This window comes from Ursus americanus, chromosome 25 (genome assembly GCF_024610735.1).
Source record: "Ursus americanus isolate L20-20 chromosome 25, mUrsAme1.1.p, whole genome shotgun sequence".
NCBI lineage: Eukaryota > Metazoa > Chordata > Mammalia > Carnivora > Ursidae > Ursus > Ursus americanus.
This window is the reverse complement of record NC_142151.1, coordinates 1,059,461-1,126,051: the sequence shown is the minus strand read 5'-3', so window position 1 is coordinate 1,126,051 and position 66,591 is coordinate 1,059,461.

Genomic DNA, 66,591 nt, shown 5'->3' with positions numbered 1-66,591 from the left:
GGTTAGGGTTAGGGTTCGGTTTCGGGTTCGTGTTCGGGTTAGGGTTCAGTTCAGGGTTAGGGTTAGGGTTAGGGTTCGGGTTCGTGTACGGGTTAGGGTTAGGTTTCGGGTTAGGGTTAGGGTTAGGGTTCGGGTTAGGGTTAGGGTTAGGGTTAGGGTTAGGGTTCGTGTTCACGGTAGGGTTTGGATTAGGGTTACGGTTAGGGTTAGGGTTCGGGTTGGGTTAGGGTTAGGGTTTGGGTTAGGGTTCGGTTTCGGGTTCGGGTTAGTGTTAGGGTTAGGGTTAGGCTTCGTGTTCGGGTTAGGGTTAGGGTTAGGGTTAGGGTTAGGGTTAGGGTTTGTGTACGGGTTAGGGTTAGTTTCGGGTTAGGGTTCGGGTTAGGGTTAGGGTTAGGTTTCGGGTTCGGATTAGGGTTAGGGTTAGGGTTAGGTTTAGGGTTAGGTTAGGGTTAGGGTTCGGGTTAGGGTTAGGGTGAGGGTGAGGGTTTGGGTTCGTGTTAGGTTACGGTTCGGGTTAGGGTTCGGGTTAGGGTTAGGGTTCGGGTTCGGGTTAGGGTTAGGGTTAGGGTTAGGGTCAGGGTTCTGGTTAGGTTTAAGTTTCGGGTTAGGGTTAGGGTTAGGGTTTGGGTTAGGTTTCGTTTTAGGGTTAGGGTTAGGGTTAGGGTTAGGGTTAGGTATAGGATTAGGTTAGGGTTAGGGTTAGGGTTAGGGTGAGGGTTCGGGTTCGTGTTAGGTTTAGGGTTAGTGTTCAGGTTAGGGTTCGGGGTAGGGTTAGGTTTCGGGTTCGGGTTCGGAGTAGGGTTAGGGTTAGGGTAAAGGTTTGTGTTAGGGTTCATGGTAGGGTTAGGGTTAGGGTTCGGATTAGGGTTAGAGTTATGGTTACGTTTAGTATTTAGGGTTAGGGTTAGAGTTAGAGTTAGGGTTAGGTATACGGTTAGGATTAGGGTTAGGGGTAGGGTTAGGGATAGGGTTAGGGTTAGGGTCAGGGTTCGGATTAGGTTTAGGGTTCGGGTTAGGGTTCCGGTTAGGGTTAGGGTTCCGTTTGTGTTAGGGTTAGTGTTAGGGTTCGCGTTCGGTTTCGGGTTCGGGTTCGGGTTAGGGTTAGGGTTAGGTTTCGGGTTAGGCTTCCAGTTAGTGTATGGTTCCTCTTAAGGTTCGGGTTAGGGTTGGGGTTAGGGTTAGGTTTGGGTTAGGGTTCGGGTTCGGGTTAGGGTTAGGTTCGGGTTAGGTTTAGGGTTAGGGTTAGGGTTACGGTTAGGGTTAGGGTCAGGGTTAGTGTTAGGGTTAGGTATAGGGTTAGGATTAGGGTTAGGGTTAGGGTTAGGGATAGGGTTAGGGTTAGGTTCGGGTTAGGTTTAGGGTTCGGGTTAGGGTTCCGGTTAGGGTTAGGGTTCCGGTTGGGTTAGGGTTAGGGTTAGGGTTAGGGTTCGTGTTCGGTTTCGGGTTCGGGTTCGGGTTAGGGTTAGGGTTAGGGTTAGGCTTAGGGTTTGGGTTAGGTTCGGATGCGGGTAGGGTTCGGGTTAGAGTTAGTATTTGGTTTCGGGTTAGGGTTAGGGTTCGTGTTCAGGTAGGTTTAGGGTTAGGGTTAGGGTTAGGGTTCGGTTTAGGCTTCCCGTTAATGTATGGTTCCTCTTAGGCTTAGGGTTAGGGTTAGGGTTAGGGTTAGGGTTAGGGTTCTGGTTCGGTTTAGGGTTGGGGTTAGGGTTAGGTTCGGCTTAGGGTTCGGTTTTGGGTTAGGGTTAGGTTCAGGTTAGGGTTAGGGTTCGGGTTCAGGTTTGGGTTAGGGTTCGGGTGAGGTTTAGGGCTAGGGTCAGGAATAGGTTTCGGGATATGGTTAGGGTTCAGGTTCGGGTTCGGTTTCGGGTTCAGGTTCGGGTTAGGGTTAGGGTCGGTTTCGGGTTCGGGCTCGGGTTAGGGTTAGGGTTCGGGTTAGGGTTAGGGTTAGGGTTCGAGTTCGGGTTAGGTTTAGGGTTTCGGTTAGGGTTAGGCTTAGGGTTCAGTTTCAGGTTCAGGTTCGGGTTAGGGTAGGGTGAGGTTTCAGGTTACGGTTATGGTTAGGGTTAGATTTAGGGTTCGGGTTAGGGTTCCAGTTAGGGTTAGGGTTCCTTTTAGGGTTGGGGTTAGGGTTGGGGTTTGTTTTAGGGTTCGGCTTCGGGTTAGGCTTAGGGTTAGGGTTAGGGTTCGGTTAGGGTTAGGGTTCGGTTTCGGGTTCGGAGTAGGGTTAGGGTTAGGGTAAAAGTTTGGGTTAGGGTTCATGTTAGGGTTAGGGTTAGGGTTCGGATTAGGGTTACGGTTAGGGTTAGGGTTTAGGGTTAGGTTTAGGGTTAGGCTTAGGGTTAGGGTTAGGTTTCCGGTTAGGGATAGGGTTCGGGTTAGGTTCGGGTTAGGTTTAGGGTTCGGATTAGGGTTACGGTTAGGGTTAGGCTTCGGGTTGGGTTAGAGTTAGGGTTAGGGTTAGGGTTTAGGGTTAGGTTTAGGGTTAGGGTAAGGGTTAGGGTTAGGTTTCCGGTTAGGGTTCGGGTTAGGGTTAGGTTTAGGGTTCGAGTTCGGGTTAGGTTTAGGGTTTCGGTTAGGGTTCCTCTTAGGGTTCGGTTTAGGGTTAGGGTTAGGGTTATGTTTGGGTTAGGGTTAGGGTTTGGATTCGGGATCTGGTTAGGGTTCGGGTTAGTGTTCGGGTTTGGGTTAGGGTTAGGGTTAGCGTTCGGGTTTGGGTTAGGGTTAGGGTTCGGGTTCGGGTTAGGGTTAGGGTTAGGGTTAGGGTTCGGGTTCGGGTTCGTGTTAGGGTTCGGGTTCGGGTTAGGGTTCGGTTTAGGGTTAGGGTTCGGTTTAGGGTTCGGGTTCCGGGTCGGGTTAGGGTTAGGGTTAGGGTTAGATTTAGGGTTCGGGTTCGGGTTAGGGTTTGCGTTAGGGTTAGGGTTATGGTTCAGGTTCGGGTTAGGGTTCGGTTTAGGGTTAGGGTTAGGGTTAGGTTTCGGTTTCGGGTTAGGGTTAGAGTTAGGTTTAGGGTTGGGTTTGGGTTAGGGTTCGGATTAGGGTTATGGTTAGGGTTCGAGTTCGGGTTAGGGTTAGGGTTTCGGTTAGGGTTCCTCTTAGGGTTCGGTTAGGGTTAGGGTTAGGGTTCGGTTTGGTTTAGGGTTAGGGTTTGGATTCGGGATCGGGTTAGGGTTAGGGTTAGGGTTAGGGTTCGGGTTAGGGTTAGGGTTAGGGTTTGGTTTCGTGTTAGGATTAGGGTTAGGGTTAGTGTTAGGTTTGGGTTCGGGTTCGGGTTAGGGTTAGGTTTAGGGTTAGGGTTCAGGTTAGGGTGAGGGTTCGGGTTCGGGTTAGGGTTAGGGTTAGTGTTAGGTTTAGTTTAGGGTTAGGGTTAGGGTTAGGGTTAGGGTGAGGGTTCGGGTTCGTTTAGGTTTAGGGTTAGTGTTCGGGTTAGGGTTAGGGTTAGAGTTCGGGTTAGGGTTAGGGTTTGGGTCCGGGTTAGGGTTCGGGGTAGGGTTAGGTTTCGGGTTCGGGTTCGGAGTAGGGTTAGGGTTAGGGTAAAGGTTTGGGTTAGGGTTCATGTTAGGGTTAGGGTTAGGTTTCGGATTAGGGTTAGGGTTAGGTTTAGGTTTAGGGTTAGGATTAGAGTTAGGGTTAGGTTTAGGGTTAGGGTTAGGTATAGGGTTAGGGTTAGGGTCAGGGTTAGGGATAGGGTTAGGGTTAGGGTTAGGGTTAGGGTTCGGGTTCGGGTTCGGGTTAGGGTTCAGTTTAGGGTTAGGGTTCGGTTTAGGGTTCGGGTTCGGGTTAGGGTTCGGTTAGGGTTAGGGTTAGGGTTAGGGTTAGGGTTAGGGTTAGATTTAGGGTTCGGGTTCGGGTTAGGGTTTGCGTTAGGGTTAGGGTTAGGGTTAGGGTTCAGGTTCGGGTTAGGGTTCGGTTTCTGGTTAGGGTTAGGGTTAGGTTTCGGTTTCGGGTTAGGGTTAGAGTTAGGTTTAGGGTTGGGTTTGGGTTAGGGTTCGGATTAGGGTTATGGTTAGTGTTCGAGTTCGGGTTAGGGTTAGGGTTTCGGTTAGGGTTCCTCTTAGGGTTCGGTTAGGGTTAGGGTTAGGGTTCGGTTTGGGTTAGGGTTAGGGTTTGGATTCGGGATCGGGTTAGGGTTAGGGTTAGGGTTAGGGTTCGGGTTAGGGTTAGGGTTAGGGTTTGGTTTCGTGTTAGGATTAGGGTTAAGGTTAGTGTTAGGTTTGGGTTCGGGTTCGGGTTAGGGTTAGGTTTAGGGTTAGGGTTAGGGTTAGGGTTAGGGTTAGGGTTAGAGTTAGGGTTAGGTTTAGGGTTAGGGTTAGGGTTAGGGTTAGGGTTAGGGTCAGGGTCAGGGTTAGGGTTAGGGTTAGGGTTAGGGTTAGGGTTCGGGTTCGGGTTAGGGTTCAGTTTAGGGTTAGGGTTCGGTTTAGGGTTCGGGTTCGGGTTAGGGTTCGGTTTAGGGTTAGGGTTCGGTTTAGGGTTCGGGTTCCGGGTCGGGTTAGGGTTAGGGTTAGGGTTAGATTTAGGGTTCGGGTTCGGGTTAGGGTTTGCGTTAGGGTTAGGGTTAGGGTTCAAGTTCGGGTTAGGGTTCGGTTTAGGGTTAGGGTTAGGGTTAGGTTTCGGTTTCGGGTTAGGGTTAGAGTTAGGGTTAGAGTTCAGTTCAGGGTTAGGGTTAGGGTTAGGGTTCGGGTTCGTGTACGGGTTAGGGTTAGGTTTCGGGTTAGGGTTAGGGTTAGGGTTCGGGTTAGGGTTAGGGTTCGGGTTAGGGTTAGGGTTCGTGTTCGCGGTAGGGTTCGGATTAGGGTTACTGTTAGGGTTAGGGTTCGGGTTGGGTTAGGGTTAGGGTTTGGGTTAGGGTTCGGATTCGGGTTCAGGTTAGGGTTAGGGTTAGGGTTAGGCTTCGTGTTCGGGTTATGGTTAGGGTTAGGGTTAGGGTTAGGGTTAGGGTTAGGGTTTGTGTACGGGTTAGGGTTAGTTTCGGGTTAGGGTTCGGGTTAGGGTTAGGGTTAGGTTTCGGGTTCGGATTAGGGTTAGTGTTAGGGTTAGGTTTAGGGTTAGGTTAGGGTTAGGGTTAGGGTTAGGGTTAGGGTTAGGGTTAGGTTGAGGGTTTGGTTTCGTGTTAGGTTACGGTTCGGGTTAGGGTTAGTGTTAGGGTTCGGTTTCGGGTTCGCATTAGGGTTCAGGTTAGGGTTCGGTTTAGGGTTCTTGTTCGGGTTAGAGTTCGGTTTAGGGTTAGGGTTAGGGTTAGGGTCGGGTTCGTGTATGGGTTCGGGTTAGGGTTCGGGTTCGGGTTAGGGTTAGGGTTAGGGTTCGGGTTCGGGTTAGGGTTAGGGTTAGGGTTAGGGTCAGGGTTCTGGTTAGGTTTAAGTTTTGGGTTAGGGTTAGGGTTAGGGTTTGGGTTAGGTTTCGTTTTAGGGTTAGGGTTAGGGTTAGGGTTAGGTTTCGTGTTAGGGTTAGGGTTAGGGTTAGTGTTAGGTTAGGGTTAGGGTTAGGGTTAGGGTTAGGGTTAGGGTTAGGTATAGCGTTAGGATTAGGGTTAGGGTTAGGGTTAGGTTAGCGTTCGGGTTAGGGTTAGGGTTAGGGTTACGGTTAGGGTTCGGGTTAGTGTTAGGGTTAGGTATAGGATTAGGTTAGGGTTAGGGTTAGGGTTAGGGTGAGGGTTCGGGTTCGTGTTAGGTTTAGGGTTAGTGTTCAGGTTAGGGTTCGGGGTAGGGTTAGGTTTCGGGTTCGGGTTCGGAGTAGGGTTAGGGTTAGGGTAAAGGTTTGGGTTAGGGTTCATGGTAGGGTTAGGGTTAGGGTTCGGATTAGGGTTAGGGTTATGGTTAGGTTTAGTATTTAGGGTTAGGGTTAGAGTTAGAGTTAGTGTTAGGTATAGGGTTAGGATTAGGGTTAAGGGTAGGGTTAGGGATAGGGTTAGGGTTAGGGTCAGGGTTCGGGTTAGGTTTAGGGTTCGGGTTAGGGTTCCGGTTAGGGTTAGGGTTCCGGTTGTGTTAGGGTTAGTGTTAGGGTTCGCGTTCGGTTTCGGGTTCGGGTTCGGGTTAGGGTTAGGGTTAGGTTTCGGGTTAGGCTTCCAGTTAGTGTATGGTTCCTCTTAAGGTTCGGGATAGGGTTGGGGTTAGGGTTAGGTTTGGGTTAGGGTTCGGGTTCGGGTTAGGGTTAGGTTCGGGTTAGGTTTAGGGTTAGGGTTAGGGTTACGGTTAGGGTTAGGGTCAGGGTTAGTGTTAGGGTTAGGTATAGGGTTAGGATTAGGGTTAGGGTTAGGGTTAGGGATAGGGTTAGGGTTAGGTTCGGGTTAGGTTTAGGGTTCGGGTTAGGGTTCCGGTTAGGGTTAGGGTTCCGGTTGGGTTAGGGTTAGGGTTAGGGTTAGGGTTCGTGTTCGGTTTCGGGTTCGGGTTCGGGTTAGGGTTAGGGTTAGGGTTAGGGTTAGGCTGAGGGTTTGGGTTAGGGTTCGGATGCGGGTAGGGTTCGGGTTAGAGTTAGTATTTGGTTTCGGGTTAGGGTTAGGGTTCGTGTTCAGGTAGGTTTAGGGTTAGGGTTAGGGTTAGGGTTCGGTTTAGGCTTCCCGTTAATGTATGGTTCCTCTTAGGCTTAGGGTTAGGGTTAGGGTTAGGGTTAGGGTTCTGGTTCGGTTTAGGGTTGGGGTTAGGGTTAGGTTCGGCTTAGGGTTCGGTTTTGGGTTAGGGTTAGGTTCAGGTTAGGGTTAGGGTTCGGGTTCAGGTTTGGGTTAGGGTTCGGGTGAGGTTTAGGGCTAGGGTCAGGAATAGGTTTCGGGATATGGTTAGGGTTCAGGTTCGGGTTCGGTTTCGGGTTCAGGTTCGGGTTAGTGTTAGGGTCGGTTTCGGGTTCGGGCTCGGGTTAGGGTTAGGGTTCGGGTTAGGGTTAGGGTTAGGGTTCGAGTTCGGGTTAGGTTTAGGGTTTCGGTTAGGGTTAGGCTTAGGGTTCAGTTTCAGGTTCAGGTTCGGGTTAGGGTAGGGTGAGGTTTCAGGTTACAGTTATGGTTAGGGTTAGATTTAGGGTTCGGGTTAGGGTTCCAGTTAGGGTTAGGGTTCCTTTTAGGGTTGGGGTTAGGGTTGGGGTTAGGTTTAGGGTTCGGCTTCGGGTTAGGCTTAGGGTTAGGGTTAGGGTTCGGTTAGGGTTAGGGTTCGGTTTCGGGTTCGGAGTAGGGTTAGGGTTAGGGTAAAAGTTTGGGTTAGGGTTCATGTTAGGGTTAGGGTTAGGGTTCGGATTAGGGTTACGGTTAGGGTTAGGGTTTAGGGTTAGGTTTAGGGTTAGGCTTAGGTTTAGGGTTAGGTTTCCGGTTAGGGATAGGGTTCGGGTTAGGTTCGGGTTAGGTTTAGGGTTCGGATTAGGGTTACGGTTAGGGTTAGGGTTCGGGTTGGGTTAGAGTTAGGGTTAGGGTTAGGGTTTAGGGTTAGGTTTAGGGTTAGGGTAAGGGTTAGGGTTAGGTTTCCGGTTAGGGTTCGGGTTAGGGTTAGGGTTAGGGTTCGAGTTTGGGTTAGGTTTAGGGTTTCGGTTAGGGTTCCTCTTAGGGTTCGGTTTAGGGTTAGGGTTAGGGTTATGTTTGGGTTAGGGTTAGGGTTTGGATTCGGGATCTGGTTAGGGTTCGGGTTAGTGTTCGGGTTTGGGTTAGGGTTAGGGTTAGCGTTCGGGTTCGGGTTAGGGTTAGGGTTCGGGTTCGGGTTAGGGTTAGGGTTAGGGTTAGGGTTCGGGTTCGGGTTAGGGTTAGGGTTAGCGTTAGGGTTAGGGTTCGGGTTAGGGTTCGGTTTAGGGTTAGGGTTAGGGTTAGGTTCGGGTTCGGTTTCGGGTTAGGGTTAGGTTTAGGGTTGGGTTTTGGTTAGGGTTCGGATTAGGGTTAGGTTTGGGGTTCGAGTTCGGGTTAGGGTTAGGGTTTCGGTTAGGGTTCCTCTTAGGGTTCGGTTTAGGGTTAGGGTTAGGGTTACGGTTGGGTTAGGGTTAGGGTTTGGATTCGTGATTGGGTTAGGGTTAGGGTTAGGGTTAGGGTTAGGTTAGGGTTAGGGTTAGGGTTAGGGTTAGGGTTAGGGTTAGGGTTAGTGTTCGGGTTCGGGTTAGGGTTAGGGTTAGGGTTCAGGTTCGGGTTAGGGTTATGGTTTGGGTTAGGGTTCGGGTTCGGGTTTGGGTTAGGGTTAGGGTTCGGGTTCAGGTTAGGGTTCGGTTTAGGTTTAGGGTTAGGGTTAGTGTTCGGGTTCGGGTTCGGTTAGGGTTAGGGTTAGGTTTAGGATTAGGGTTAGGGTTAGGGTTAAGTTTCTGGTTAGGAATAAGGTTAGGGTTAGGGTTCGGGTTCGGGTTAGGGTTAGGGTTAGGGTTCGGGTTCAGTTTAGGGTTCGGTTTAGGGTTAGGGTTAGGGTTAGTGTTCGGGTTCAGGTTCGGGTTAGGGTTAGGGTTAGGGTTCGGGTTCGGGTTAGGGTTAGGGTTTGGGTTAGGGTTCCTCTTAGGTTTCGATTTAGGGTTAGGGTTAGGTTTAGGTTTGGGTAAGGGTAAGGGTTTGGATTCGGGTTCGGGTTAGGTGTAGGCTTAGGGTTAGGGTTCAGGTTAGGGTTATGCTTAGGGTTCGGTTTAGGGTTCGGTTTAGGGTTAGGGTTCTGGTTAGGGTTAGGGTTAGGGTTAGGGTTCGGGTTAGGGTTCGGGTCCGGGTTAGGGTTCGGGTTGGGTTAGGGTTAGGGTTAGGGTTAGGGTTCGGGTTCGGGTTAGGGTTAGGGTTAGGGTTCGGGTTAGGGTTAAGGTTAGGGTTAGGGTTAGGGTTAGGGTTCGGTTTCGGGTTCGTGTTAGGGTTCGGGTTCGGGTTAGGGTTAGGGTTAGGGTTCGGTTTCGGTTTCGGGTTAGGGTTCGGGTTAGTGTTAGGGTTAGGGTTCGGTTTCGGGTTCGGGTTAGGGTTAGGGTTAGGGTTCGGTTTCGGGTTCAGGTTAGGGTTCGGGTTAGGGTTAGGGTTAGGGTTCGTGTTCGGGTTAGGGTTCAGTTCAGGGTTAGGGTTAGGGTTAGGGTTCGGGTTCGTGTACGGGTTAGGGTTAGGTTTCGGGTTAGGGTTAGGGTTAGGGTTCGGGTTAGGTTTAGGGTTAGGGTTAGGGTTAGGGTTAGGGTTCGCGGTAGGGTTCGGATTAGGGTTACGGTTAGGGTTAGGGTTCGGGTTGGGTTAGGGTTAGGGTTTGGGTTAGGGTTCGGTTTCGGGTTCGGGTTAGTGTTAGGGTTAGGGTTAGGCTTCGTGTTCGGGTTAGGGTTAGGGTTAGGGTTAGGGTTAGGGTTAGGGTTTGTGTACGGGTTAGGGTTAGGTTCGGGTTAGGGTTCGGGTTAGGGTTAGGGTTAGGTTTCGGGTTCGGATTAGGGTTAGGGTTAGGGTTAGGTTTAGGTTTAGGTTAGGGTTAGGGTTAGGGTTAGGGTTAGGGTGAGGGTGAGGGTTTGGGTTCGTGTTAGGTTACGGTTCGGGTTAGGGTTAGGGTTAGGGTTCGGTTTCGGGTTCGCGTTAGGGTTCAGGTTAGGGTTCGGTTTAGGGTTCTTGTTCGGGTTAGAGTTCGGTTTAGGGTTAGGGTTAGGGTTAGGGTCGGGTTCGTGTATGGTTTCGGGTTAGGGTTCGGGTTAGGGTTAGGGTTAGGGTTCGGGTTCGGGTTAGGGTTAGGGTTAGGGTTAGGGTCAGGGTTCTGGTTAGGTTTAAGTTTCGGGTTAGGGTTAGGGTTAGGGTTAGGGTTAGGGTTAGGGTTAAGGTTAGGTATAGCGTTAGGATTAGGGTTAGGGTTAGGGTTAGGGTTAGGGTTAGGGTTAGGGTTAGGGTTAAGGTTAGGTATAGCGTTAGGATTAGGGTTAGGGTTAGGGTTAGGTTAGGGTTCGGGTTAGGGTTAGGGTTAGGGTTAGGGTTAGGTTTCGTGTTAGGGTTAGGGTTAGGGTTAGTGTTAGGTTAGGGTTAGGGTTAGGGTTAGGGTTAGGGTTAAGGTTAGGTATAGCGTTAGGATTAGGGTTAGGGTTAGGGTTAGGTTAGGGTTCGGGTTAGGGTTAGGGTTAGGGTTACGGTTAGGGTTAGGGTTAGGGTTAGTGTTAGGGTTAGGTATAGGATTATTTTAGGGTTAGGGTTAGGGTTAGGGTGAGGGTTCGGGTTCATGTTAGGTTTAGGGTTAGTGTTCGGGTTAGGGTTCGGGGTAGGGTTAGGTTTCGGGTTTGGGTTCGGAGTAGGGTTAGGGTTAGGGTTACGGTTAGGGTTAGGGTTAGGGTTAGTGTTAGGGTTAGGTATAGGATTATTTTAGGGTTAGGGTTAGGGTTAGGGTGAGGGTTCGGGTTCATGTTAGGTTTAGGGTTAGTGTTCGGGTTAGGGTTCGGGGTAGGGTTAGGTTTCGGGTTCGGGTTCGGAGTAGGGTTAGGGTTAGGGTAAAGGTTTGGGTTAGGGTTCATGGTAGGGTTAGGGTTAGGGTTCGGATTAGGGTTAGGGTTATGGTTAGGTTTATTATTTAGGGTTAGGGTTAGAGTTAGAGTTAGGGTTAGGTATAGGGTTAGGATTAGGGTAAGGGTTAGGGTTAGGGTTAGGGGTTGGGTTAGGGTTAGGTTCGGGTTAGGTTTAGGGTTCGGGTTAGGGTTCCGGTTAGGGTTAGGGTTCCGGTTGGGTTAGGGTTAGGGTTAGGGTTAGGGTTCGTGTTCGGTTTCGGGTTCGGGTTCGGGTTAGGGTTAGGGTTAGGGTTAGGGTTAGGGTTAGGCTGAGGGTTTGGGTTAGGGTTCGGATGCGGGTAGGGTTCGGGTTAGAGTTAGTATTTGGTTTCGGGTTAGGGTTAGGGTTCGTGTTCAGGTAGGTTTAGGGTTAGGGTTAGGGTTAGGGTTCGGTTTAGGCTTCCCGTTAATGTATGGTTCCTCTTAGGCTTAGGGTTAGGGTTAGGGTTCTGGTTCGGTTTAGGGTTGGGGTTAGGGTTAGGTTCGGCTTAGGGTTCGGTTTTGGGTTAGGGTTAGGTTCAGGTTAGGGTTAGGGTTCGGGTTCAGGTTTGGGTTAGGGTTCGGGTGAGGTTTAGGGCTAGGGTCAGGAATAGGTTTCGGGATATGGTTAGGGTTCAGGTTCGGGTTCGGTTTCGGGTTCAGGTTCGGGTTAGTGTTAGGGTCGGTTTCGGGTTCGGGCTCGGGTTAGGGTTAGGGTTCGGGTTAGGGTTAGGGTTATGGTTCGAGTTCGGGTTAGGTTTAGGGTTTCGGTTAGGGTTAGGCTTAGGGTTCAGTTTCAGGTTCAGGTTCGGGTTAGGGTAGGGTGAGGTTTCAGGTTACGGTTATGGTTAGGGTTAGATTTAGGGTTCGGGTTAGGGTTCCAGTTAGGGTTAGGGTTCCTTTTAGGGTTGGGGTTAGGGTTGGGGTTAGGTTTAGGGTTCGGCTTCGGGTTAGGCTTAGGGTTAGGGTTAGGGTTCGGTTAGGGTTAGGGTTCGGTTTCGGGTTCGGAGTAGGGTTAGGGTTAGGGTAAAAGTTTGGGTTAGGGTTCATGTTAGGGTTAGGGTTAGGGTTCGCATTAGGGTTACGGTTAGGGTTAGGGTTTAGGGTTAGGTTTAGGGTTAGGCTTAGGTTTAGGGTTAGGTTTCCGGTTAGGGATAGGGTTCGGGTTAGGTTCGGGTTAGGTTTAGGGTTCGGATTAGGGTTACGGTTAGGGTTAGGCTTCGGGTTGGGTTAGAGTTAGGGTTAGGGTTAGGGTTTAGGGTTAGGTTTAGGGTTAGGGTAAGGGTTAGGGTTAGGTTTCCGGTTAGGGTTCGGGTTAGGGTTAGGGTTAGGGTTCGAGTTCGGGTTAGGTTTAGGGTTTCGGTTAGGGTTCCTCTTAGGGTTCGGTTTAGGGTTAGGGTTAGGGTTATGTTTGGGTTAGGGTTAGGGTTTGGATTCGGGATCTGGTTAGGGTTCGGGTTAGTGTTCGGGTTTGGGTTAGGGTTAGGGTTAGCGTTCGGGTTCGGGTTAGGGTTAGGGTTCGGGTTCGGGTTAGGGTTAGAGTTAGGGTTAGGGTTAGGGTTAGGGTTAGGGTTAGGGTTCGGGTTAGGGTTCGGTTTAGGGTTAGGGTTAGGGTTAGGTTCGGGTTCGGTTTCGGGTTAGGGTTAGGTTTAGGGTTGGGTTTTGGTTAGGGTTCGGATTAGGGTTAGGTTTGGGGTTCGAGTTCGGGTTAGGGTTAGGGTTTCGGTTAGGGTTCCTCTTAGGGTTCGGTTTAGGGTTAGGGTTAGGGTTACGGTTGGGTTAGGGTTAGGGTTTGGATTCGGGATTGGGTTAGGGTTAGGGTTAGGGTTAGGGTTAGGTTTCGGGTTAGGGTTCGGGTTCGGGTTATGTTTGGGTTATGGTTCGCGTTAGGGTTAAGGTTAGGGTTCGGGTTCGGATTAGGGTTCGGTTTAGGGTTAGGGTTAGGGTTCGGGTTCGGGTTAGGGTTAGGGTTCGGGTTCGGGTTAGGGTTAGGGTTAGGGTTAGGGTTAGAGTTCGGGTTAGGTTTAGGGTTAGGGTTAGGGTTCGGGTTAGTGTTAGGGTTAGGGTTAAAGTTAGTGTTCAGGTTCGGGTTAGGTTTAGGGTTAGGGTTAGGGTTAAGTTTCGGGTTAGGTTTAAGGTTAGGGTTAGGGTTCGGGTTCAGGTTAGGGTTAGGGTTAGGGTTCGGGTTCGGATTCGGGTTAGGGTTAGGGTTAGGGTTAGGGTTAGTGTTCGGGTTCGGGTTCGGGTTAGGGTTAGGGTTAGGGTTCAGGTTCGGGTTAGGGTTATGGTTTGGGTTAGGGTTCGGTTTCGGGTTTGGGTTAGGGTTAGGGTTCGGGTTCAGGTTAGGGTTCGGTTTAGGTTTAGGGTTAGGGTTAGTGTTCGGGTTCGGGTTCGGTTAGGGTTAGGGTTAGGGTTAGGATTAGGGTTAGGGTTAGGGTTAAGTTTCTGGTTAGGAATAAGGTTAGGGTTAGGGTTCGGGTTCGGGTTAGGGTTAGGGTTAGGGTTCGGGTTCAGTTTAGGGTTCGGTTTAGGGTTAGGGTTAGGGTTAGTGTTCGGGTTTGGGTTCGGGTTAGGGTTAGGGTTAGGGTTCGGGTTCGGGTTAGGGTTAGGGTTTGGGTTAGGTTTCCTCTTAGGTTTCGGTTTAGGGTTAGGGTTAGGTTTAGGTTTGGGTAAGGGTAAGGGTTTGGATTCGGGTTCGGGTTAGGTGTAGGCTTAGGGTTAGGGTTCAAGTTAGGGTTATGCTTAGGGTTCGGTTTAGGGTTCGGTTTAGGGTTAGGGTTCGGGTTAGGGTTAGGGTTAGGGTTAGGGTTCGGGTTAGGGTTCGGGTCCGGGTTAGGGTTCGGGTTCGGGTTTGGGTTAGGTTTAGGGTTAGGGTTAGGGTTCGGGTTAGTGTTAGGGTTAGGGTTAGGGTTAGGGTTAGGGTTCGGGTTCGCGGTAGGGTTCGGATTAGGGTTACGGTTAGGTTTAGGGTTCGGGTTGGGTTAGGGTTAGGGTTAGGGTTAGGGTTCGGGTTCGGGTTAGGGTTAGGGTTAGGGTTCGGGTTAGGGTTAAGGTTCGGGTTAGGGTTAGGGTTAGGGTTCGGTTTCGGGTTCGTGTTAGGGTTCGGGTTCGGGTTAGGGTTAGGGTTAGGGTTCGGTTTCGGGTTCGGGTTAGGGTTCGGGTTAGTGTTAGGGTTAGGGTTCGGTTTCGGGTTCGGGTTAGGGTTAGGGTTAGGGTTCGGTTTCGGGTTCAGGTTAGGGTTCGGGTTAGGGTTAGGGTTAGGGTTCGTGTTCGGGTTAGGGTTCAGTTCAGGGTTAGGGTTAGGGTTAGGGTTCGGGTTCGTGTACGGGTTAGGGTTAGGTTTCGGGTTAGGGTTAGGGTTAGGGTTCGGGTTAGGGTTAGGGTTAGGGTTAGGGTTAGGGTTCGTGTTCGCGGTAGGGTTCGGATTAGGGTTACGGTTAGGGTTAGGGTTCGGGTTGGGTTAGGGTTAGGGTTTGGGTTAGGGTTCGGTTTCGGGTTCGGGTTAGGGTTAGGGTTAGGGTTAGGCTTCGTGTTCGGGTTAGGGTTAGGGTTAGGGTTACGGTTTGTGTACGGGTTAGGGTTAGTTTCGGGTTAGGGTTCGGGTTAGGGTTAGGGTTAGGGTTAGGCTTCGTGTTCGGGTTAGGGTTAGGGTTAGGGTTAGGGTTTGTGTACGGGTTAGGGTTAGTTTCGGGTTAGGGTTCGGGTTAGGGTTAGGGTTAGGTTTCGGGTTCGGATTAGGGTTAGTGTTAGGGTTAGGTTTAGGGTTAGGTTAGGGTTAGGGTTAGGGTTAGGGTTAGGGTTAGGGTTAGGGTTAGGTTGAGGGTTTGGTTTCGTGTTAGGTTACGGTTCGGGTTAGGGTTAGTGTTAGGGTTCGGTTTCGGGTTCGCATTAGGGTTCAGGTTAGGGTTCGGTTTAGGGTTCTTGTTCGGGTTAGAGTTCGGTTTAGGGTTAGGGTTAGGGTTAGGGTCGGGTTCGTGTATGGGTTCGGGTTAGGGTTCGGGTTCGGGTTAGGGTTAGGGTTAGGGTTCGGGTTCGGGTTAGGGTTAGGGTTAGGGTTAGGGTCAGGGTTCTGGTTAGGTTTAAGTTTTGGGTTAGGGTTAGGGTTAGGGTTTGGGTTAGGTTTCGTTTTAGGGTTAGGGTTAGGGTTAGGGTTAGGTTTCGTGTTAGGGTTAGGGTTAGGGTTAGTGTTAGGTTAGGGTTAGGGTTAGGGTTAGGGTTAGGGTTAGGGTTAGGTATAGCGTTAGGATTAGGGTTAGGGTTAGGGTTAGGTTAGCGTTCGGGTTAGGGTTAGGGTTAGGGTTACGGTTAGGGTTCGGGTTAGTGTTAGGGTTAGGTATAGGATTAGGTTAGGGTTAGGGTTAGGGTTAGGGTGAGGGTTCGGGTTCGTGTTAGGTTTAGGGTTAGTGTTCAGGTTAGGGTTCGGGGTAGGGTTAGGTTTCGGGTTCGGGTTCGGAGTAGGGTTAGGGTTAGGGTAAAGGTTTGGGTTAGGGTTCATGGTAGGGTTAGGGTTAGGGTTCGGATTAGGGTTAGGGTTATGGTTAGGTTTAGTATTTAGGGTTAGGGTTAGAGTTAGAGTTAGTGTTAGGTATAGGGTTAGGATTAGGGTTAAGGGTAGGGTTAGGGATAGGGTTAGGGTTAGGGTCAGGGTTCGGGTTAGGTTTAGGGTTCGGGTTAGGGTTCCGGTTAGGGTTAGGGTTCCGGTTGTGTTAGGGTTAGTGTTAGGGTTCGCGTTCGGTTTCGGGTTCGGGTTCGGGTTAGGGTTAGGGTTAGGTTTCGGGTTAGGCTTCCAGTTAGTGTATGGTTCCTCTTAAGGTTCGGGATAGGGTTGGGGTTAGGGTTAGGTTTGGGTTAGGGTTCGGGTTCGGGTTAGGGTTAGGTTCGGGTTAGGTTTAGGGTTAGGGTTAGGGTTACGGTTAGGGTTAGGGTCAGGGTTAGTGTTAGGGTTAGGTATAGGGTTAGGATTAGGGTTAGGGTTAGGGTTAGGGATAGGGTTAGGGTTAGGTTCGGGTTAGGTTTAGGGTTCGGGTTAGGGTTCCGGTTAGGGTTAGGGTTCCGGTTGGGTTAGGGTTAGGGTTAGGGTTAGGGTTCGTGTTCGGTTTCGGGTTCGGGTTCGGGTTAGGGTTAGGGTTAGGGTTAGGGTTAGGCTGAGGGTTTGGGTTAGGGTTCGGATGCGGGTAGGGTTCGGGTTAGAGTTAGTATTTGGTTTCGGGTTAGGGTTAGGGTTCGTGTTCAGGTAGGTTTAGGGTTAGGGTTAGGGTTAGGGTTCGGTTTAGGCTTCCCGTTAATGTATGGTTCCTCTTAGGCTTAGGGTTAGGGTTAGGGTTAGGGTTAGGGTTCTGGTTCGGTTTAGGGTTGGGGTTAGGGTTAGGTTCGGCTTAGGGTTCGGTTTTGGGTTAGGGTTAGGTTCAGGTTAGGGTTAGGGTTCGGGTTCAGGTTTGGGTTAGGGTTCGGGTGAGGTTTAGGGCTAGGGTCAGGAATAGGTTTCGGGATATGGTTAGGGTTCAGGTTCGGGTTCGGTTTCGGGTTCAGGTTCGGGTTAGTGTTAGGGTCGGTTTCGGGTTCGGGCTCGGGTTAGGGTTAGGGTTCGGGTTAGGGTTAGGGTTAGGGTTCGAGTTCGGGTTAGGTTTAGGGTTTCGGTTAGGGTTAGGCTTAGGGTTCAGTTTCAGGTTCAGGTTCGGGTTAGGGTAGGGTGAGGTTTCAGGTTACAGTTATGGTTAGGGTTAGATTTAGGGTTCGGGTTAGGGTTCCAGTTAGGGTTAGGGTTCCTTTTAGGGTTGGGGTTAGGGTTGGGGTTAGGTTTAGGGTTCGGCTTCGGGTTAGGCTTAGGGTTAGGGTTAGGGTTCGGTTAGGGTTAGGGTTCGGTTTCGGGTTCGGAGTAGGGTTAGGGTTAGGGTAAAAGTTTGGGTTAGGGTTCATGTTAGGGTTAGGGTTAGGGTTCGGATTAGGGTTACGGTTAGGGTTAGGGTTTAGGGTTAGGTTTAGGGTTAGGCTTAGGTTTAGGGTTAGGTTTCCGGTTAGGGATAGGGTTCGGGTTAGGTTCGGGTTAGGTTTAGGGTTCGGATTAGGGTTACGGTTAGGGTTAGGGTTCGGGTTGGGTTAGAGTTAGGGTTAGGGTTAGGGTTTAGGGTTAGGTTTAGGGTTAGGGTAAGGGTTAGGGTTAGGTTTCCGGTTAGGGTTCGGGTTAGGGTTAGGGTTAGGGTTCGAGTTTGGGTTAGGTTTAGGGTTTCGGTTAGGGTTCCTCTTAGGGTTCGGTTTAGGGTTAGGGTTAGGGTTATGTTTGGGTTAGGGTTAGGGTTTGGATTCGGGATCTGGTTAGGGTTCGGGTTAGTGTTCGGGTTTGGGTTAGGGTTAGGGTTAGCGTTCGGGTTCGGGTTAGGGTTAGGGTTCGGGTTCGGGTTAGGGTTAGGGTTAGGGTTAGGGTTCGGGTTCGGGTTAGGGTTAGGGTTAGCGTTAGGGTTAGGGTTCGGGTTAGGGTTCGGTTTAGGGTTAGGGTTAGGGTTAGGTTCGGGTTCGGTTTCGGGTTAGGGTTAGGTTTAGGGTTGGGTTTTGGTTAGGGTTCGGATTAGGGTTAGGTTTGGGGTTCGAGTTCGGGTTAGGGTTAGGGTTTCGGTTAGGGTTCCTCTTAGGGTTCGGTTTAGGGTTAGGGTTAGGGTTACGGTTGGGTTAGGGTTAGGGTTTGGATTCGTGATTGGGTTAGGGTTAGGGTTAGGGTTAGGGTTAGGTTAGGGTTAGGGTTAGGGTTAGGGTTAGGGTTAGGGTTAGTGTTCGGGTTCGGGTTAGGGTTAGGGTTAGGGTTCAGGTTCGGGTTAGGGTTATGGTTTGGGTTAGGGTTCGGGTTCGGGTTTGGGTTAGGGTTAGGGTTCGGGTTCAGGTTAGGGTTCGGTTTAGGTTTAGGGTTAGGGTTAGTGTTCGGGTTCGGGTTCGGTTAGGGTTAGGGTTAGGTTTAGGATTAGGGTTAGGGTTAGGGTTAAGTTTCTGGTTAGGAATAAGGTTAGGGTTAGGGTTCGGGTTCGGGTTAGGGTTAGGGTTAGGGTTCGGGTTCAGTTTAGGGTTCGGTTTAGGGTTAGGGTTAGGGTTAGTGTTCGGGTTCAGGTTCGGGTTAGGGTTAGGGTTAGGGTTCGGGTTCGGGTTAGGGTTAGGGTTTGGGTTAGGGTTCCTCTTAGGTTTCGATTTAGGGTTAGGGTTAGGTTTAGGTTTGGGTAAGGGTAAGGGTTTGGATTCGGGTTCGGGTTAGGTGTAGGCTTAGGGTTAGGGTTCAGGTTAGGGTTATGCTTAGGGTTCGGTTTAGGGTTCGGTTTAGGGTTAGGGTTCTGGTTAGGGTTAGGGTTAGGGTTAGGGTTCGGGTTAGGGTTCGGGTCCGGGTTAGGGTTCGGGTTGGGTTAGGGTTAGGGTTAGGGTTAGGGTTCGGGTTCGGGTTAGGGTTAGGGTTAGGGTTCGGGTTAGGGTTAAGGTTAGGGTTAGGGTTAGGGTTAGGGTTCGGTTTCGGGTTCGTGTTAGGGTTCGGGTTCGGGTTAGGGTTAGGGTTAGGGTTCGGTTTCGGTTTCGGGTTAGGGTTCGGGTTAGTGTTAGGGTTAGGGTTCGGTTTCGGGTTCGGGTTAGGGTTAGGGTTAGGGTTCGGTTTCGGGTTCAGGTTAGGGTTCGGGTTAGGGTTAGGGTTAGGGTTCGTGTTCGGGTTAGGGTTCAGTTCAGGGTTAGGGTTAGGGTTAGGGTTCGGGTTCGTGTACGGGTTAGGGTTAGGTTTCGGGTTAGGGTTAGGGTTAGGGTTCGGGTTAGGTTTAGGGTTAGGGTTAGGGTTAGGGTTAGGGTTCGCGGTAGGGTTCGGATTAGGGTTACGGTTAGGGTTAGGGTTCGGGTTGGGTTAGGGTTAGGGTTTGGGTTAGGGTTCGGTTTCGGGTTCGGGTTAGTGTTAGGGTTAGGGTTAGGCTTCGTGTTCGGGTTAGGGTTAGGGTTAGGGTTAGGGTTAGGGTTAGGGTTTGTGTACGGGTTAGGGTTAGGTTCGGGTTAGGGTTCGGGTTAGGGTTAGGGTTAGGTTTCGGGTTCGGATTAGGGTTAGGGTTAGGGTTAGGTTTAGGTTTAGGTTAGGGTTAGGGTTAGGGTTAGGGTTAGGGTGAGGGTGAGGGTTTGGGTTCGTGTTAGGTTACGGTTCGGGTTAGGGTTAGGGTTAGGGTTCGGTTTCGGGTTCGCGTTAGGGTTCAGGTTAGGGTTCGGTTTAGGGTTCTTGTTCGGGTTAGAGTTCGGTTTAGGGTTAGGGTTAGGGTTAGGGTCGGGTTCGTGTATGGTTTCGGGTTAGGGTTCGGGTTAGGGTTAGGGTTAGGGTTCGGGTTCGGGTTAGGGTTAGGGTTAGGGTTAGGGTCAGGGTTCTGGTTAGGTTTAAGTTTCGGGTTAGGGTTAGGGTTAGGGTTAGGGTTAGGGTTAGGGTTAAGGTTAGGTATAGCGTTAGGATTAGGGTTAGGGTTAGGGTTAGGGTTAGGGTTAGGGTTAGGGTTAGGGTTAAGGTTAGGTATAGCGTTAGGATTAGGGTTAGGGTTAGGGTTAGGTTAGGGTTCGGGTTAGGGTTAGGGTTAGGGTTAGGGTTAGGTTTCGTGTTAGGGTTAGGGTTAGGGTTAGTGTTAGGTTAGGGTTAGGGTTAGGGTTAGGGTTAGGGTTAAGGTTAGGTATAGCGTTAGGATTAGGGTTAGGGTTAGGGTTAGGTTAGGGTTCGGGTTAGGGTTAGGGTTAGGGTTACGGTTAGGGTTAGGGTTAGGGTTAGTGTTAGGGTTAGGTATAGGATTATTTTAGGGTTAGGGTTAGGGTTAGGGTGAGGGTTCGGGTTCATGTTAGGTTTAGGGTTAGTGTTCGGGTTAGGGTTCGGGGTAGGGTTAGGTTTCGGGTTTGGGTTCGGAGTAGGGTTAGGGTTAGGGTTACGGTTAGGGTTAGGGTTAGGGTTAGTGTTAGGGTTAGGTATAGGATTATTTTAGGGTTAGGGTTAGGGTTAGGGTGAGGGTTCGGGTTCATGTTAGGTTTAGGGTTAGTGTTCGGGTTAGGGTTCGGGGTAGGGTTAGGTTTCGGGTTCGGGTTCGGAGTAGGGTTAGGGTTAGGGTAAAGGTTTGGGTTAGGGTTCATGGTAGGGTTAGGGTTAGGGTTCGGATTAGGGTTAGGGTTATGGTTAGGTTTATTATTTAGGGTTAGGGTTAGAGTTAGAGTTAGGGTTAGGTATAGGGTTAGGATTAGGGTAAGGGTTAGGGTTAGGGTTAGGGGTTGGGTTAGGGTTAGGTTCGGGTTAGGTTTAGGGTTCGGGTTAGGGTTCCGGTTAGGGTTAGGGTTCCGGTTGGGTTAGGGTTAGGGTTAGGGTTAGGGTTCGTGTTCGGTTTCGGGTTCGGGTTCGGGTTAGGGTTAGGGTTAGGGTTAGGGTTAGGCTGAGGGTTTGGGTTAGGGTTCGGATGCGGGTAGGGTTCGGGTTAGAGTTAGTATTTGGTTTCGGGTTAGGGTTAGGGTTCGTGTTCAGGTAGGTTTAGGGTTAGGGTTAGGGTTAGGGTTCGGTTTAGGCTTCCCGTTAATGTATGGTTCCTCTTAGGCTTAGGGTTAGGGTTAGGGTTCTGGTTCGGTTTAGGGTTGGGGTTAGGGTTAGGTTCGGCTTAGGGTTCGGTTTTGGGTTAGGGTTAGGTTCAGGTTAGGGTTAGGGTTCGGGTTCAGGTTTGGGTTAGGGTTCGGGTGAGGTTTAGGGCTAGGGTCAGGAATAGGTTTCGGGATATGGTTAGGGTTCAGGTTCGGGTTCGGTTTCGGGTTCAGGTTCGGGTTAGTGTTAGGGTCGGTTTCGGGTTCGGGCTCGGGTTAGGGTTAGGGTTCGGGTTAGGGTTAGGGTTATGGTTCGAGTTCGGGTTAGGTTTAGGGTTTCGGTTAGGGTTAGGCTTAGGGTTCAGTTTCAGGTTCAGGTTCGGGTTAGGGTAGGGTGAGGTTTCAGGTTACGGTTATGGTTAGGGTTAGATTTAGGGTTCGGGTTAGGGTTCCAGTTAGGGTTAGGGTTCCTTTTAGGGTTGGGGTTAGGGTTGGGGTTAGGTTTAGGGTTCGGCTTCGGGTTAGGCTTAGGGTTAGGGTTAGGGTTCGGTTAGGGTTAGGGTTCGGTTTCGGGTTCGGAGTAGGGTTAGGGTTAGGGTAAAAGTTTGGGTTAGGGTTCATGTTAGGGTTAGGGTTAGGGTTCGCATTAGGGTTACGGTTAGGGTTAGGGTTTAGGGTTAGGTTTAGGGTTAGGCTTAGGTTTAGGGTTAGGTTTCCGGTTAGGGATAGGGTTCGGGTTAGGTTCGGGTTAGGTTTAGGGTTCGGATTAGGGTTACGGTTAGGGTTAGGCTTCGGGTTGGGTTAGAGTTAGGGTTAGGGTTAGGGTTTAGGGTTAGGTTTAGGGTTAGGGTAAGGGTTAGGGTTAGGTTTCCGGTTAGGGTTCGGGTTAGGGTTAGGGTTAGGGTTCGAGTTCGGGTTAGGTTTAGGGTTTCGGTTAGGGTTCCTCTTAGGGTTCGGTTTAGGGTTAGGGTTAGGGTTATGTTTGGGTTAGGGTTAGGGTTTGGATTCGGGATCTGGTTAGGGTTCGGGTTAGTGTTCGGGTTTGGGTTAGGGTTAGGGTTAGCGTTCGGGTTCGGGTTAGGGTTAGGGTTCGGGTTCGGGTTAGGGTTAGAGTTAGGGTTAGGGTTAGGGTTAGGGTTAGGGTTAGGGTTCGGGTTAGGGTTCGGTTTAGGGTTAGGGTTAGGGTTAGGTTCGGGTTCGGTTTCGGGTTAGGGTTAGGTTTAGGGTTGGGTTTTGGTTAGGGTTCGGATTAGGGTTAGGTTTGGGGTTCGAGTTCGGGTTAGGGTTAGGGTTTCGGTTAGGGTTCCTCTTAGGGTTCGGTTTAGGGTTAGGGTTAGGGTTACGGTTGGGTTAGGGTTAGGGTTTGGATTCGGGATTGGGTTAGGGTTAGGGTTAGGGTTAGGGTTAGGTTTCGGGTTAGGGTTCGGGTTCGGGTTATGTTTGGGTTATGGTTCGCGTTAGGGTTAAGGTTAGGGTTCGGGTTCGGATTAGGGTTCGGTTTAGGGTTAGGGTTAGGGTTCGGGTTCGGGTTAGGGTTAGGGTTCGGGTTCGGGTTAGGGTTAGGGTTAGGGTTAGGGTTAGAGTTCGGGTTAGGTTTAGGGTTAGGGTTAGGGTTCGGGTTAGTGTTAGGGTTAGGGTTAAAGTTAGTGTTCAGGTTCGGGTTAGGTTTAGGGTTAGGGTTAGGGTTAAGTTTCGGGTTAGGTTTAAGGTTAGGGTTAGGGTTCGGGTTCAGGTTAGGGTTAGGGTTAGGGTTCGGGTTCGGATTCGGGTTAGGGTTAGGGTTAGGGTTAGGGTTAGTGTTCGGGTTCGGGTTCGGGTTAGGGTTAGGGTTAGGGTTCAGGTTCGGGTTAGGGTTATGGTTTGGGTTAGGGTTCGGTTTCGGGTTTGGGTTAGGGTTAGGGTTCGGGTTCAGGTTAGGGTTCGGTTTAGGTTTAGGGTTAGGGTTAGTGTTCGGGTTCGGGTTCGGTTAGGGTTAGGGTTAGGGTTAGGATTAGGGTTAGGGTTAGGGTTAAGTTTCTGGTTAGGAATAAGGTTAGGGTTAGGGTTCGGGTTCGGGTTAGGGTTAGGGTTAGGGTTCGGGTTCAGTTTAGGGTTCGGTTTAGGGTTAGGGTTAGGGTTAGTGTTCGGGTTTGGGTTCGGGTTAGGGTTAGGGTTAGGGTTCGGGTTCGGGTTAGGGTTAGGGTTTGGGTTAGGTTTCCTCTTAGGTTTCGGTTTAGGGTTAGGGTTAGGTTTAGGTTTGGGTAAGGGTAAGGGTTTGGATTCGGGTTCGGGTTAGGTGTAGGCTTAGGGTTAGGGTTCAAGTTAGGGTTATGCTTAGGGTTCGGTTTAGGGTTCGGTTTAGGGTTAGGGTTCGGGTTAGGGTTAGGGTTAGGGTTAGGGTTCGGGTTAGGGTTCGGGTCCGGGTTAGGGTTCGGGTTCGGGTTTGGGTTAGGTTTAGGGTTAGGGTTAGGGTTCGGGTTAGTGTTAGGGTTAGGGTTAGGGTTAGGGTTAGGGTTCGGGTTCGCGGTAGGGTTCGGATTAGGGTTACGGTTAGGTTTAGGGTTCGGGTTGGGTTAGGGTTAGGGTTAGGGTTAGGGTTCGGGTTCGGGTTAGGGTTAGGGTTAGGGTTCGGGTTAGGGTTAAGGTTCGGGTTAGGGTTAGGGTTAGGGTTCGGTTTCGGGTTCGTGTTAGGGTTCGGGTTCGGGTTAGGGTTAGGGTTAGGGTTCGGTTTCGGGTTCGGGTTAGGGTTCGGGTTAGTGTTAGGGTTAGGGTTCGGTTTCGGGTTCGGGTTAGGGTTAGGGTTAGGGTTCGGTTTCGGGTTCAGGTTAGGGTTCGGGTTAGGGTTAGGGTTAGGGTTCGTGTTCGGGTTAGGGTTCAGTTCAGGGTTAGGGTTAGGGTTAGGGTTCGGGTTCGTGTACGGGTTAGGGTTAGGTTTCGGGTTAGGGTTAGGGTTAGGGTTCGGGTTAGGGTTAGGGTTAGGGTTAGGGTTAGGGTTCGTGTTCGCGGTAGGGTTCGGATTAGGGTTACGGTTAGGGTTAGGGTTCGGGTTGGGTTAGGGTTAGGGTTTGGGTTAGGGTTCGGTTTCGGGTTCGGGTTAGGGTTAGGGTTAGGGTTAGGCTTCGTGTTCGGGTTAGGGTTAGGGTTAGGGTTACGGTTTGTGTACGGGTTAGGGTTAGTTTCGGGTTAGGGTTCGGGTTAGGGTTAGGGTTAGGGTTAGGCTTCGTGTTCGGGTTAGGGTTAGGGTTAGGGTTAGGGTTTGTGTACGGGTTAGGGTTAGTTTCGGGTTAGGGTTCGGGTTAGGGTTAGGGTTAGGTTTCGGGTTCGGATTAGGGTTAGTGTTAGGGTTAGGTTTAGGGTTAGGTTAGGGTTAGGGTTAGGGTTAGGGTTAGGGTTAGGGTTAGGTTGAGGGTTTGGTTTCGTGTTAGGTTACGGTTCGGGTTAGGGTTAGTGTTAGGGTTCGGTTTCGGGTTCGCATTAGGGTTCAGGTTAGGGTTCGGTTTAGGGTTCTTGTTCGGGTTAGAGTTCGGTTTAGGGTTAGGGTTAGGGTTAGGGTCGGGTTCGTGTATGGGTTCGGGTTAGGGTTCGGGTTCGGGTTAGGGTTAGGGTTAGGGTTCGGGTTCGGGTTAGGGTTAGGGTTAGGGTTAGGGTCAGGGTTCTGGTTAGGTTTAAGTTTTGGGTTAGGGTTAGGGTTAGGGTTTGGGTTAGGTTTCGTTTTAGGGTTAGGGTTAGGGTTAGGGTTAGGTTTCGTGTTAGGGTTAGGGTTAGGGTTAGTGTTAGGTTAGGGTTAGGGTTAGGGTTAGGGTTAGGGTTAGGGTTAGGTATAGCGTTAGGATTAGGGTTAGGGTTAGGGTTAGGTTAGCGTTCGGGTTAGGGTTAGGGTTAGGGTTACGGTTAGGGTTCGGGTTAGTGTTAGGGTTAGGTATAGGATTAGGTTAGGGTTAGGGTTAGGGTTAGGGTGAGGGTTCGGGTTCGTGTTAGGTTTAGGGTTAGTGTTCAGGTTAGGGTTCGGGGTAGGGTTAGGTTTCGGGTTCGGGTTCGGAGTAGGGTTAGGGTTAGGGTAAAGGTTTGGGTTAGGGTTCATGGTAGGGTTAGGGTTAGGGTTCGGATTAGGGTTAGGGTTATGGTTAGGTTTAGTATTTAGGGTTAGGGTTAGAGTTAGAGTTAGTGTTAGGTATAGGGTTAGGATTAGGGTTAGGGGTAGGGTTAGGGATAGGGTTAGGGTTAGGGTCAGGGTTCGGGTTAGGTTTAGGGTTCGGGTTAGGGTTCCGGTTAGGGTTAGGGTTCCGGTTGTGTTAGGGTTAGTGTTAGGGTTCGCGTTCGGTTTCGGGTTCGGGTTCGGGTTAGGGTTAGGGTTAGGTTTCGGGTTAGGCTTCCAGTTAGTGTATGGTTCCTCTTAAGGTTCGGGATAGGGTTGGGGTTAGGGTTAGGTTTGGGTTAGGGTTCGGGTTCGGGTTAGGGTTAGGTTCGGGTTAGGTTTAGGGTTAGGGTTAGGGTTACGGTTAGGGTTAGGGTCAGGGTTAGTGTTAGGGTTAGGTATAGGGTTAGGATTAGGGTTAGGGTTAGGGTTAGGGATAGGGTTAGGGTTAGGTTCGGGTTAGGTTTAGGGTTCGGGTTAGGGTTCCGGTTAGGGTTAGGGTTCCGGTTGGGTTAGGGTTAGGGTTAGGGTTAGGGTTCGTGTTCGGTTTCGGGTTCGGGTTCGGGTTAGGGTTAGGGTTAGGGTTAGGCTGAGGGTTTGGGTTAGGGTTCGGATGCGGGTAGGGTTCGGGTTAGAGTTAGTATTTGGTTTCGGGTTAGGGTTAGGGTTCGTGTTCAGGTAGGTTTAGGGTTAGGGTTAGGGTTAGGGTTCGGTTTAGGCTTCCCGTTAATGTATGGTTCCTCTTAGGCTTAGGGTTAGGGTTAGGGTTAGGGTTAGGGTTCTGGTTCGGTTTAGGGTTGGGGTTAGGGTTAGGTTCGGCTTAGGGTTCGGTTTTGGGTTAGGGTTAGGTTCAGGTTAGGGTTAGGGTTCGGGTTCAGGTTTGGGTTAGGGTTCGGGTGAGGTTTAGGGCTAGGGTCAGGAATAGGTTTCGGGATATGGTTAGGGTTCAGGTTCGGGTTCGGTTTCGGGTTCAGGTTCGGGTTAGTGTTAGGGTCGGTTTCGGGTTGGGGCTCGGGTTAGGGTTAGGGTTCGGGTTAGGGTTAGGGTTAGGGTTCGAGTTCGGGTTAGGTTTAGGGTTTCGGTTAGGGTTAGGCTTAGGGTTCAGTTTCAGGTTCAGGTTCGGGTTAGGGTAGGGTGAGGTTTCAGGTTACAGTTATGGTTAGGGTTAGATTTAGGGTTCGGGTTAGGGTTCCAGTTAGGGTTAGGGTTCCTTTTAGGGTTGGGGTTAGGGTTGGGGTTAGGTTTAGGGTTCGGCTTCGGGTTAGGCTTAGGGTTAGGGTTAGGGTTCGGTTAGGGTTAGGGTTCGGTTTCGGGTTCGGAGTAGGGTTAGGGTTAGGGTAAAAGTTTGGGTTAGGGTTCATGTTAGGGTTAGGGTTAGGGTTCGGATTAGGGTTACGGTTAGGGTTAGGGTTTAGGGTTAGGTTTAGGGTTAGGCTTAGGTTTAGGGTTAGGTTTCCGGTTAGGGATAGGGTTCGGGTTAGGTTCGGGTTAGGTTTAGGGTTCGGATTAGGGTTACGGTTAGGGTTAGGGTTCGGGTTGGGTTAGAGTTAGGGTTAGGGTTAGGGTTTAGGGTTAGGTTTAGGGTTAGGGTAAGGGTTAGGGTTAGGTTTCCGGTTAGGGTTCGGGTTAGGGTTAGGGTTAGGGTTCGAGTTTGGGTTAGGTTTAGGGTTTCGGTTAGGGTTCCTCTTAGGGTTCGGTTTAGGGTTAGGGTTAGGGTTATGTTTGGGTTAGGGTTAGGGTTTGGATTCGGGATCTGGTTAGGGTTCGGGTTAGTGTTCGGGTTTGGGTTAGGGTTAGGGTTAGCGTTCGGGTTCGGGTTAGGGTTAGGGTTCGGGTTCGGGTTAGGGTTAGGGTTAGGGTTAGGGTTCGGGTTCGGGTTAGGGTTAGGGTTAGCGTTAGGGTTAGGGTTCGGGTTAGGGTTCGGTTTAGGGTTAGGGTTAGGGTTAGGTTCGGGTTCGGTTTCGGGTTAGGGTTAGGTTTAGGGTTGGGTTTTGGTTAGGGTTCGGATTAGGGTTAGGTTTGGGGTTCGAGTTCGGGTTAGGGTTAGGGTTTCGGTTAGGGTTCCTCTTAGGGTTCGGTTTAGGGTTAGGGTTAGGGTTACGGTTGGGTTAGGGTTAGGGTTTGGATTCGTGATTGGGTTAGGGTTAGGGTTAGGGTTAGGGTTAGGTTAGGGTTAGGGTTAGGGTTAGGGTTAGGGTTAGGGTTAGTGTTCGGGTTCGGGTTCGGGTTAGGGTTAGGGTTAGGGTTCAGGTTCGGGTTAGGGTTATGGTTTGGGTTAGGGTTCGGGTTCGGGTTTGGGTTAGGGTTAGGGTTCGGGTTCAGGTTAGGGTTCGGTTTAGGTTTAGGGTTAGGGTTAGTGTTCGGGTTCGGGTTCGGTTAGGGTTAGGGTTAGGTTTAGGATTAGGGTTAGGGTTAGGGTTAAGTTTCTGGTTAGGAATAAGGTTAGGGTTAGGGTTCGGGTTCGGGTTAGGGTTAGGGTTAGGGTTCGGGTTCAGTTTAGGGTTCGGTTTAGGGTTAGGGTTAGGGTTAGTGTTCGGGTTCAGGTTCGGGTTAGGGTTAGGGTTAGGGTTCGGGTTCGGGTTAGGGTTAGGGTTTGGGTTAGGGTTCCTCTTAGGTTTCGATTTAGGGTTAGGGTTAGGTTTAGGTTTGGGTAAGGGTAAGGGTTTGGATTCGGGTTCGGGTTAGGTGTAGGCTTAGGGTTAGGGTTCAGGTTAGGGTTATGCTTAGGGTTCGGTTTAGGGTTCGGTTTAGGGTTAGGGTTCTGGTTAGGGTTAGGGTTAGGGTTAGGGTTCGGGTTAGGGTTCGGGTCCGGGTTAGGGTTCGGGTTGGGTTAGGGTTAGGGTTAGGGTTAGGGTTCGGGTTCGGGTTAGGGTTAGGGTTAGGGTTCGGGTTAGGGTTAAGGTTAGGGTTAGGGTTAGGGTTAGGGTTCGGTTTCGGGTTCGTGTTAGGGTTCGGGTTCGGGTTAGGGTTAGGGTTAGGGTTCGGTTTCGGTTTCGGGTTAGGGTTCGGGTTAGTGTTAGGGTTAGGGTTCGGTTTCGGGTTCGGGTTAGGGTTAGGGTTAGGGTTCGGTTTCGGGTTCAGGTTAGGGTTCGGGTTAGGGTTAGGGTTAGGGTTCGTGTTCGGGTTAGGGTTCAGTTCAGGGTTAGGGTTAGGGTTAGGGTTCGGGTTCGTGTACGGGTTAGGGTTAGGTTTCGGGTTAGGGTTAGGGTTAGGGTTCGGGTTAGGTTTAGGGTTAGGGTTAGGGTTAGGGTTAGGGTTCGCGGTAGGGTTCGGATTAGGGTTACGGTTAGGGTTAGGGTTCGGGTTGGGTTAGGGTTAGGGTTTGGGTTAGGGTTCGGTTTCGGGTTCGGGTTAGTGTTAGGGTTAGGGTTAGGCTTCGTGTTCGGGTTAGGGTTAGGGTTAGGGTTAGGGTTAGGGTTAGGGTTTGTGTACGGGTTAGGGTTAGGTTCGGGTTAGGGTTCGGGTTAGGGTTAGGGTTAGGTTTCGGGTTCGGATTAGGGTTAGGGTTAGGGTTAGGTTTAGGTTTAGGTTAGGGTTAGGGTTAGGGTTAGGGTTAGGGTGAGGGTGAGGGTTTGGGTTCGTGTTAGGTTACGGTTCGGGTTAGGGTTAGGGTTAGGGTTCGGTTTCGGGTTCGCGTTAGGGTTCAGGTTAGGGTTCGGTTTAGGGTTCTTGTTCGGGTTAGAGTTCGGTTTAGGGTTAGGGTTAGGGTTAGGGTCGGGTTCGTGTATGGTTTCGGGTTAGGGTTCGGGTTAGGGTTAGGGTTAGGGTTCGGGTTCGGGTTAGGGTTAGGGTTAGGGTTAGGGTCAGGGTTCTGGTTAGGTTTAAGTTTCGGGTTAGGGTTAGGGTTAGGGTTAGGGTTAGGGTTAAGGTTAGGTATAGCGTTAGGATTAGGGTTAGGGTTAGGGTTAGGGTTAGGGTTAGGGTTAGGGTTAGGGTTAAGGTTAGGTATAGCGTTAGGATTAGGGTTAGGGTTAGGGTTAGGTTAGCGTTCGGGTTAGGGTTAGGGTTAGGGTTAGGGTTAGGTTTCGTGTTAGGGTTAGGGTTAGGGTTAGTGTTAGGTTAGGGTTAGGGTTAGGGTTAGGGTTAGGGTTAAGGTTAGGTATAGCGTTAGGATTAGGGTTAGGGTTAGGGTTAGGTTAGGGTTCGGGTTAGGGTTAGGGTTAGGGTTACGGTTAGGGTTAGGGTTAGGGTTAGTGTTAGGGTTAGGTATAGGATTATTTTAGGGTTAGGGTTAGGGTTAGGGTGAGGGTTCGGGTTCATGTTAGGTTTAGGGTTAGTGTTCGGGTTAGGGTTCGGGGTAGGGTTAGGTTTCGGGTTTGGGTTCGGAGTAGGGTTAGGGTTAGGGTTACGGTTAGGGTTAGGGTTAGGGTTAGTGTTAGGGTTAGGTATAGGATTATTTTAGGGTTAGGGTTAGGGTTAGGGTGAGGGTTCGGGTTCATGTTAGGTTTAGGGTTAGTGTTCGGGTTAGGGTTCGGGGTAGGGTTAGGTTTCGGGTTCGGGTTCGGAGTAGGGTTAGGGTTAGGGTAAAGGTTTGGGTTAGGGTTCATGGTAGGGTTAGGGTTAGGGTTCGGATTAGGGTTAGGGTTATGGTTAGGTTTATTATTTAGGGTTAGGGTTAGAGTTAGAGTTAGGGTTAGGTATAGGGTTAGGATTAGGGTAAGGGTTAGGGTTAGGGTTAGGGGTTGGGTTAGGGTTAGGTTCGGGTTAGGTTTAGGGTTCGGGTTAGGGTTCCGGTTAGGGTTAGGGTTCCGGTTGGGTTAGGGTTAGGGTTAGGGTTAGGGTTCGTGTTCGGTTTCGGGTTCGGGTTCGGGTTAGGGTTAGGGTTAGGGTTAGGGTTAGGCTGAGGGTTTGGGTTAGGGTTCGGATGCGGGTAGGGTTCGGGTTAGAGTTAGTATTTGGTTTCGGGTTAGGGTTAGGGTTCGTGTTCAGGTAGGTTTAGGGTTAGGGTTAGGGTTAGGGTTCGGTTTAGGCTTCCCGTTAATGTATGGTTCCTCTTAGGCTTAGGGTTAGGGTTAGGGTTCTGGTTCGGTTTAGGGTTGGGGTTAGGGTTAGGTTCGGCTTAGGGTTCGGTTTTGGGTTAGGGTTAGGTTCAGGTTAGGGTTAGGGTTCGGGTTCAGGTTTGGGTTAGGGTTCGGGTGAGGTTTAGGGCTAGGGTCAGGAATAGGTTTCGGGATATGGTTAGGGTTCAGGTTCGGGTTCGGTTTCGGGTTCAGGTTCGGGTTAGTGTTAGGGTCGGTTTCGGGTTCGGGCTCGGGTTAGGGTTAGGGTTCGGGTTAGGGTTAGGGTTATGGTTCGAGTTCGGGTTAGGTTTAGGGTTTCGGTTAGGGTTAGGCTTAGGGTTCAGTTTCAGGTTCAGGTTCGGGTTAGGGTAGGGTGAGGTTTCAGGTTACGGTTATGGTTAGGGTTAGATTTAGGGTTCGGGTTAGGGTTCCAGTTAGGGTTAGGGTTCCTTTTAGGGTTGGGGTTAGGGTTGGGGTTAGGTTTAGGGTTCGGCTTCGGGTTAGGCTTAGGGTTAGGGTTAGGGTTCGGTTAGGGTTAGGGTTCGGTTTCGGGTTCGGAGTAGGGTTAGGGTTAGGGTAAAAGTTTGGGTTAGGGTTCATGTTAGGGTTAGGGTTAGGGTTCGCATTAGGGTTACGGTTAGGGTTAGGGTTTAGGGTTAGGTTTAGGGTTAGGCTTAGGTTTAGGGTTAGGTTTCCGGTTAGGGATAGGGTTCGGGTTAGGTTCGGGTTAGGTTTAGGGTTCGGATTAGGGTTACGGTTAGGGTTAGGCTTCGGGTTGGGTTAGAGTTAGGGTTAGGGTTAGGGTTTAGGGTTAGGTTTAGGGTTAGGGTAAGGGTTAGGGTTAGGTTTCCGGTTAGGGTTCGGGTTAGGGTTAGGGTTAGGGTTCGAGTTCGGGTTAGGTTTAGGGTTTCGGTTAGGGTTCCTCTTAGGGTTCGGTTTAGGGTTAGGGTTAGGGTTATGTTTGGGTTAGGGTTAGGGTTTGGATTCGGGATCTGGTTAGGGTTCGGGTTAGTGTTCGGGTTTGGGTTAGGGTTAGGGTTAGCGTTCGGGTTCGGGTTAGGGTTAGGGTTCGGGTTCGGGTTAGGGTTAGAGTTAGGGTTAGGGTTAGGGTTAGGGTTAGGGTTAGGGTTCGGGTTAGGGTTCGGTTTAGGGTTAGGGTTAGGGTTAGGTTCGGGTTCGGTTTCGGGTTAGGGTTAGGTTTAGGGTTGGGTTTTGGTTAGGGTTCGGATTAGGGTTAGGTTTGGGGTTCGAGTTCGGGTTAGGGTTAGGGTTTCGGTTAGGGTTCCTCTTAGGGTTCGGTTTAGGGTTAGGGTTAGGGTTACGGTTGGGTTAGGGTTAGGGTTTGGATTCGGGATTGGGTTAGGGTTAGGGTTAGGGTTAGGGTTAGGTTTCGGGTTAGGGTTCGGGTTCGGGTTATGTTTGGGTTATGGTTCGCGTTAGGGTTAAGGTTAGGGTTCGGGTTCGGATTAGGGTTCGGTTTAGGGTTAGGGTTAGGGTTCGGGTTCGGGTTAGGGTTAGGGTTCGGGTTCGGGTTAGGGTTAGGGTTAGGGTTAGGGTTAGAGTTCGGGTTAGGTTTAGGGTTAGGGTTAGGGTTCGGGTTAGTGTTAGGGTTAGGGTTAAAGTTAGTGTTCAGGTTCGGGTTAGGTTTAGGGTTAGGGTTAGGGTTAAGTTTCGGGTTAGGTTTAAGGTTAGGGTTAGGGTTCGGGTTCAGGTTAGGGTTAGGGTTAGGGTTCGGGTTCGGATTCGGGTTAGGGTTAGGGTTAGGGTTAGGGTTAGTGTTCGGGTTCGGGTTCGGGTTAGGGTTAGGGTTAGGGTTCAGGTTCGGGTTAGGGTTATGGTTTGGGTTAGGGTTCGGTTTCGGGTTTGGGTTAGGGTTAGGGTTCGGGTTCAGGTTAGGGTTCGGTTTAGGTTTAGGGTTAGGGTTAGTGTTCGGGTTCGGGTTCGGTTAGGGTTAGGGTTAGGGTTAGGATTAGGGTTAGGGTTAGGGTTAAGTTTCTGGTTAGGAATAAGGTTAGGGTTAGGGTTCGGGTTCGGGTTAGGGTTAGGGTTAGGGTTCGGGTTCAGTTTAGGGTTCGGTTTAGGGTTAGGGTTAGGGTTAGTGTTCGGGTTTGGGTTCGGGTTAGGGTTAGGGTTAGGGTTCGGGTTCGGGTTAGGGTTAGGGTTTGGGTTAGGTTTCCTCTTAGGTTTCGGTTTAGGGTTAGGGTTAGGTTTAGGTTTGGGTAAGGGTAAGGGTTTGGATTCGGGTTCGGGTTAGGTGTAGGCTTAGGGTTAGGGTTCAAGTTAGGGTTATGCTTAGGGTTCGGTTTAGGGTTCGGTTTAGGGTTAGGGTTCGGGTTAGGGTTAGGGTTAGGGTTAGGGTTCGGGTTAGGGTTCGGGTCCGGGTTAGGGTTCGGGTTCGGGTTTGGGTTAGGTTTAGGGTTAGGGTTAGGGTTCGGGTTAGTGTTAGGGTTAGGGTTAGGGTTAGGGTTAGGGTTCGGGTTCGCGGTAGGGTTCGGATTAGGGTTACGGTTAGGTTTAGGGTTCGGGTTGGGTTAGGGTTAGGGTTAGGGTTAGGGTTCGGGTTCGGGTTAGGGTTAGGGTTAGGGTTCGGGTTAGGGTTAAGGTTCGGGTTAGGGTTAGGGTTAGGGTTCGGTTTCGGGTTCGTGTTAGGGTTCGGGTTCGGGTTAGGGTTAGGGTTAGGGTTCGGTTTCGGGTTCGGGTTAGGGTTCGGGTTAGTGTTAGGGTTAGGGTTCGGTTTCGGGTTCGGGTTAGGGTTAGGGTTAGGGTTCGGTTTCGGGTTCAGGTTAGGGTTCGGGTTAGGGTTAGGGTTAGGGTTCGTGTTCGGGTTAGGGTTCAGTTCAGGGTTAGGGTTAGGGTTAGGGTTCGGGTTCGTGTACGGGTTAGGGTTAGGTTTCGGGTTAGGGTTAGGGTTAGGGTTCGGGTTAGGGTTAGGGTTAGGGTTAGGGTTAGGGTTCGTGTGCGCGTAGGGTTCGGATTAGGGTTACGGTTAGGGTTAGGGTTCGGGTTGGGTTAGGGTTAGGGTTTGGGTTAGGGTTCGGTTTCGGGTTCGGGTTAGGGTTAGGGTTAGGGTTAGGCTTCGTGTTCGGGTTAGGGTTAGGGTTAGGGTTAGGGTTAGGGTTAGGGTTTGTGTACGGGTTAGGGTTAGGTTCGGGTTAGGGTTCGGGTTAGGGTTAGGGTTAGGTTTCGGGTTCGGATTAGGGTTAGGGTTAGGGTTAGGTTTAGGGTTAGGTTAGGGTTAGGGTTAGGGTTAGGGTTAGGGTTAGGGTGAGGGTGAGGGTTTGGGTTCGTGTTAGGTTACGGTTCGGGTTCGGGTTAGGGTTAGGGTTCGGTTTCGGGTTCGCGTTAGGGTTCAGGTTAGGGTTCTTGTTCGGGTTAGAGTTCGGTTTAGGGTTAGGGTTAGGGTTAGGGTCGGGTTCGTGTATGGGTTCGGGTTAGGGTTCGGGTTAGGGTTAGGGTTAGGGTTCGGGTTCGGGTTAGGGTTAGGGTTAGGGTTAGGGTCAGGGTTCTGGTTAGGTTTAAGTTTCGGGTTAGGGTTAGGGTTAGGGTTAGGGTTAGGGTTAAGGTTAGGTATAGCGTTAGGATTAGGGTTAGGGTTAGGGTTAGGTTAGGGTTCGGGTTAGGGTTAGGGTTAGGGTTAGGGTTAGGTTTCGTGTTAGGGTTAGGGTTAGGGTTAGTGTTAGGTTAGGGTTAGGGTTAGGGTTAGGGTTAGGGTTAAGGTTAGGTATAGCGTTAGGATTAGGGTTAGAGTTAGGGTTAGGTTAGGGTTCGGGTTAGGGTTAGGGTTAGGGTTACGGTTAGGGTTAGGGTTAGGGTTAGTGTTAGGGTTAGGTATAGGATTATTTTAGGGTTAGGGTTAGGGTTAGGGTGAGGGTTCGGGTTCGTGTTAGGTTTAGGGTTAGTGTTCGGGTTAGGGTTCGGGGTAGGGTTAGGTTTCGGGTTCGGGTTCGGAGTAGGGTTAGGGTTAGGGTAAAGGTTTGGGTTAGGGTTCATGGTAGGGTTAGGGTTAGGGTTCGGATTAGGGTTAGGGTTATGGTTAGGTTTAGTATTTAGGGTTAGGGTTAGAGTTAGAGTTAGGGTTAGGTATAGGGTTAGGATTAGGGTTAGGGGTGGGTTAGGGATAGGGTTAGGTTTAGGGTCAGGGTTCGGGTTAGGTTCAGGGTTCGGGTTAGGGTTCTGGTTAGGGTTAGGGTTCCGGTTGTGTTAGGGTTAGTGTTAGGGTTCGCGTTCGGTTTCGGGTTCGGGTTCGGGTTAGGGTTAGGGTTAGGTTTCGGGTTAGGCTTCCAGTTAGTGTATGGTTCCTCTTACGGTTCGGGTTAGGGTTGGGGTTAGGGTTAGGTTTGGGTTAGGGTTCGGGTTCAGGTTAGGGTTAGGTTCGGGTTAGGTTTAGGGTTAGGGTTAGAGTTACGGTTAGGGTTAGGGTCAGGGTTAGTGTTAGGGTTAGGTATAGGGTTAGGATTAGGGTTAGGGTTAGGGTTAGGGATAGGGTTAGGGTTAGGTTCGGGTTAGGTTTAGGGTTCGGGTTAGGGTTCCGGTTAGGGTTAGGGTTCCGGTTGGGTTAGGGTTAGGGTTAGGGTTAGGGTTCGTGTTCAGTTTCGGGTTCGGGTTCGGGTTAGGGTTAGGGTTAGGTTTAAGGTTAGGCTTAGGGTTTGGGTTAGGGTTCGGATGCGGGTAGAGTTCGGGTTAGAGTTAGTATTTGGTTTCGGGTTAGGGTTAGGGTTCGTGTTCAGGTAGGTTTAGGGTTAGGGTTAGGGTTAGGGTTCGGTTTAGGCTTCCCGTTAATGTATGGTTCCTCTTAGGCTTAGGGTTAGGGTTAGGGTTAGGGTTAGGGTTAGGGTTCTGGTTCGGTTTAGGGTTGGGGTTAGGGTTAGGTTCGGCTTAGGGTTCGGTTTTGGGTTAGGGTTAGGGTTAGGGTTAGGGTTAGGGTTCGGTTAGGGTTAGGGTTCGGTTTCGGGTTCGGAGTAGGGTTAGGGTTAGGGTAAAAGTTTGGGTTAGGGTTCATGTTAGGGTTAGGGTTAGGGTTCGGTTTAGGGTTCGGGTTCCGGGTCGGGTTAGGGTTAGGGTTAGGGTTAGATTTAGGGTTCGGGTTCGGGTTAGGGTTTGCGTTAGGGTTAGGGTTAGGGTTCAGGTTCGGGTTAGGATTCGGTTTAGGGTTAGGGTTAGGTTTCGGTTTCGGGTTAGGGTTAGAGTTAGGGTTAGGGTTGGGTTTGGGTTAGGGTTCGGATTAGGGTTATGGTTAGTGTTCGAGTTCGGGTTAGGGTTAGGGTTTCGGTTAGGGTTCCTCTTAGGGTTCGGTTAGGGTTAGGGTTAGGGTTAGGTTTGGGTTAGGGTTAGGGTTTGGATTCGGGATCGGGTTAGGGTTAGGGTTAGGGTTAGGGTTCGGGTTAGGTTTGGGTTAGGGTTAGGGTTTGGATTCGGGATCGGGTTAGGGTTAGGGTTAGGGTTAGGGTTCGGGTTAGGGTTAGGGTTAGGGTTTGGTTTCGTGTTAGGATTAGGGTTAGGGTTAGTGTTAGGTTTGGGTTCGGGTTCGGGTTAGGGTTAGGTTTAGGGTTAGGGTTCAGGTTAGGGTTCGGGATCGGGTTCGGGTTAGGGTTAGGGTTAGTGTTAGGTTTAGTTTAGGGTTAGGGTTAGGGTTAGGGTTAGGGTGAGGGTTCGGGTTCGTTTAGGTTTAGGGTTAGTGTTCGGGTTAGGGTTAGGGTTCGGGTTAGGGTTAGGGTTTGGGTCCGGGTTAGGGTTCGGGGTAGGGTTAGGTTTCGGGTTCGGGTTCGGAGTAGGGTTAGGGTTAGGGTAAAGGTTTGGGTTAGGGTTCATGTTAGGGTTAGGGTTAGGTTTCGGATTAGGGTTAGGGTTAGGTTAGGTTTAGGGTTAGGGATTAGAGTTAGGGTTAGGTTTAGGGTTAGTGTTAGGTATAGGGTTAGGGTTAGGGTCAGGGTTAGGGATAGGGTTAGGGTTAGGTTCGGGTTAGGTTTAGGGTTCAGGTTAGGGTTAGGGTTAGGGTTAGGGTTCCGGTTCGGTTAGGGTTAGGGTTAGGGTTCGCGTTCAGGTTCGGGTTCGGGTTGGGGATAGGGTTAGGGTTAGGGTTAGGCTTAGGGTTTGGGTTAGGGTTCGGGTTAGGGTTCGGGTTAGAGTTAGGATTTGGTTCGGGTTAGGGTTAGAGTTCGTGTTCAGGTTAGGGTTAGGGTTAGGGTTAGGATTAGGGTTCGGGTTAGGCTTCCGGTTAGGGTATGGTTAGGGTTAGGGTTAGGGTTAGGGTTAGGGTTCAGTTTAGGGATAGGGTTAGGGTTAGGGTCGGGTTAGGGTTAGGGTTCGGGTTAGGGTTATGGTTAGGGTTAGGGTTAGGTTTAGGATTAGGGTTAGGTTTCAGGTCAGGGTTAGGGTTCGGGTTAGGGTTAGAGTTCGGGTTCGGGTTAGGGATCCGGTTCGGGTCCGGGTTAGGTTAGGCTTAGGGTTAGGGTTACTGTTCGGGCTCGGGTTTGGGTTAGGGTTAGGGTTTAGTGTAGGGTTAGGGTTACGGTTTATGGTTCGTGTTAGGGTTAGGTTTAGTGTTAGGGTTCAGGTTAGGGATAGGGTTAGTGTAAGGGTCGGGTTAGGGTCGTGTTATATTAGGGTTAGCGTTCGGATTAGGGTTAGGGTTAGGGTTAGGGTTAGGGTTAGGTTCTGGGTAGGTTTAGGGTTCGGGTTAGGGTTACGGTTAGGGTTAGGGTTCCTGTTCGGTTATGGTTAGGGTTAGCGTTAGGGTTCGCATTCGGTTTTGGGTTCGGGTTCGGGTTAGGGTTAGGGTTAGGATTAGGGTTAGGGTTAGGGTTTGGGTTAGGGTTTGGGTGCGGGTTAGGGTTCGGTTTAGAGTTAGTATTTGGTTTCGGGTTAGGGTTAGGGTTCGTGTTCAGGTTAGGGTTAGGGTTAGGGTTAGGGTTAGAATTCGGGTTAGGCTTCCGGTTAATGTATGTTTCCTCTTAGGGTTCGGGTTAGGGTTGGGGTTAGTGTTAGGTTCTGTTTAGGGTTCGGGTTCGGGTTTGGGTTAGGTTCGGGTTAGGGTTAGGGTTCAGGTTCGGGTTAGGGTTCCGGTTAGGGTTAGGGTTCCTCTTAGGGTTGGGGTTAGGGTTGGGGTTAGGGGTAGGGTTCGGCTTCGGGTTAGGCTTAGGGTTAGGGTTAGGGTTACGGTTAGGGTTAGGGTTACGGGTTAGGGTTCATGTTAGGGTTAGGGTTAGTGTTAGGGTTCAGGTTAGGGATAGGGTTAGGGTAAGCGTCGGGTTAGGGTTCGGGTTATGGTTGGGGTTAGGGTTCGGATTAGGGTTTGGGTTTGGGTTCGGATTAGGGTTCGGGTTAGGGTTCGGGGTAGGTTTAGGGTTCAGGTTCAGGTTCGGAGTACGGTTAGGGTTAGGGTAAAGTTTTGGGTTAGGGTTCGTGTTAGGGTTAGGGTTAGGTTTAGGGTTAGTGTTAGGGTTAGGTTTCGGGTTAGGGCTCGGGTTTGGGTTCGGGTTAGGGTTAGTGTTAGGGTTAGGGTTCGGGTTAGGGTTAGGGTGAGGTTTACGTTTTGGGTTCGGGTTAGATTTAGGGTTAAGGTTAGGGTTCAGGTTAGGGTTAGGGTTAGGGTTAGTGTTCCTCTTAGGGTTCGGTTTAGGGTTAGGGTTAGGTTTGGGTTAGGGATAGGGTTTGGATTCGTGTTTGGGTTAGGGTTAGGGTTAGGGTTAGGATTAGGGTTAGGGCTCGGGTTAGGGTTAGGGTTAGGGTTAGGTTTAGGGTCAGGGTTCTGGTTAGGGTTAGGGTTAGGGTTAGGGTTATGTTAGGGTTAGGGTTAGGGTTAGGGTTTGCGTTCGGTTTAGGGTTAGTGTTAGGGTTGGGGTTAGTGTATGGTTCCTCTTAGGGTTGCGGTTAGGTTTGGGGTTAGGGTTGGGGTTAGGGTTCGGGTTCGGGTTCGGGTTCGGGTTCGGGTTAGGGTTAGGGTTACGGTTAGGGTTAGGGTTAGGGTTAGGTTTAGGGTTAGTGTTCCTCTTAGGGTTCGGTTTAGGGTTAGGGTTAGGTTTGGGTTAGGGATAGGGTTTGGATTTGGTTTCGGGTTAGGGTTAGGGTTAGGGTTAGGGTTAGGGCTCGGGTTAGGGTTAGGGTTAGGTTTAGGGTCAGGGTTCTGATTAGGGTTAGGGTTAGGGTTAGGGTTAGGTCGTGTTCGGGTTAGGTTTAGGGTTAAGGTTCACGTTACGGTTAGAGTTCGTGTTAGGGTTAGGGTTAGGGGTTAGGGTAAGGGTTAGGGTTCAGGTTAGGGCCAGGGTAATGGTCAGGATCAGGGTCAGGGTCTGGGTCAGGGTATAGGGTTTGGGTTCCAGATAGGGTACGGGTCGTGTACGAGACCACAGTGCCCAGGCACCGTCTGAGCCCTTCCCTCATCCCGGCGGTTTTGCTAGCAGGAGTTTAACCTGAACGAACCCAGCCCGGAGACCCCCTAGGGCAAAAACAGATGCCGACGAGCAATATGCTCTTGCTGTGGAAAACCTATCCCAAGTGGGGGTAGCCAGGTAAACAAAATGCCACACACCCAGGTGTAAGAGACAACATTGCCCAGGCATGGTCTAAGCCCCTCACCTCGTCACTGTGCTTTTGGGAGCCTGAGGGACACCCGAGGCCCATGGCCCTGAGACCCGTTTGGCAAACAGCCAGCTTCCAACAGAAACAGTTTTCCTGAGGTGCAGACCCAGCTACGGTTTGCGTTAGCCCCAGGAGGCCGTCAGGCCCAATCCCCTGGCTGTGTGGCGGGCGGTGGGGCGGGCCGAGGGGACTGAGCTGGCGATCGGGACCATGGGCCCACAGGTTTTGGGGTGGGGGACTTTGAAGATCCTCAGGGGCTAGGAGGGCCCTGCCCCTTCTCCTGCCCCGTATGACCGGTGGGCCCCCTAGAGGCCCAGGTGGCGTGGGGCTGCAGGGTGAGTATGGTGCTGCGTCTTGGGTCCCCAACCTCCTCTGCTGTGGCGCCAGGCACCTTTGGTGGGGCCCTTCAGGAGCCCACTTAGAGTTAGTGTTAGCCCCCGGGAGGCCGGCAAGCCCGACCTGCTGGATGTGCGGCGAGCAGAGGGGCAGCCCAAGATGAGGGCGCTGAGGACTGGGAGCGTGGGCCCAAGCGTTTTGCCGCTGGGGGCCTTCAAAAGTCGTCAGGGGCTTGGAGTGCCCTGCATGTTCTCCTGCTCTGAATGACCTGCAGCGCCAATAAAGGCCTGTGTGGCGGTGGGGCAAATGGTGAGTCCAGCGCTGGGGCTCGGGGGTCCCAATCCCCCTGGCGTTGCGGTGCCAGGCTCCTTGGGAGGGGCCCCTTGGGGCAGAACAAGGGTTAGGATTAGCCCCCAGGAGGCCGGCAGGAAGGATCCACCGGCGGTGTGGGTTGCGGGGGGGGGGGGTGCGGTGGGGGGGGTGGGCGGCCGGAGGGGAGGGCGCTGGAGAGCAGAGCATGGCCCCAAGTGTTTTGGCGCAGGGGGCCTTCGAAGCTCCCCGGGGGCTCGGAGGGCCCTACCCTTTCACCCCCGCCGAATGACCGGCGGCGCCCCTAGTGGCCCGGGGGGCGGGGGGCTGCAGGGTGAGTCCAGCGCTGGGGTTAGGAGGTTCCCAATCCCTGGCGTTGGGGCGCCAAGCACCTTGGGATGGGCCCCTCGGGGACCCACCTAGGGTTTGGGTTAGCCCCCAGGAGGCCTTCAGGCCCAATCCCCTGGCTGTGTGGCTCGTGGTGGGGCGGACCGAGGGGAGGGAGCTGGCGAGCGGGACCGTGGGCCCACAGGTTTTGGCGTGGGGCCTTCTAAGGAGGTCGGGGGCTCGGAGGGCCCTGCCCCTTCTCCCGCCTGAATGACCGGCGGCGCCCCTAGCAGCCCGGGTGCCAGGGGGCTGCAGGGTGAGTCTGGCCCTGGGGCTAGGACATCCAGGATCCCAGACATGGCCGCACAAGACCCTTTGGGAGGGGCCCCTCCGGGACCGCCCTAAGGTTAAGGTTACCCCCAGGTGGCCGGCAGGTCCAATCCGCCTGCTGTCTTTCGAGCGGAGGGGGCAGTTGAGGTGAGGGCGCTGACTAGTGGGAACGTGGGCCCAAGAGCTTTGGGGCGGGGGGCCATCGAAGGTCGGCGGGGACTCAGAGGGCCCTGCCCTTTCTCCAGCCCTGAATGAGCGGCAGCGCCCCTAGTGGCCCAGGTGGTGGAGGGGCAGCAGTGTTAGTCTTGCCCTGGGGCTCGGGGGTCCCCAATGCCCGGAGTTGCGGTGCCAGGACCCTTGGGAGGGGCCCCTCGGGGGCCCACCTAGGGTTAGGATTAGCCCCCAGGACGCCGGCAGGCAGGATCCACCGGCGGTGTGGCGAGCCGGGGGGCGGGCCGAGGGGAGGGCGCTGGAGAGCGGGAGCGTGGGCCCAAGTGTTTTGGCGCAGGGGGCCTTTGAAGCTTGCCAGGGGCTCGGAGGGCCCTACCTATTCTCCCGCCCTGAATGACCGGCGGCACCTGAAGCGGCCCAGGTGGCGGGGGGCTGCAGGGTGAGTCCAGCGCTGGGGTTTGGAGGTTCCCAATCCCTGGTGTTGGGGGCCAAGATCCTTGGGATGGGCCCCTCGGGGACCCACCTAGGGTGTGCGTTAGCCCCCAGGAGGCCGTCAGGCCCAATCCCCTGGCAGTGTGGCGCCCGGTGGGGCGGGCTGAGGGGTCGGAGCTGGCGAGCGGGACCGTGGACCCACAGGTTTTGGCGTGGGGGCCTTCGAAGATCCTCAGGGGCTAGGAGGGCCCTGCCCCTTCCCCTGCCTGAATGACCGGCGGTGCCCCTAGCGGCCCCGGTGGCGGGGGCTGCAGGGTGTGTCCGGCCCTGGGGCTAGGACGTCCAGGATCTCCGGTGTGGCTGTGCAAGGCCCCTTGGGACGAGCCCCTCGGGGACCAACCTAGGGCTAGTGTTAGCCCCCAGGAGTCCGGCAGGTCCGATCTGCCTGCTGTGTTTCGAGCGGAGGGGCAGGTTGAGGTGAGGGCGCTGACTAGTGGCAACGTGGGCCCAAGCGCTTTGGGGCAGGGGGCCATCAAATGTCGAAGGGGGCTTGGAGGGTCCTGCCCCTTCTCCCTCCTGAATGACCGGCGGCGCCCTTAGAGGCCCAGGTAGCGGGGGCTGCGGGTAAAGTCTGGCGCTCGGTCTCGGGTCCCCAATCCCTGGCGTTGGGGCGCCAGGCCCCTTGGGTGGGGCCCGTCAGGAGCCCACCTAGAGTTCGGGTTAGCCCCCAGGAGTCCCGCAAGCCTGATCTGCTGGATGTGCGGCGAGCGGAGGGGCAGGCCGAGCTGAGGGCGCTGAAGAGTGGGAGCGTGGGCCCAAGCGTTTTGGCGCGGGGGGGCCTTCGAAAGTCGTCAGGGGCTCGGAGTGCTCTGCACGTTCTCCCGCTGTGAATGACCGGTGGCGCCAATAACGGCCTGGGTGGCGGTGGGGCGGAGGGTGAGTCCAGCGCTGGGGCTCGGGTTTCCCAATATCGGGCGTTGCAGTGCCAGGCCCCTTGGGAGTGGCCCCTCGGGTACCGAACAAGGGTTAGGATTAGCCCCCAGGAGGCCGGCAGGCAGGATCCAGGGGCGGTGTGGTGAGCGTGGGGGGGGGGGCTGGAGGGGAGGGCGCTGGAGAGCGGAGCGTGGGCCCAAGTGTTTTGGCGCAGGGGGCCTTCGAAGCTCCCCGGGAATTCGGAGGGCCTTACCCGTTCTCCCCCCCTTAATGACCGGCGGCGCTCCTAGTGGCGCTGGTGGCGTGGGGCTGCAGGGTGAGTCCAGCGCTGGGGTTTGGAGGTTCCCAATCCCCGGCGTTGGGGCGCCAAACCCCTTGGGATGGTCCCCTCGGGGACCCACCTAGGGTTTGCGTGAGCCCCCAGGAGGCCGTCAGGCCCAATCCCCTGGCTGTGTGGCACGCGGAAGGGCGGGCCGAGGGGACGAAGCTGGCGAGCGGGACCATGGGCCCACAGGTTTTGGCGTGGGGGCCTTCGAAGATCCTCAGGGGCTAGGAGGGCCCTGCCCGTTCTCCCGCCTGAATGACCGGCGGCGCCCCTAGCGGCCCCAGTGGCCGGGGCTGCAGGTTGTGTCCGGCCCTGGGGCTAGGACGTCCAGGATCCCGGGCGTGGCTGTGCAAGGCCCCTTGGGAGGGGACCCTCGGGGACTGACCTAGGGTTAGGGTTAGCCCCCAGTAGGCCGGCAGGTCCGATTCGCCTGCTGTGTTTGGAGCGGAGGGGCAGGTTGAGGTGAGGGCGCTGACTAGAGGGAACGTGGGCCCAAGCGCTTTGGGGCGGGGGGGCCATCGAAGGTCGGCGGGTGCTCGGAGGGCCCTGCCCCTTCTCCCACCTGAATGACCGGCGGCGCCCCTAGTGCCCAGGTGGTGGAGGGGCAGCAGTGTTAGTCTGGCCCTGGGGCTCGGGGGTCCCCAATCCCCAGTGTTGCAGCCCCAGGCCCCTTGTCTGGGGCCTCTCAGGGACTACCTAGGGTCAGGGTTAGCAAGCAGGATGCTGGCAGGCCCGAAATGCCCGCTGTGAGTGAGTTGAGGGGCGGGCCGAATGAGGGGCCGGCAAGCAGGAGCCTGGGCCCAAACATTTGGCGGGGGGGCCTTCGAAGGTAGCCGGGAGCTCAGAGGGCCCTGCCCGTTCTCCCGCCCCACATGACCGGTGGGCCCCCTAGAGGCCCAGGTGGCGGGGCCTGCAGGGTGAGTCCAGCGCTGGGTCTCGGGTCCCCAACCTCCGCCACTGCGGCTCCAGGCCCCTTGGGTGGGGCCCCTCAGGAGCTCACCTAGAGTTAGTGTTAGCCCCCGGGAGGCCGGCAAGCCCGACCTGCTGGATGTGCGGCGAGCAGAGGGGTAGGCCGAGCTGAGGGCGCTGAGGAGTGGGAGCAAGGGCCCAACCGTTTTGGCACAGGGGCCTTCGAAGTTCATCAGGATCTAGGAGGGCCCTGCTCCTTCTCCCGCTTGAATGAACAGCGGCACCTCTAGCGGCCGGAGTGGAGGGGGCCTGCAGGGTGATTCCACCGCTGGGGTTCAGTGGTTCCCAATCCCCGGCATTGGGTCGCCAAGCCCCTTGGGAGGGTCCCATCGGGGACCAACCTAGGGTTCACGTTAGCCCCCATGCGGCCAGCAGGTGCAATCCGCCTGCTGTGTTTCGAGCGGAGGGGCGGGTTGAGGTGAGGGCGCTGACTAGTGGCAACGTGGGCCCAAGCCCTTTGGGGCGGGGGGGCCATCGAAGGTTGGCGGGGGCTCAGAGGGCCCTGCCCTTTCTCCAGCCCTGAACGAGCGGAAGCGCCCCTAGTGGCCCAGGTGGTGGAGGGGCAACAGTGTTAGTCCGGTCCTGGGGCACTGGGGTCCCCAATCCCCAGCGTTGCATCCCAGGGCCCCTTGTCAGGGGCCTCTTGGGGACTGACCTAGGGTTAGGGTTAGCAAGCAGGATGCTGAAAGGCCCGAAATGCCTGCTGTGTGGCGAGTGAGGGGCAGGCGGAGTGAGGGCGCTGGCGAGCAGGAACCTGGGCCCAAACATTTTGGCGCCTGGGGCCTTCCAAGGTCGATGGGGGCTCAGAGGGCCCTGCCCGTTCTGCCGCCCTGATGACAGGCGGCACCAATAACGGCCCGGGTGGTGGTGGGGCGGAGGGTGAGTCCAGCGCTGGGTCTCAGGTCCCCAATCCCAGGCGTTGGGGCGCCAGGCCCCTTGCGAGGGGCCCCTAAGGAGCCCACCTAGAGTTAGGGTTAGCCCCCAGGAGGCCTGCAAGCCCGATCTGCTGGATGTGCAGCAAGCGGAGGGGCAGGCCAAGCTGAGGGCGTTGAGGAGTGGTAGCGGGGGCACAAGAGTTTGGCGCGGGGGCCTTCGAAATGCGCCAGGGGCTCGGTGTGCCCTGCACATTCTCCCGCCCTGAATGAGCAGCGGCGCCAATAAAGGCCCGGGTGGCGGTGGGGCGGAGGGTGAGTCCAGCGCTGGGGCGGGGGTCCCCAATCCCTGGCATTGCGGTGCCAGGCCCCTTGGGAGGAGCCCCTTGGTGGCCGACCTAGGGTTAGGATTAGCCCGGAGGAGGCCGGCAGGCAGGATCCACCGGCGGTGTGGCGAGCCGGGGGGCGGGCCGAGGGGAGGGCGCTGGTGAGTGGGAGCGTGTGCACAAGTGTTTTGGCGCAGGCGGCCTTCGAAACTCGCCGGGGGCTCGGAGGGCCCTACCCGTTTTCGAGCCTGAATGACTGGTGGCGCCCCTAGCGGCCCGGGTGGCGGGGGGCTGCAGGGTGAGTCCAGCGCTGGGGTTCGGAGGTTCCCAATCCCCAGCGTTGGGGCGCCAAGCCCCTTGGGATGGGCCCTTCGGGGACCGACCTAGGGTTAGGATTACCCTCCAGGAGGCCGGCAGGTCCGATCCGGCTGCTGTGTTTCGAGCAGGGGGGCGGGTTGAGGTGAGGGCGCTGACTAGTGGGAACGTGGGCCCAAGCGCTTTGGGGCAGGGGTCCATCGAATGTCGAAGGGGGCTTGGAAGGCCCTGCCCCTTCTCCAGCCCTGAATGAGAGACAGCGCCCCTAGTGGCCCAGGTGGTGGACGGCAGTAGTGTTAGTTTTGCCCTGGGGTTCGGGGGTCCCCAATATCCAGCGTTGCAGCCCCAGGCCCCTTGTCAGGGGACTCTCGGGGACTGACCTTGGGTTAGGGTTGGCAAGCAGGATGCCGGCAGGCCCGAAATGCCTGCTCTGCGGCGAATGGAGTGGCCGGCTGAGTGAAGGCGCTGGCAAGCAGAAGCCTGGGCCCAAACATTTTGGCGTGGGGGGCCTTCGAAGGTCGCTGGGGTCTCAGAGGGCCCTGTCCGTTCTCCCCCCCTGAATCACCGGCGGCGGCTGAAGCGGCCCGGGTGGCAGGGGGCTGCAGGGTGAGTCCAGCGCTGGGGTTTGCAGGTTCCCAATCCCCGGCGTTGGGGCGCCAAGCCCCTTGGGATGGGCCCCTCGGGGACCCACCTAGGGATTACGTTAGCCCCCAGGAGCCTGTCAGGCCCAATCCTCTGGCTGTGTGACACGCGGTGGGGAGGGCCGAGGGGACAGAGCTGGCGAGCAGGACCGTGGGCCCACAGGTTTTTCCGTGGGGGCCTTCGAAGATCCTCAGGGGCTAGTAGAGCCCTGCCCCTTCTCCCACCTGAATGACCGGCGGCACCCCTAGCGGCCCTGGTGGCGGGGGGTGCAGGGTGTGTCCGGCCCTGGGGCTAGGACGTCCAGGATCCCGGAGCGTGGCTGCGCAAGGCCCCTTGGGAGGGGCCCCTCGGGGACCCACCTAGGATTAGGGTTAGCCCCCAGGAGGCCGGCAGGTCTGATCCACCTGCTGTGTTTCGAGCGGAGGGGCAGGTTGAGGTGAGGGTGCTGACTAGTGGGAATGTGGGCCCAAGCGCTTTGGGGCGGGGGGCCATCGAGGGCAGCGGGGGCTCAGAGGTCCCTGCCCCTTCTCCCGCCCTGAATGAGCGGCAGCGCCCCTAGTGCCCAGGTGGTGGAGGGGCAACAGTGTTAGTCTGTCCCTGGGGCTCGGGGGTCCCCAATCCCCAGTGTTGCAGCCCCAGGCCCTTTGAAAGGGGCCTCTCGGGGACTGACCTAGGGTCAGGGTTAGCAAGCAGGATGCCGGCAGGCCCGAAATGCCCGCTGTGAAGCGAGTGGAGGGGCGGGCAGAATGAGGGTGCTGGCGAGTGGGAGCTTGGGCTCAAACATTTGGGGGGTGCCTTCGAAGGTAGCCGGGAGCTCAGAGGGCCCTTTCCGTTCTCCCACCCTGTATGACCGGTGGGCCCCCTAGAGGCCCAGCTGGCGGGGGGCTGCAGGGTGCGTCCGGCGCTGGGTCTCGGGTCCCCAATCTCCGGCGCTGAGGCGCCGGGCCCCTTGGGAGGGGCCCCTCAGGAGCCCACCTAGAGTTAGTGTTAGCCCCCGGGAGGCCGGCAAGCCCTATCTGCTGGAGGTGCGGCGAGCAGAGGGGCAGGCCGAGCTGAGGGCGCTGAGGAGTGGGAGCGTGGGCCCAAGCGTTTTGGCGCAGGGGGCCTTCGAAAGTCGTCAGTTGCTCAGAGTGCCCTGCACGTTCTCCCGCTCTGAATGACCGGCGGCGCCAATAACGGCCTGGGTGGCGGTGGGGCGGAGGGTGAGTCCAGCGCTGGGGCTCGGGGATCCCAATCCCCAGCGTTGCAGTTCCAGGCCCCTTGGGAGGGGCCCCTTGGGGGCCAAACTAGGGTTAGGATTAGCCCCCAGGAGGCCGGCAGGCAGGATCCACCAGAGCTGTGGCGGGCAGGGGTCGGGCCGAGGGGAGGGCGCTGGAGAGCGGGAGCGTGGGCCCAAGTGTTTTGGCGCAGGGGGCCTTCGAAGCTCGCCGGGGGCTTGGAGGGCCCTACCTGTTCTCCTGCCCTGAATGACCGGTGGCGCCTGAAGCGGCCCGGGTGGCGGGGGGCTGCAGGGTGAGTCCAGCGCTGGGGTTTGGAGGTTCCCAAACCCCGGCGTTGGGGCGCCAAGCCCCTTGGGATGGGCCCCTCGGAGACCCACCTAGGGTGTGCGTTAGCCCCCAGGAGGCCGTCAGGCCCAATCCACTGGCTGTGTGGCACGCAGTGGGGCGGGCCAAGGAGACGGAGCTGGCGAGCGGGACCGTGGTCCCACAAGTTTTGGCGTGGGGGCTTTCGAAGATCCTCAGGGGCTAGGAGGGCCCTGCCCGTTCTCCCGCCTGAATGACCGGCGGCGGCCCTAGCGGCCCTGGTGGCGGGGGCTGCAGGGTGTGTCTGGCCCTGGGACTAGGACGTCCAGGATGCCAGGCCTGGCTGCGCAAGGCCCCTTGGGAGGGCCCCCTCGGGGACCGACCTAGGGTTAGGGTTAGCCCCCAGGAGGCCGGCAGGTCCGATCCAGCTACTGTGTTTCGAGCGGAGGGGCGGGTTTAGGTGAGGGCGCTGACTAGTGGGAATGTGGGCCCAAGCGCTTTGGGGCAGGGGGCCATCAAATGTCGAATGGGGCTTGGAGGGCCCTGCCCTTTCTCCCGCCGGGAATGAGCGGTAGCGCCCCTAGTGGCCCAGGTGGTGGAGGGGCAACAGTGTTAGTCCGGCCCTGGGGTACTGGGGTCCCCATCCTCAGCGTTGCATCTCCGGGCCCCTTGTCAGGGGCCTCTCGGGGACTGACCTAGGGTTAGGGTTAGCAAGCAGGATGCCGAAAGGCCCGAAATGCCTGCTGTGCGGCGAGTGGAGGGGCTGGCGGAGTGAGGGCGCTGGCGAGCAGGAGCCTGGGCCCAAACATTTTGGCGCCTGGGGCCTTCCAAGCTCGCTGGTGGCTCAGGGGGCCCTGCCCGTTCTCCCGCCCTGATGACAGGCGGCGCCAATAATGGCCCAGGTGGCGGTGGGGCGGAGGGTGAGTCCAGCGCTGGGTCTCGGGTCCCCAATCCCAGGCGTTGGGGTGCCAGGCCCCTTGCGAGGGGCCCCTAAGGAGCCCACCTAGAGTTAGGGTTAGCCCCCAGGAGGCCTGCAAGCCCGATCTGCTGGATGTGCAGCGAGCAGAGGGGCAGGCCGAGCTGAGGGCGTTGAGGAGTGGGAGCGGGGGCACAAGAGTTTGGCGCGGGGGCCTTCGAAATGCGCCAGGGGCTCGGTGTGCCCTGCACATTCTCCCGCCCTGAATGAGCAGCGGCGCCAATAAAGGCCCGGGTGGCGGTGGGGCGGAGGGTGAGTCCAGCGCTGGGGCGGGGGTCCCCAATCCCTGGCATTGCGGTGCCAGGCCCCTTGGGAGGAGCCCCTTGGTGGCCGACCTAGGGTTAGGATTAGCCCCGAGGAGGCCGGCAGGCAGGATCCATGGGCGGTGTGGCGGGGCAGGGGCGGGCCGAGGGGAGGGCGCTGGTGAGTGGGAGCGTCCGCCCAAGTGTTTTGGTGCAGGCAGCCTTCGAAGCTCGCCAGGGGCTCGGAGGGCCCTACCCGTTCTCCAGCCTGAATGACTGGCGGCGCCCCTAGCGGCCCGGGTGGTGGGGGGCTGCAGGGTGAGTCCAGTGCTGGGGTTCGGAGGTTCCCAATCCCCAGCGTTGGGGCGCCAAGCCCCTTGGGATGGGCCCTTCGGGGACCGACCTAGGGTTAGGATTAGCCTCCAGGAGTACGGCAGGTCCGATCCGCCTGCTGTGTTTCGAGCGGAGGGGCGGGTTGAGGTGAGGGCGCTGACTAGTGGGAACTTGGGCCCAGGCGCTTTGGGCAGCGGGTCCATCAATGGTCGGGTGGCTGGGAGGGCCCTGTAAGTTCTACTGCCCTGAATGAGAGACAGCGCCCCTAGTGGCCCAGGTGGTGGAGGGACAGCAGTGTTAGTTTTGCCCTGGGGTCGGGGATCCCCAATCCCCAGCGTTGCATCCCCGGGCCGCTTCTCAGGGGCCTCTCGGGGACTGACCTAGGGTTAGGGTTAGCAAGCAGGATGCTGGCAGGCCCGAAATGCCGGCTGTGCGGTGAGTGGAGGGGCGGGCGGAGTGAGGGCGCTGGCGAGCAGAAGCCTGGGCCCAAACATTTTGGCGCAGGGGGTTTTCGAAGGTCGCTGGGGGCTCAGAGGGCCCTGCCCGTTCTCCCCCCTGAATAACCAGCAGGCCCGCTAGCGGCCCAGGGGCTGGGGGGCTGCAAGGTGAATCCGGCGCTGGGTCTCGGGTCCCCAGTCCCTGGCGTTGTGGCGCCAAGCACCTTGGGATGGGCCCCTCGGGGACCCCCCTAGGGTATGGGTTAGCCCCCAGGAGGCCATCAGGCCCAATCCCCTGGCTGTGTAGCGCACGTTGCGGTGGGCCAGGGGAGGGAGCTGGCGAGCGGTACCGTGGGCACACAGGTTTTGGCGCGGGGGGGCCTTCGAAGGTCGTTAGGGGCTTGTAGGGCCCTCCCCCTTCTACCGCCTGAATGACCGGCGGCGCTCCTAGCGGCCCGGGTGGCGGTTGCCAGCAGGGTGAGCCCGGCCCTGGGGCTAGGACGTCCAGGATCCCGGCATGGCGGCGCAAAGCCCCTTGGGAGGGGCCCCTCGGGAACAGACCTAGGGTTAGGGTTAGCCCCCAGTAGGCGGGCAGGTCCTATCCGGCTGCTGTGTTTCGAGCAGAGGGGCGGGTTGAGGTGATGGCGCTGACTAGTGGGAACGTGGGCCCAAGAGCTGTGGGGCAGGGGTCCATCGAATGTCGAAGGGGGCTTGGAAGGCCCTGCCCCTTCTCCAGCCCTGAATGAGAGACAGCGCCCCTAGTGGCCCAGGTGGTGGACGGCAGTAGTGTTAGTTTGGCCCGGGGTTCCGGGGTCCCCAATCGCCAGCGTTGCAGCCCCAGGCCCCTTGTCAGGGGACTTTCGGGGACTGACCTAGGGTTAGGGTTAGCAAGCAGAATGCCGGCAAGCCCGAAATGCCGGCTGTGTGGCGAGTGGAGGGGCCGGCGGAGTGAGGGCGCTGGCAAGCAGAAGCCTGGGCCCAAACATTTTGGCGCGGGGGGCCTTCGAAGGTCGCTGGGGGCTCAGAGGGCCCTGCCCGTTCCCCCCCCCCCGAATGACCGGCGGCGGATGAAGCATCCCGGGTGGCGGGGGGCTGCAGGGTGAGTCCAGCGCTGGGGTTTGGAGGTTCCCAATTCCCGACGTTGGGGCGCCAAGCCCCTTGGGATGGGCCCCTCGGGGACTCACCTAGGGTTTGCGTTAGCCCCCAGGAGGCCGTCAGGCCCAATCCCCTGGCTGTGTGACACGCAGTGGGGCGGGCCGATGAGACAGAGCTGGCGAGCGGGACCGTGGACCCACACGTTTTGGCGTGGGGGCCCTCGAAGGTCCTCAGGGGCTAGGAGGGCCCTGCCCCTTCTCCCGCCTGAATGACCGGCTGCGCCCCTAGCGACCGGAGTGGCGGGGGGCTGCAGGCTGATTCCACCGCTGGGGTTCAGTGGTTCCCAGTCCCTGGCGTTGGGTCGCCAAGCCCCTTGGGAGGGGCCCCTCGGGGACCCACCTAAGGTTCAGCTTAGCCCCCAGGAGGCCGGCAGGTCCAATCCGCCTGCTGTGTTTCGAGCGGAGGGGCGGGTTGAGGTGAGGTCGCTGACTAGTGGGAACGTGGGCCCAAGCGCTTTGGGGCAGGGGGCCGTCGAGGGCAGCGGGGGCTCAGAGGTCCCTGCCCCTTCTGCCGCCCTGAATGAGCGGCAGCGCCCCTAGTTCCCAGGTGGTGGAGGGGCAGCAGTGTTAGTCTGTCCCTGGGGCTCGGGGGTCCCCAATCCCCAGTGTTGCAGCCCCAGGCCCTTTGAAAGGGGCCTCTCGGGGACTGACGTAGGGTCAGGGTTACCAAGCAGGATGCTGGCAGGCCCGAAATGCCCGCTGTGAAGCGAGTGGAGGGGCGGGCAGAATGAGGGCGCTGGCGAGCGGGAGCCTGGGCTCAAACATTTGGCGGGGGGTCCTTCGAAGGTAGCCGGGAGCTCGGAGGGCCCTGTCCGTTCTCCCGCCCTGTATCACCGGTGGGCCCCCTAGAGGCCCAGGTGGCGGGGGGCTGCAGGGTGAGTCCGGCGCTGGGTCTCGGGTCCCCAATCTCCGGCGCTGAGGCGCCGGGCCCCTTGGGTGGGGCCCCTCAGGAGCCCACCTAGACTTAGTGTTAGCCCCCGTGAGGCCGGCAAGCCCGACCTGCTGGATGTGCGGCGAGCAGAGGGGTAGGCCGAGTTGAGGGCGCTGAGGAGTGGGAGCGTGGGCCCAACCGTTTTGGCGCGGGGGCCTTCGAAGGTCATCAGGGGCTAGGAGGGCCCTGCTCCTTCTCCCGCCTGAATGACCGGCGGCGCCCCTAGCGGCCAGAGTGTCGGGGGGCTGCAGGGTGATTCCACCGCTGGGGTTCAGTGGTTCCCAATCCCCGGCGTTGGGTCGCCAAGCCCCTTGGGAGGGGCCCCTCGGGTACCCACCTAGGGTTCAGCTTAGCCCCCAGGAGGCCGGCAGGTGCAATCCACCTGCTGTGTTTCGAGCGGAGGGGCGGGTTGAGGTGAGGGCGCTGACAAGTGGGAACGTGGGCCCAAGCGCTTTGGGGCGGGGGGGCCATCGAAGGTCGGCGGGGGCTCGGAGGGCCCTGCCCCTTCTCCCGCCTGAATGACCGGCGGCGCCCCTAGCGGCCCAGGTGGCGGGGGGCTGTGGGTAAAGTCCGGCGCTCTGTCTCGGGTCCCCAATCCCCGTCATTTGGTCGCCAGGCCCTTTGGGAGGGGCCCCTCAGGAGCCCACCTAGAGTTAGGGTTAGCCCCCAGGAGGCCGGCAAGCCCTATCTGCTGGATGTGCGGCGAGCGGAGGGGCAGGCCGAGCTGAGGGCGCTGAGGAGTGGGAGCGTGGGCCCAAGCGTTTTGGCGCGGGGGGCCTTTGAATGTCGTCAGGGGCTCGGAGTGCCCTGCACGTTCTCCCGCTCTGAATGATCGGCGGCGCCAATAACGGCCTGGGTGGCGGTGGGGCGGAGGGTGAGTCCAGCGCTGGGGCTCGGGGGTCCCAATCCCCAGTGTTGCAGTGCCAGGCCCCTTGGGAGGGGCCCCTTGGGGGCCAAACTAGGGTTAGGATTAGCCCCCAGGAGGCCGGCAGGCAGTATCCACCGGCGCTGTGGCGAGCAGGGGGGCGGGCCGAGGGGAGTTCGCTGGAGAGCGGGAGCGTGGGCCCAAGTGTTTTGGCAGAGGGGGCCTTCGAAGCTCGCCGGGGGCTCGGAGGGCCCTACCTGTTCTCCCGCCCTGAATAACCGGCGGCACCTGAAGCGGCCCGGGTGGGTGGCAGGTGGCTGCAGGGTGAGTCCAGCGCTGGGCTTTGGAGGTTCCCAATTCCCGGCGTTGGGGCGCCAAGCCCCTTTGGATGGTCCCCTCGGGGACCCACCTAGGGTGTGCGTTAGCCCCCAGGAGCCCGTCAGGCCCAATCCCCTGGCTGTGTGGCGCAAGGTGGGGTGGGCCGAGGGGACGGAGCTGGCGAGCAGGACCATGGGCCCACAGGTTTTGGCGTGGGGGCCTTCGAAGATCCTCAGGGGCTAGGAGGGCCCTGCCCCTTCTCCCACCTGAATGACCGGCGGCGCCCCTAGCGGCCCCGGTGGCCAGGGCTGCAGGGTGTGTCTGGCCCTGGGGCTAGGACGTCCAGGATCCCGGGGCGTGGCTGCGCAAGGCCCCTTGGGAGGGGCCCCTCGAGGACCGACCTAGGGTTAGGGTTAGCCCCCAGGAGGCCGGCAGGTCCGATCCGCCTGCTGTGTTTCGAGCGGAGGGGCAGGTTGAGGTGAGGGCGCTGACTAGTGGGAACGTGGGCCCAAGCGCTTTGGGGCGGGGGCCCGTCGAGGGCAGCGGGGGCTCAGAGGTCCCTGCCCCTTCTGCCGCCCTGAATGAGCGGCAGCGCCCCTAGTTCCCAGGTCTTGGAGGGGCAGCAGTGTTAGTCTGTCCCTGGGGCTTGGGGGTCCCCAATCCCCAGTGTTGCAGCCCCAGGCCCTTTGAAAGGGGCCTCTTGGGGACTGACCTAGGGTCAGGGTTAGCAAGCAGGATGCCGGCAGGCCCGAAATGCCCGCTGTGAAGCGAGTGGAGGGGCGGGCAGAATGAGGGCGCTGGCGAGCGGGAGCCTGGGCTCAAACATTTGGCGGGGGGTCCTTCGAAGGTAGCCGGGAGCTCAGAGGGCCCTGCCTGTTCTCCCGCCCTGTATCACCGGTGGGCCCCCTAGAGGCCCAGGTGGCGGGGGGCTGCAGGGTGAGTCCGGCGCTGGGTCTCGGGTCCCCAATCTCCGGCGCTGAGGCGCCGGGCCCCTTGGGTGGGGCCCCTCAGGAGCCCACCTAGACTTAGTGTTAGCCCCCGTGAGGCCGGCAAGCCCGACCTGCTGGATGTGCGGCGAGCAGAGGGGTAGGCCGAGCTGAGGGCACTGAGGAGTGGGAGCGTGGGCCCAACCGTTTTGGCGCGGGGGCCTTCGAAGGTCATCAGGGGCTAGGAGGGCCCTGCTCCTTCTCCCGCCTGAATGACCGGCTGCGCCCCTAGCGGCCAGAGTGGCGGGGGGCTGCAGGCTGATTCCACCGCTGGGGTTCAGTGGTTCCCAATCCCCGGCGTTGGGTCGCCAAGCCCCTTGGGAGGGGCCCCTCGGGTACCCACCTAGGGTTCAGCTTAGCCCCCAGGAGGCCGGCAGGTGCAATCCACCTGCTGTGTTTCGAGCGGAGGGAGGGGCGGGTTGAGGTGAGGGCGCTGACAAGTGGGAACGTGGGCCCAAGCGCTTTGGGGCGGGGGGGCCTTCGAAGGTCATCAGGGGCTCGGAGGGCCCTGCCCCTTCTCCCGCCTGAATGACCGGCGGCGCCCCTAGCGACCCAGGTGGCGGGGGGCTGCGGGTACAGCCTGGCGCTCCGTCTCGGGTCCCTAATCCCTGGAGTTTGGGCGCCAGGCCCTTTGGGAGGTGCCCCTCAGGAGCCCACCTAGAGTTAGGGTTAGCCCCCAGGAGGCCGGCAAGCCCTATCTGCTGGATGTGCGGCGAGCGGAGGGGCAGGCCGAGCTGAGGGCGCTGAGGAGTGGGAGCGTGGGCCCAAGCGTTTTGGTGCTGGGGGCCTTCGAATGTCGTCAGGGGCTCGGAGGGCCCTACCCGTTCGACCCTGAATGACTGGCGGCGCCCCTAGCGGCCCGGGTGGCGGGGGGGCTGCAGGGTGAGTCCAGTGCTGGGGTTCGGAGGTTCCCAATCCCCAGTGTTGGGGCGCCAAGCCCCTTGGGATGGGCCCTTCGGGGACCGACCTAGGGTTAGGATTAGCCTCCAGGAGTACGGCAGGTCCGATCCGCCTGCTGTGTTTCGAGCGGAGGGGCGGGTTGAGGTGAGGGCGCTGACTAGTGGGAACGTGGGCCCAAGCGCTTTGGGGAGCGGGTGCATCGGCGGTCGGGGGGGCTGGGAGGGCCCTGTGAGTTCTCCTGCCCCGAATGAGCGGCAGCGCCCCTAGTGGCCCAGGTGGTGGAGGGGCAGCAGTGTTAGTTTGGCCCTGGGGCTCGGGGGTCCCCAATCCCCAGCGTTGCATCCCCGGGCCCCTTGTCAGGGGCCTCTAGGGGACTGACCTAGGGTTAGGGTTAGCAAGCAGGATGCCGGCAGGCCCGAAATGCCGGCTGTGCGGCGAGTGGAGGGGCGGGCGGAGTGAGGGCGCTGGCGAGCAGAAGCCTGGGCCCAAACATTTTGGCGAAGGGGGCCTTCGAAGGTCGCTGGGGGCTCAGAGGGCCCTGCCCGTTCTCCCCCCCTGAATAACCGGCGGGCCCCCTAACGGCCCAGGGGGTGGGGGGCTGCAGGGTGAATCCGGCGCTGGGTCTCGGGTCCCCAGTCCCTGGCGTTGGGATGCCAAGCACCTTGAGATGGGCCCCTCGGGGACCCACCTACGGTTTGGGTTAGCCCCCAGGAGGCCAACAGGCCCAATTCCCTGGCTGTGTAGCGCGCCTTGCGGCGGGCCAGGGGAGGGAGCTGGAGAGCGGGACCGTGGGCCCACAAGTTTTGGCGCGGGGCGGGGCCTTCGAAGGTCATCAGGGGCTTGTAGGGCCCTGCCCCTTTTACCGCCTGAATGACCGGCAGCGCCAATAACGGCCCGGGTGGCGGTGGGGCGGAGGGTGAATCCAGCGCTGGGTCTCGGGTCCCCAATCCCAGGCGTTGGGGTGCCAGGCCCCTTGCGAGGGGCCCCTAAGGAGCCTACCTAGAGTTAGGGTTAGCCCCCAGGAGGCCGGCAAGCCCTATCTGCTGGATGTGCGGCGAGCGGAGGGGCAGGCCGAGCTGAGGGCGCTGAGGAGTTGGAGCGTGGGCCCAAGCATTTTGGTGCGGGGGGCCTTCGAATGTCGTCAGGGGCTCGGAGTGCCCTGCACGTTCTCCCGCTCTGAATGACCGGCGGCGCCAATAACGGCCTGGGTGGCGGTGGGGCGGAGGGTGAGTCCAGCGCTGGGGCTCGGGGGTCCCAATCCCCGGGGTTGCGGTGCCAGGCCCCTTGGGAGGGGCCCCTTGGGGGCCGAACTAGGGTTAGGATTAGCCCCCAGGAGGCCGGCAGGCAGGATCCACCAGCGCTGTGGTGAGCAGGGGGGCGGGCCGAGGGGAGGGCGCTGGAGAGCGGGAGCGTGGGCCCAAGTGTTTTGGCGCAGGGGGCCTTCGAAGCTCGCCGGAGGCTCGGAGGGCCCTACCTGTTCTCCTGCCCTGAATGACCGGCGGCGCCCCTAGCGGCCCAGGTGGCGGGTGGCTGCAGGGTGAGTCCAGCGCTGGGCTTTGGAGGTTCCCAATCCCCGGCGTTGGGGCGCCAAGCCCCTTGGGATGGGCCCCTTGGGAACCCACCTAGGGTTTGCGTTAGCCCCCAGGAGGCCGTCAGGCCCAATCCCCTGGCTGTGTGGTGCGTGGTGGGGCGGGCCGAGGGGACGGAGCTGGCGAGCGGGACCGCGGGCCCACAGGTTTTGGCGCGGGGGCCTTCGAAGGAGGTCGGGGGCTCAGAGGGCCCTGCCCCTTCTCCTGCCTGAATGACCGGCGGCGCCCCTAGCAGCCCGGGTGCCAGGGGGCTGCAGGGTGAGTCCGGCCCTGGGGCTACGACGTCCAGGATCCCCGGCATGGCGGCCCAAGACCCCATGGGGCTGCGGGTAAAGTCCGGCGCTCCGTCTCGGTTCCCCAATCCCCGGCGTTTGGGCGCCAGACCCCTTGGGAGGGTTAGCCCCAGGAGGACGGCAGGCCGGATCCGCTGGGTGTGCCGCAAGCAGAGGGGCGGGCCGACATGAAGGTGCTGGCGAGCAAGCTTGGGCCCAAGCGTTTTTGCGCGGGGGGCCTTCAAAGTTTGCTGTGGGCTCAGAGGGCCCTGCCCGTTCTCCCGCCCTGAATGACCGGCCGCACCCCTAGCGGCCCAAGTGGCGGTGGGGCAGCAGGGTGAGTCTGGCGCTGGGGCTCGGGGGTCCCCAATCCCCGGTGTTGCGGCGCCAGGCCCCTTGAATAGGCCCCTCGAGGGCCTACCTAGGGTTAGGGTTAGCCCCCAGGAGGCCAGCATGCCTGCTTTTCCAGCTGCGCGGCGAGCGGAGGAGCGGGCAGAGGTGAGGGCGCTGGCGAGCGGGAGCGTGGGCCCAAGCGTTTTGGGGCGAGGGGCCTTCGAAGGTCGAAGGGGGCTCGGAGGGCCCTGCCCCTTCTCCCGCCCTGAATGACCGGTGGCGCCCCTAGCGGCCCAGGTGGTGGCGGGGTGGCAGTGTGAGTGCGGCAATGGGGCTCGGGGGTCCCCAATCCCTGGCGTTACGGCGCCAGACCCCTTGAGAGGGGCCCCTTGGTGGCCGATCTAGGGTTACGGTTAGCGCTCCATTCTAGTCGGCAGACAGTGACCCTAGGTATGATGAGAGGGAGGGGGTAACAGGGCATTTCATCTGATCGCCCCCCCACCCCTCTGGCCTCCTCTAGCTACGGATGCGTCCTCTCTTCCTGGGACGAGATCGGCGGAGCCCGCGAGCAGCGGGGCATGTGAGTGAGCTTTGGCTAATGCAGAGGGCCCTTCCTTCTTCGAGAGGGCAGTGAGGGGACTGTGTTCTGGGGGCTGCTGGACCCTCATCCCACACATCTGCAATTCCTGTGAGAGGGTCCAGGTCTGAGGGCTGCTTCTGCAGAAGAGGAAAGGGGTCCTGAGGAGCCCTGGGTGGGCTGTGGGCACTGTGGGAGAGCAGAGGGGGCTGGAGGGCAGCCTCAGCCCCTAACAGAGTCATTCCCCATCCCCGCCGCCTCCCAGCCCTGTCTCTACCCCAATCCTGGGACCCAGAACAAAGGGCATGGCTTCCACACATCTGGTGGAACGTCGACACTGGGTGCTCAGCAGGTACTCAGGAGACCCAGGGAGAGCTCGGGGACTGGACGTCCCCCACCCAGTGGGAGATTAGCGTCCACGGAAGGACACCCTCTCCTGGCACCTACTGAACGAGGCAGCACGTAGGCATGGGAGGGGAAGTGGGAGGTATCGGGAGGGTCCTGGGAAGGCCAGGGATGGGACAGAGTCCCTTTGTTCCCTCCTTGGTTGGACAGTCACAGAGCACTAGTGTGCCCTGAGGGCAAACACCATGGCAGACACGCCACCCCTCCCTGCCCACATGCAGTGGAAGTCACGCGGCAAGTGGGCAGGGAGACTGAGCAGGGCGTCCAGCTTCCGCTTGGAGGACAAAAATGGTCACACCAGGGGTCAAGGGCTCCCACTCACAGAGGCTTTGGGTCAGCCCAAAGGTGGACATGGAGTAGGAATGGGCTCTGACAGTCGGGAGCCGGGGACCCAGGGGCCCAGGTTCCCACAGGGGTTCCCTGGGGCATCCGTGTGGGAGGTGCCCTGTCCTCTGACTCCTCTGCCCACCTGTCTGTCCCCAGGGCCATCTCCTCCATCCTGGGCACCTGGCTGGGCCACTACCCTGAAGATTTCTTCCAGCCCCCAGAATTTCCCTGCCTAAAGACACTACTGGCATACGTAGGGCTCAACGTGCCAGGCTCAGACCTGGAGCAACGTGCCTGGCTCCTCCTCTCTCGGCTGCGACACCTCGAGCCCGCTGAGCCGGAGGCTGGGGGTGAGGAGGACTGGGGGTGACTGATGGAGGGCTGTGGAGGGGAGAGAGTGGGCCACACAGAGCAAGCCTCCACAGACTGCAGTGTGGCTGGGAGCAAGGAGTGGTCTCAGATCACTGTCCCCATGGGCTACAGTTTGGGGAGACCACCCAGGGACAGATTCTTAGACTCAAACAATATTGAGTGGTGGGCAAAGTTGCCTTCATTTGGAAGGGACATGGAAAGACAATCATGATGACCATACTTTCTCTTCTTGGAGCGACAGCAGCAGCCCCAGAGCGAGATCCAGAACCGCGCCGAAAGCTAGTCCCAGCTCCCACTGTGGTGCCTGCTGCAGCTTCAGAGCCTGAGCTGGAAAATCCCAACACTGTTGCTGGAGCTCAGCAACTCAAAAGAGCAGGGACGTCACCTGCCATGTCGGGCCCAGTGCAGCTGGTGGTCAGAGCTCTGATCCACCGTGAGGACGTGCAAGAGTCACCTGCGCCTTTGGAAAGCCAGGAGACTCAGCAGGCCCCAGCACCAGCCATGGAGGTCCCTGAAGAACCCGTGATGACACCTCCCATTTCAGAGCCACGGCAGGATATACTCACAGCTCTGACTCCCTGTCGGGAGCTTGAAGACCCCCCTGCACCTTGTGCAGCCTCGGTGCCCGCGCACACTGCAGCACTAGCTATGGAGGTCCCTGAAGGGCCCCTGATGCCACCTGCCCTGTCAGAGCCAACGGAGGTTACACTCACAGCCCTGATGAACGGTCATGCGCTGCAAGAGCCACTGGCATCTATGGCAGCCTGGGCGCCCGCGCACGCTGCAGCACTAGCTATGGAGGTCCCTGAAGGGCCCCTGATGCCCCTTGCCCTGTCAGAGCCAGCAGAGGATATACACAGAGCTCTCACTCCCTGTCAGCAGCTTCAAGAGCCACCTGCACCTTTGGCAGCCCCGGAGTCCAAGCAGGCTACAGCACCAATTATCGGGGTTGCCGGAGGGTGCTGGCAACCATTTCTCTCAGTGGAGCAACTGGCCTCGGCCCCGGAGCAGCAGTTCCTGCTCGCTGAATCCCCAAAGGATGGCTTTCCCTCCCCTGTCATTCCAGTGTTTCTAATTTTTGCGTTGTTCATGCACCTATTTCATAGCTTAATATATTCTGGTCTATAAATAAAGATAAATTGAGTTTTCATGGAATTTTACTCTGATCCTTTTAAATTGTACATCCAGGTGTCATTCGATACAGAGTGTTTCACAACCTTGTCCTTCTACAATATTTCCCTCCAGGAGACTCCCGTGCCACTCGTCAGATACTGCTCATTCTCTCAGCACAGTCCCTGCAGCCACAGCTCCCCTCTCTGCCTCTGTGAGTTACTTCTTCTGGGTTTTCATGTGTGTAGGATCAGACAGTGTGGCCTTTTTCTATCTAGCTACGTAACCTATGAGTGATTCATTTATTTTTTTCAGGTTTCTTTCTCTTAACAAACAAACAAACACACAAAAACAGAAACAAAAAAACCCCACCATTTTACTACAAAGGAATATTCCTGATACAATACTGCGCAGGTGAAGCCCCAAAATGAAATGTTTTCATGATCTGGGATAGGCTTCCCTTTTGTAAGTGTGACCCAAGAGCCAGAAATACCTGGGTCCATGAGACACCTGCAAAATCTTTCATTTTCCAGGATAGGCCAGGTTTCAATGATTCTAATGTGCATATTATAAAAATATTGAGACTGCATATTAAATCTTCCTCTTTATTACAAACATATCAGGTAATTAAAAGGTTCTCTAAGGTTTTAGCCAGATTACGTTTTGTTAGTAAAATAGTGATGTAAATATGAAGAAAGGAAGACACATTCCTTCTACCTTCTACCATGATAGCCCATAACGCATGGCGTCCCTCTTCCAGTCCTTTCTCTCGGAGTGTATGGGTGAGTGTGTGCGGGGGAGGGGGTTTGCCTGTGTGTGGGACAGGGTGGGGCAGGGAGGGTTTCACAGCTGGGCTCTTGTTCGGCCTGAGGTCCCCACAGTGGACAGGCACTGCTACTCCTCTCCTGTCCCCTTCTGCATTTTCAGGGGCTACACATCATTTACTCAGCAGCACCACCTGCCGAACAATTGAGACCTCTCCAATTCTTTGAGTCTCATCCTTAAAGTGAAGGGTACAATGTGCCGTAAATCTCTTTGGCTTTAGGACTGTTTCCTAAAAGCACAATTTCTGGAACACACTTTAGTCCCATTGTTGCAGTATTGGCTGCAGGGTCCTCTATCTATACTCTCTTTCTTTCCGTGGAGCCTTGCTCGGGAAAGGAGGGTCCCCGGAGACTAGAGAGGAACCCTGAAATCATGAGGAAGACAAGCCAGCAGTGAGGCCATCAGGCTACCTGGGCGGGACCCGTGAAGCAGGGAAGAGCCTGTCCATACCGCCCTCATGGATCCTCCCTCCACAAGCATCCCTGCCCCACCACACACACACACACACACACACACACACACACACACCCCGCCCTGGAACACCCCTCATCCAGACCCCGTCCCAGGACACACCCCAGCCACTCCAGCCCCTCCTGCTCTAGAACTCAGCTTCTAAGTAGAGCAACCAGGTCCTGCTTCCAGGCCAGCAGAGGGGCGTCGGCTGGGCCACACTTGTCTGCTTGCTCCGGGTCCATCCTTTTTGGGCCCTCTCCTCCCAGGAAGGAACCAACCTCTCATGGCAGCTCAGGTCAGTGAGTCACAGACATGACCTGAATGTGTTCATCCATATGTCCACTAGGTGGCAACAGCAAGAACTGCTTGAACCTCTGTGAACAGGAGGGACCTTTACTGAGGAGGGAAGAGAAGGCTAGCAGAGGACAAAGCCGGAACTGACACCCCACACCCACCCCCCACCATGGGGTGTACGTGACATTCCTCAGGCACTCCTGGCTGCCCTAAAGGACAAAGAAAGAGTTAACCTATAGACACCACAATCCTGCAAGACTTAAGTCTCCCTCAGTTTCCCAATGTCTTAGCAGTTTACAAGAACCAAGCATTTCTATCAATAACTTAGCTTCCTGAAGGGAAAGCAGATACAACGAAATGTCCTTATAATCTGCAGCCTCCAGGAAGTTCCCAACCGTCTTAAAGTTCATGCCTTGCTAGAGGGCAAAACCACCTTCCCTAGACAATGGCAGGGCCTCTGTACCTTGTGAGTCTTCTTTAACATATGCAAGTATTATCTCAACCTCCCTTTTTCCTTACCTTCCCCCAACCCCATAGTCTATCATCAGCCAGCCTTCACAAGCCAGGGCAGCAGCTCTTTCTGCCACCTGTCCTGTCATAAACCACCAATTTTGCACCAAAGACGTCTCGAGAATTCCTTCCTGGTCGTCGGCTGCGGATTCCACCCCACTGAACCTCACCTATATTCCACAACCTCCTCATTTCCAAAGCACACTGGGTGCTCATGGAAGCTGCAGGATGGACAGAGCCTCAACCGGCGGCTTTGGCACTGGGCATAGCCCCTCCACACCACTCAGGCTCCTCCAGCAGTGACCCCCTGCCCCTGCCAGCCCCAATTCTTAATAACCCTCCAGTTCAGTTGTTGTGACAGCAGTGCCTACGCTTCCTGCTGCAGACACAAGTGAGGAGAAGGGAGAGATCCCTCTCCTTGCACGAAGTCACTTGACGGGGAGTCCACTTGATCAGAAGCTCTCCATCTGGGAGCCCTGCAAAGGACAGGAATGCTGTGACCCTCCGCCTTCCCCAAGGAGCTTTGGTGTGGGGAGCACCGCAGAAGTCTACAGAACTTGGCGCACAACAGCATCACACCTCCACGCCTACAGATGCGGGTGGCCGTTTTTATTCTCACCCTCTCAAGAGGTGAGGAAAGCCCTCTGGGCACACAAGGCACACAGAACAACCAGCTGACCCTGAGCCCCACCGGGCCCCCTGACGGGGGCAGTGCATCCCCGTCTAGGCAAAACCACCTGAGAATCAGCGCACTGGGCCCCTGCCCCCCGAAAACGAGGTGAAAGAACAAGTGAACAGCAAGCTTACAGACCAAAGAGGACGGCCAAACTCCAGCGCTAGGGGAAAATAGCACCTAGAGCTCGAGGCTTTTTCTCATGATTCATTTCTCTCTCCATTCAAAATTTTCCATTTCGTTTTTTTTTCTTTTTTCCCTTTCCAACTACCTTTTTTAATTTTAGCAACACTTCAATTTTCAATCTTTTCTTAACTTTCATTTTTTACATTGACATTTTATACATATATTCTTCATTTTTGGATTCCTGTTGCTACATTCAATTTGATTTCTGTATAATATGAGTTTGGCTTTCTTTACAATTTTGGGATTTAGTGACTTCCAACACACAGACCAAAAGATACTCGGGACCATGTGGCTCACCCTGTTTTGTCCACCCCGTGAGATCCTAATCTCTCTCTCCCCCATCCATTCTTCTCTGGGAAAAGTGACTAGAGGGAGGGATTCACAGCAAAAAAAAAAAAAAAAAAAAAGAGCCAGAGGTAACACTCTCTGCCACTGATCTAATGCATAGGGTTTTAAATAAGAAGTCACAGCTGGAACTCAGGATGACAATTACAAAGTTGCTAGCTGGGCTTGAAAAAAGTATAAATGACACGAGAGACTCTCATAGTGCAGAAATGAAATCGAATCAGGCCCAAATTCCAAAGGCTCTAACTGAGATGCAGTCTACATTGGATGTGCAAGCTCTAACGGCTAGGGTCAATGAGGAGAAGACAGAGTCAGTGACACCAAAGACAAGCTGATGGAAAGGAAGGAAGCTGAGGAAAAGAGAGAAAGCCAACGAATGGACCATGGGTGGAGGAGTCGAAAAATCAGTGATGCCACAAAAGGAAACAATATTGGAATTACTTCTGGCCCCGAGGGAGAAGACACAGAGGGACAGAAGATCTATCTGTGTAGATCATAGCTGAGAACTTCCCTAATCTGGGAGGGAAACAGGCATTCAAGTCCAAGAGGTAGAGAGGACTCTTCCCCAAATCCATAAGAATAGAGGAATACCCTAACATATACTAGTGACGTTTGCAATTTCAGACAGAAAGAGAAAATCCTGAAAGCAGTTTGAGACAAGAGGATCTTCACCAACAGGGGTAAGCACGTTAGACTAGCCACATACCTATCCACAGAGTCCTGGCACACCAGAAAGGGCTGGTGTGATTGAGTCATGGTACTAAGTGAGAAAAACATGGAGCCAAGAACGCTTTACCCAGCAAGGAGTCATTCCGAATAGGAGCAGAGATAAAGAGCTTCCAGGACAGAAAGAAACTCAAAGGATTTGGCCGCTAAACCACCCTGCAAGAATAGGAAGGGGGATCCTGTAATTGAAGACAGACTCCAAGAGGAACACAGACCAGAAAGAAACAGAGACCATCTACAGAATTAGGGACGTGACAGGTAATGCAATGGACTCATCTCCATCTGCTTTTTAGATTTTTTCTTTATCATTGGTCTTAAGCAATTTTATTGGGATGTAGGTTGATAAGGAGGTTTTTTTTCATGATCCTTATGTTTGGGGTTTTTGTTGCCTGGATTCCTGAATTCTTAAAAATATGGGTGTAGAGGGTTCATACAATTCAGATAACAATCAGAATTACTTCTTCAAACAGTTTTTTTCTGTACCTCAGCCAATTTCGTATCTACCAGGCCACTTGAAATTGCTACAAAGCTCACACATACTCTAGTGTTTGTGTGCAGGGCGTGGTTTGCACCCTTCCTTTTCTCTGCTTTATTCTGGACAACTGCTATGATCATACATTCAAGTTCTCTCTCTCTGTCTCTCGCTCTCTTTTTGCTATTTAGTGTCTAACGGGAAAGAAAGCCCATCTACTACATTTTTCATCTTAGACGTGCCACTGTTCAGCTCCAGAAGTTGGGTTTTCCTTGTTTTCATATTTCCTATATCTCTGTTTCACTTCATCCTTTGTGTACATTCTTACGTATATAAAACGTCTTTCTAACAGTTGTTTGAATGTCCATGTGCAATACTTCCATCGTCTTTTTCATTTCTGGGTAGGTTTCTATTGTTTAATCTTTCTCCTCAGTACGAGGTGAACTCTTCTCCTTCTTTGCATCCTGGTAATCTTTTGTTGGAAGACAGGTATTGTGAATTTTAACTGTTAGATATTAACTATGGCTTATATTTCTACACATACTCTTGAGGATTGTTCTGATGGTGAGGTAGGTTCCTGGAAGACGATTTTATCCTTCCAGACTAGCTTTCCAAAGGTTTGTTAGGTGGTATCACAGTAGTCTTCAATGTATTTTGCTATTGTTCTGTTGGTATTCTGAGCTCTCTTTGCAATGTTCCACGAATTACGAGGTTTTCCACTCTGCCTGCTGCTGGTAGCACAGACTTTTCCTGATTGTGTGTGAAGGCTAGTGACATTTTCCTCTCTGCTTCCCCTGGGCTATGATTTTCCCCACACCACATAGGTTCCTCACACACGTGCCCTACTGAGGAATTCCATGAAAACTCAAAAGTGATCCTAGATGGCTTTCTGAGGTCCTCTTTCTCTGTGCAGCTCTCCTCAGTATTCTGTACTGTAAACCACAGCTATATTGACTTCTCCAAACTTCCATCTTTCTGTCTCCAACTCATGGAAATGGCTGAGCTTCACCTGTATTCTTCATCCCTGACCCGTAGACTAGAAATGAAATCTCTTTAGGCAGTAAGTTAGGGAAATACAGAGTCCCCCATGTTTGTCTTCCCTCTTGCACTAGTCACTTCCCTGCATTGCCTGGAAATATATCAACAGTGCTCTTTTGCCAAGGTGCCTGGGTGGCTCAGTTGCTTAAGCCTCCTACTCGTGATCTGGACTCAGGTCACGAACTCAGGGTCTTGGGATCAAGACCAGCATTGGGCATCACACTCAGCACAGAGTCGGCTTGAGATTCTGTCTCCCCTCTCCCTCTATCCTCCCCACCCCCCACATTCTGTCTCTCAAACCAACATAGAAAATCTTTCAAATGAAATAAAATCAGTTACATAACAGGCAGCCTCTGCAACGAGGGGAAGACCCCAGCAGGGTCCGTGCCTTGCCCAGAATCACAGACTGGTAAGAAGGCAGAACCAGGCCTGAACCCAGCTCTCCGAGTGTCCTCAACGTTGGGGCCCTGGCTGAACCTAGCTACTCACTGGGAGCTCGGGAAGAGGTTGTGTTTTGGAACTGGCTGTAGACCTGGAGGTTGTATGGGGGTGAGAAGAAACATCGACATCCCAGGCAGGAGGCTTCCCAGCACGTACCTGTCTGAGGAGGAGCCCAGGCCAGGGCAACCCACTGACGGCACCCCTGCCCGCATGACACCCAGAGGAAAGGAGGGATGGCTCGTGACACACAACTGGCAGCGTCTAGGGGTAAGGGTGGGCTCAGCCCCTCTACGCCAAGGTTCCAATGCCTTCTGCAGGATTGGCCTTGGAAATCAGAAAGCCTAAGACCTGGGAAAGCTATTTCCCATAAACCCTAGGTGGGACTGTCATCTTCTGGGCCTGCACAATAGGAGTATTGGGGCACACACATGTGCACAGTTACACACACAACACAATAGGGACTGTGGGTGGGATCGGAAGAGCTACAGACTCAGAGAAGGTGAGAAAGGAAGAAAATGTGGTGGCAGTTATTCCCTACATACGACACCACTCCCCCAATTTCTTAGATGGTATCCCACCTATGCCTGTGGACTTCTGCAAGAAGTACATGCTGGAATAATCCCTATCGCACAGGCAAGACACAGACCATCCCTGACAGGCACAATGGCTTCTCTGGGATCCAAAACAGGGAAGATGGAGACTTGCGTCAGAGCCCGGGGTGTTTCTAAGCTGGGGCCCTGGCTGCACCCAGACCTTCCGTGGGGCTTGTGGAGAGGGGTGTGTTGGTGTCACTGGGTACGCATGTGGCATGGCATGCAGAAAGGGGATGAGCAGTCGGCAGCCCAGAGCACTGTTTGTGTAGGTGCTAGTCCAGGTGTGGACTCAGGGAGGGGATCCCAGGAAGTGAAGTCACTTCCCTGATAACTGACCCCAACAGAACTTGGAACCCCGGTCACCAGGCAACCACATCATAGTGCAGTCCCGTATCAGGCTCACTTGGCTGGAGACAGTCGATAGTGAAAGATGTTCTCTTGCTGCGTGCCCATTGTCCGGGGCTTTGGCTTCCAGAAACCCCAGGGTGAGGGACTTTTCACATGCTGCAGACACTGGCTCAACCCGCGCCCCCGACGCCGCAGGGCCTTTGCCAGGAGGGGCCAGAAGGTAATACCGAGCGACCTAGGCCAGGCCAGGCCACCTCTCCGAGCCATCCCTGGGCAGCCCCATTCCCCCAGTTTCAGGGAAAGAGGGGTATGTGGGGGAGGTCCCACCCTGGGCTGGAGGAGGTTGCAGGGCAGTGGATACCCTGGGGATGCCTTCATGTTCACACCGATGCCATGGTGGGCAGGGTGGAAAGAGGATTCCTGAGGTGCCTCTCACCAGGGCCAGAGTGAATCCAAGGCCCTCGAGCTGGGTCACTTTTCTCTCCATGGTGGAGCTGCGTGCATCCTGGCCTGTGGTGTGTCTGCAAGGGTGTCCCCTGGGTCTGAGGATCAGCAAAGGCAGCCAGACAGACCTCTGAGGCCTCCCACCTGGCTGCCAGGCACTGTCTTTACAGAGCTCCACATGGGAGACAGGGCAGGAGCTGAACGATGGGATCCCCTGCCCCACCTCCTTGAAGGACAGGAAGGAGTTCCCTACTGCCAACAAAATCCAGCGCTGTCTCAGGGTGAGCGCAGGTGCCACAGGGACCCAGCACCCAGGGCACCGATGTGGCACAAAGGGACCCAGATCCCAGAAACCAGCCTCTGGGCTCCTCGGGGCTCCCTCCTAGACTCCTGCTCCCATGTGAACCTGGATCCCCATCTCCTCCCCAAAACTGCCCTCAGGGCCCTGCCAACGGCCTTGGCCCGATGCACAGTCCCTATCCACATATCTGTATGAATATCAGAAAAGCGACCTTAAACCACCTCTCATCCATTGCTCGAAATCCTGGTGAGCTGGGAGACTTTTCCCCAAAGGGGCATGGGGCTTATGGTACTATGCCTATTGCTCTGCCCTTTGGTTGTGAAGGAACACATCCCTGGGGCCCCTCCAGGGTCTGGAGCAGGCGCCTCCTTGTGCTGCACAACATTCCAGAAGGCCCATCAGTTACCGCAGCCATTGAGCCCTTCACAGATGCAGGACGTTCATGTGATTCCCTTCTGTTGCCAACTCACAGCGCTGCAAAGTAATAATAGTAATATGAATAATAAAACCACATATTTTAATTTGAAACAGTACTTTTTCATGAATTAATTTCTATTGAAATTATATGATTTCATAGATACTCAACATTATTATACTAAGATTCAAATACTGGTCTAGCTCTGTATTTTTGTTTGTTTTGGGCATTTCTACCCTGGGAAAATAAGGAAACAGGTTTATAATTGGCTCCAAATTCACAGATTATAAGAAATATAAATTTATCTGTTAAGTTATTTTTTTAGTAAAAGATTTCAAGTGAAAGAATGTTGTCATCTAAAAATGGTAAGATTTATCACTTTTATTACTTACATATTAACCAAATTAAGTCACATCTGCTTTTTAAATAGAAGTAAGTGATCTAAATATTAATATATCCTTGTTTAATCAACGTTTGACATCAGATTAAAAATTATGAATGTGAAAGATGACAATTTTTAATGATGCCTTCTCAAAATTTTTTAAGAACATGAAATATAAAGAGAATTGAGTGCTGGAAATATTCTTGAACAGAATAGAGAAATACTGAATGAAAAAAAAATCCCCCTTCATGATAAAAATCCTCAAACAAACTAAGTTTAGTGGAAATATATTTCAACATAATAAAGGCTATACATGAAAACCCCACTGCTAATATCATACTCAATGGTGAAAAATGGTGAGAGCTTTCCCCCTAGTTCAGGAACAAGATGAGAATGTCCACTCTCACCATTTTTATTCATTCTAGTATTGGAAGTCTTAGCCACAACAATCAGACAAGAAATAAAAAAACTTCCAGATTGGTAAGGAAGAAGTAAAACTTTCACTATTTGTAGATGGCATGATATTATGTATAGAAAACCTAAGATGCTACCAAAATACTACTAATACTGATAAACAGATTCAGAAAGGTTGCAGGA